The sequence below is a fragment of the Magnolia sinica genome, chromosome 15 (assembly GCF_029962835.1).
Source record: "Magnolia sinica isolate HGM2019 chromosome 15, MsV1, whole genome shotgun sequence".
NCBI classification, from domain to species: domain Eukaryota; kingdom Viridiplantae; phylum Streptophyta; class Magnoliopsida; order Magnoliales; family Magnoliaceae; genus Magnolia; species Magnolia sinica.
Genome location: NC_080587.1, coordinates 59956967 through 60029055, shown reverse-complemented (window position 1 = coordinate 60029055; position 72089 = coordinate 59956967). Strand labels below are relative to the sequence as shown.

The 72089-nt window shown below is 40.7% G+C and overlaps 1 protein-coding gene across 1 annotated transcript; it reads left to right on the top strand.

The window, feature by feature from the left end:
- The first annotated feature begins 38959 nt into the window (after positions 1 to 38959).
- LOC131227339 (1-aminocyclopropane-1-carboxylate oxidase homolog 4-like) lies at positions 38960 to 52919 on the top strand. Its single transcript, XM_058223121.1, has 2 exons — positions 38960 to 39894; positions 52583 to 52919. Exons 1-2 carry the CDS (start codon positions 39064 to 39066, stop codon positions 52829 to 52831), a joined length of 1080 nt encoding a protein of 359 aa, XP_058079104.1. The 5' UTR covers positions 38960 to 39063; the 3' UTR covers positions 52832 to 52919.
- The last annotated feature ends 19170 nt before the right edge of the window (positions 52920 to 72089 follow it).

Sequence of the window (72089 nt, the reverse complement as noted above, 5' to 3'; positions counted from 1 at the left end):
TGAAACACGGGTTGCACACTAGAACGCACGCACGCACGCACGTGTAGGCGCGCTCGCGCTCGAGCTCGGGCTCGGGCTCGGGTTCTGGCACGGGCATGGGCGTGGGCGTGGGCGTGGGCTTGGGTGAGGGCGTGGGCAGTGAGGCAGTGTCACTGTAGTGGCATTAGATGGCGCACTTTGCACTTTGCACGTGCGCATCGTGTCACAGAGTGGTCGCTCCCTCGTGACCTTACCCGAACCGGCGCGAGACGGTGCGACCTCGATGTGATTGCGGTGCGATGGATCTGGTCAGAGCCTTAGGGCGGTGTGGATCTAAAATTTTGGAAATGAGCCTGGGTTTTATAGGTGACTGAGAACGGTCGGATCTTAAATTCGAAACGTCCAGCCGTTTCTTAAACGGATGGCTACCTTAAAAGCCACAGCGGTCCGAAATTGGACGGGCCAGGCTGATCTAACGGTCAGATCTACAGATCTAATGACCAGAAACGTCTGGGATTAATGGACAACGGCCAGAAACATTTTTCAAACGTTCTGGACCATTGAATACCACACAGCAATGGGTCTAAACCTGAGGCCTATATAAACTGGACCATTCCAGTCCGATTTCATCATCTCAACACACCATCTCTCCCATCAAATCAAATACAGTCCATAGCTTCATTTTAGAATACTGTTATCATCTCCATCGTCTAAGTCTGCCAGAATAAATCTACTACGTTAAATTGTTCCATAGTGGACCTATCGTGATTGCTGCACGCTGGATCCAAATAAAGCTTATCTTATCCTGGAAGCAATTCGCCTGTAACCCATCAACAGTTGATAAGGGGGCAAATCACGCTTTAAGGACAGCGTATTTTATATGTGATTCAGCCTAGTGATAATCTTTATTTTTTCTATTTTTTTTCGGTGTATCCAAAAGAAACTTTTCTAACACCCTTCTCTTTCCCTCTAGTTTTCTATCACTGTCTCCTTCTCTCTCTTCTCCTTTTGTTTCTCTTTTTCTCTTTTCTTCTTGCTGGGACGTCCAGCAGCAGGTCTGGACGGTCCAACTCAAGCCCAACGTGTCGAGTCCGCCTGACTCGATAGCAGCAGACCCCACATGATCCCTCTCTCCCTGTCACTTTCTTTTCCTCTCTTTCTCTTCTTCCCTCTCCTTTCTCTCTTGCTGGACTGAACAATGTCCGGGCTCGACCAGACCGCACCCAACAGTCAGCAACTCCCCCTGGCCTAGCTAGGTGCGACTGCAACAGCAGCCACACCGTCCTTTCTCTGCCTTCTTCTCCCTTCTTTTCTTTCTGTTTTTCTTCTTCCCTTCTTGTTGCTTCTCTGACGGCCAGATGGGCTGTGCATTCAGCCCGAACTCAATCCGAGTGACGCTGGTGTGGCAGGAAGTTGGCAGAAGCAATGTCTCTCTCTTTTCTTCTTTTCTTTTTTTTTCCCTCTTTCGGATAGCTGCCCTAAAAGGGATCTTTATAGGTTTTATTGCCCTTGTTATAGGTGGGTTCGAATAAAAACTAATCAATTATTAGCTTACGGAATTGGGAGTTAATCTGAGCTCAGCTTGAGATTCTTGTTGCCAAAATCAACTGATTTCGACCACCTGAGCTTGCATGATCATAATCCGATCACATGACTTGGCTTCTAGGAATCTTGACCATCGTTTGAATGACCCGGATCAACAAATGGTTCCCACCCTGCACTGATGGGTTTTCTGCTACAACGGAGGAGATGACCCAGCCGTTAATGGTGGGTCATCGTCCTATGGCTGATCCGATGATCAGTAGTGTATGGACAGTGTGGATTGCTCCCACAATCCCTGTAGGACCCACTGAATGGATGGTGATTAGCTTCTCTCAAAGATTTATCTTCAACAGCAGCAATGAGTTTAAGCACAAGCAAAAGTGGAGGAAGCCCTACTTTGAAGGGCTGGGATTTGCTGAGGTGGAGGGCTGGGATCACATGAAGAGGTTTCACGTGGATCGCCAGCGTGGAAAGAGGAGAAAGGACGAAATTCTTTCCATTTTTGGAAATGTGGTTGTGCACAGCCTTCTTGCACAACCGTTTGTGTGCGGGCGTGTGAGATTCGACAAGTGGAAGTCTGGTGGTTTGGTCAGAATTTCCTCCTCTCCAAGATGGACCGTTCAGATCTTCGAAGTGTTTAATCATGGTGGGCTAGATTCGAGCCAAAAGGATGGCGTTTCTAGACGTTGTTGCTGGCGTGAGAAAAAGGAGAGAAAAACTCTCTTTTTGAGTGGAAATCGGGTCAAACCATTTGACCGAGCAGCCCAACTCAATGCACGTCGGGTGTGCACTAATTGTGCACACGCACCACAGGGTGGGGTACACTAAGTTGATTTTTGGACGTATCTTCTCCATCCATCTAATTCCTTGATACGTGTAGGGCCTTGACTCCAAGAATGGGGCTGATCCAAAGCTTAGGTGGGCCATACTTTGTGGTTTGGGGTCCTTAATTATATATTTTTATCAATCCAAAGGTTAGATTGCATCTGAATGTGTTCATCGGTGGTTTTTTAAAAAAAATTGTAGTCCACTTTAGAGAAAATTTGTCAATTACTTCTATGATCCATTGATTTTGTATCTCAATCGAACGCACTACCATGAGTTTGAATGGATGGATTACCTCAACACAGATTGTTAGTGGTCCACCAAGATGTCTACACGAAATCTAACCCATCCATCAGTCCAAATAGCTTTAGATGGGCCACTAATCTGACTATGAGGTAGATCCATAGCCCAAGTGGCCCTTATCTGATGGTTTCGCATTCCATTTAGTGATACTTGATGATCTATTTGTCGGATCATGTCTGTACTTGGTTTTTCAACGCCCTTAAACCTTCCCTTCCTAATTTAGAGGGGACGTGATGGTTTACTCGCGTGTTTAGGTTATAATTAACACAAATTATAAATCCTTGAACCTGTGGCCTAATGGACTGCGAATTCGATGATCCACAGTTCGATATTAAAAATGGGCTGTTAGATCTGTCTATCAAGGTGATTGAAACACTAAGATAGACTTCTCTTATGGTGTGATACTCCTTGGGAATTTAATGGATGGGTGTGTTGGTCCATCTTGAAAACCAACGGATGGATGCATTGATACATGGTCCTAAATCACTTCCACGGGTCACTATTTGTTTTAAACTGATGTTATTTTAACCAGATGGGTCACACAATGTTTGTCTTTGGGTTCATACTATGATTTCCATCCATCCAACAGTCAGATAGCTTCCTAGTTCACTACGTGAAAAATGGGAAAAAATGACGGATTTAGAGACGGTTCTGGACTATCTCTAAAATTACTTAGTTTAAAGATGCTTTAGAGACGGCTGTAGACCGTCTCTAAACTTTTAGACGGCCCTTAACCGTCTTTATTATTGTCTTAAAAATTTGAACGTCCACAAATCATTTAAGATGGTCAAAAACCATCGTTAATTGCAGATAAAAAACGGCCATTAACCGTCTGGAATAAGAGACGGTCTCTGACCGTCTTATATGCCGAAATTTAAGACGGTCAAAGACCGTCCGGATTAGAGATGGTCATTGACCGTCTCTTACTGGTAATTTGAGACCGTCAAGGACCGTCTCAATTAGAGACAGTCATTGGCCGTCTTTTCCTTTAATTTGGGACTGTCAAAAAGAGTCTATATTAGGGATGGTTCTTAGCTGTCTTCGTTTGAGACTGTCAAGGTCTTTGACCATCTCATATGTGGTCATTTGAGACTATCAAGGACCGTCTCATATGCGGTCATTTGAGACGGTCGAAGACCGTCCGTATTAGAGACGGTCATTGGCCGTCTTGTATTGGTAATCTGAGACTGTCATGGACCATTTCAATTATAGTCAGCCATCAGCCGTCTTTTACTAGTCTTCTAAGGCAGTCAAAAAAAGCCTGTATTAGGGACGGTCCTTAGCAGTCTCGATTTGAGACTGTCAAAGACCGTCTCTATTAGAGACGGTCCTTAGCCGTCTTATTGTGGTTATTTGAGACTGTCAAAGACCGTCTGCATTAGAGACGGTCCTAAACCGTCTCTAATGCTCAAGTCAAAAATTAAGAACAAAAAAAATTATGAATTTCGAAAAAAAAATATGTTAAAAAGCTTAGAAAAATAACTAACAATGTTTAAGAAAAAAATTTAGATTTTGAAAAAAAAAATGTAATTTTATAAAAATCTAGATTTTGAAATAAAAATGAAGAACTTTTAGTAATGTTGATAATTTTGAAAAAAAAAAAAATTCGATAAGAAAATGATATTTTAAATAGAAAATTTTAAAAATTAGATAAAATTGTAAAAAAAATTAACAAATTGTAGAAAAATATATATTTTAAAAAAGAAAACTAGATTTTGTATTTTGAAAAGAAAAATTAAAAAGTTGTATAACAAAAGTGATATTTAAAAAATGATATTTTGAAAAAGAAAATTTAAAAAATTAAACAAAATTGTGAAAAAATTGACAAATTGTAAAAAAATATATATTTTAAAAAAGAAAACTAGATTTTGTATTTTGAAAAGAAAAATTAAAAACTTATATAAAAAAAATGATATTTAAAAAATGATATTTTGAAAAAGAAAATTTAAAAAATTAAACAAAATTGTGAAAAAATTGACAAATTGTAAAAAAATATATATATTGAAAAAGAAAACTAGATTTTGTATTTTGACAAGAAAAATTAAAAAGTTATATAACAAAAGTGATATTTTGAAAAAGAAAATTAAAAAAATTAAACAAAATTGTGAAAAAATTGACAAATTGTAAATTTTATATATATATATATATATATATTAAAAAAGAAAACTAGATTTTGTATTTTGAAAAGAAAAATTAAAAAGTTATATAACAAGATTTCGATAAAAAAAATGATATTTGAAAAAGAAAATTTTAAAAATTAAACAAAATTGTGAAAAAAATTGACAAATTGTAAAAAAATATTTTTTTTTTAAAAGAAAACTAGATTTTGTATTTTGACAACAAAAATTAAAAAGTTATATAACAAAAGTGAGATTAAAAAATGATATTTTGAAAAAAAAAATTAAGAAATTAAACAAATTTGTGAAAAAATTGAAAAAATGTAAAAGAAAAATATATTTTTTAAAAAAGAAAACTAGATTTTGTATTTTGACAAGAAAAATTGGAAAAAAAAAAAGAAGGGATCTATACCAAATTGAATGGATGTGACCTACAATACACAAGGTGGGATTAAAAACATGTAAACGTGAAAAGAGAAAGAAAAAGAAGAGGAAGAAGAGTGTTAACTCGAGGTTAAGAAAAAATATACATGTTTAAGAAAGAGGAGTGCAAATCAAAGTTCCTCAATACCTTGGTAAAAAAGAAAATGGTCTAAATTCAACGGTAATATCAGATGGTTGAGATTATCCAATCATTGTGATATTAAAATAAGTGTTCTACCCCGCAGAATAGATGTGGCCTTCAACACAATAGGAGTGCAGACCAAAGGAGATTGAAGCATATAGATGTTTAAAAAGAATAGTACAAGTCAACGTTCCTCAAGATAGTCAAAAAGAAAATGGTCCAAATTAATCCAACTGCAATTTCAGACAGTTAAGATCATCCAATCAGTGTGACCTTTGGAGAGGTACAGGTATGCCAGGTGCAGGGTGGGTGAGTTGCCAACATTAAGAATTGGTACCAAATGCATACATTAGTATAGGTCATTCTCATGTTATCATTTTTTGGCTATTAACTCGTCTCCAAAGCAATGAGATGTAAACTTGCACAGCTTGAATATAGTTTAAGCTGCTTGTTAATTAAAAAGGAACTGGAATATAGTTTAAGCCAAATAGAATCTCAAAAAAAAAAAAAAAAAAAGACGACCGACATCCATCCAATCGTACAAAGTCCACCAATCAGGCGGCAGAGATTGTTCCATGAAAGGCATTCCCAGCTCTCCACCCATCCACAGTCGGCCCCCACATATTAGCTCCAAGGACTCCAAAACAGTAAAACACAACACATAAGTCTCACTAGAAACCCTAGAACTTGCAGAAACACAAGACATTGACACAGACAGAATTTTTTCCAAATGGAATCAAATTAATATCAGAGGTTAGTTTCCAAACACCACTAGTAGAATCGAACAATCTTTAACAAGAAAACAAAATCAAACCCTACAACCCCTAGAATTTAACATACAACCTCATCAAAACAGCAAAATCCAAAGGTGAAAAAATCATCATAAGAGCGATTTCATGACCCACCTGAGATTATTGAGTTCTTATGATTCGAAATCACATCCTAAATATATGATGGAAAAATATATGATGGAAAAATATATGGACAGTGTCGATATACATAAAATATATCAAGGTGGGCCATACACGGTTAGAGTAACACCCATGAAGGAGTTACCTAAATAGTGAAATGGTACTATAAGGTCACCTCATGGGAACTTCCCATGAGGTTAATCTGTGTGTGCCCCACCATGATGTATGTAGAACATCAACACCATGCATTTGATGTGTCCCATTTAAGTCCAAAAATTAGTCGTATACAAAACTCAGGTGAGCCATAGCATCTAAAACTATGTGAAGACATCCCTAAAACATATAAAAGCATTTAATTGGTGGGGCCCACATGAGTTTTGGATGTGTGTGAAACTTGGGCTGACTCCTCATCCAAGTGGGACACGTATATAATGAATGGGCTAGATCTATGAACCACATCTAGGTGGGCCCAATAAATGATTATGAATGTTTTAATGGGAGGGTAACCCTCTCAACTATAGTATGTGGTGTGGCCCACCCAAGTCATAGATTGACTTTATTTTTAAGCTCGTGGCCTACCATGGTATGGTGCATCTGACTGACGAGGCAGATCCAAAGTTCAAGTGGACCCACACCATAGAAAAGAGTGGGATAGTGACACCCACTATTGAAACCTTCTTAGGGCCCACCATGATGTTTATTTGAGATCCAACATGTTTATAAGTTAATACAGACATGGATGCAGTTGAAACTTGGACACACATAATAAGTGAGTTGGATATGTGAATCACATTTAGGCAGGCCCAATATATGATTATGAATGTTTTAAGGAAACCCTTCTCTACTACATTTAGGTGAGTTACTCGTTACCCTTACCAGAGTAATTAAACTCTGTGGGGTCCACTATTATTTATTTATTTTATCCACTCCATTCATCCATGTTAACAGATAATTTGACATCTAAAGAACAAAAAGGAAGCATATCCAAAGCTCAGGTGGACCACACCACAGGAAATAGTGTGATTGAACCTCTATTATTTAAAATTTCTTAGAGGCCATAGAAGTTTTGGATCAAGCTGATGTTTGTGTTTTCTATTCATTCATATATTTTTTATATTATGAACAACCTTTAATCATTTTTGGACAATCTGATCAGTCCAGATTGAAGAGTAAATAACTTCAGATGTTTAAATCAAAATTCACTCAAATTGTTGATCAATCTTGTTTGCCCAATATCTTTCTCATATGTAGCATGATCGGGGCGAGTAACTATAATGATCAGTAAAATAGAGTGAATGGACCAGACATGTAAAATGGGTCAAATATTCTAGTCAAAACTGTGACCCAACTTATTGACACCCTGAGACTCTAAGAATTAATGTTAGTAAGTTTTGTAGGGCTCATCATGATGTGTGTCAAACATCAACACCGTGCATTTGATAGAAGTTTTAAATCAAGTTGATGTTTGTGTTTTCCCTTCATTCATTTCTTTTTTATATTATGAACATGTTGGATGACAAACATTACTATGGGCCCAAGGAAGGTATCAATGGTGGAAATCATTATTCCACACTGTTTTGTGTGGCATGGTCCACTTGAGTTTTGGATTTGCCGAAAATTTGGGATCAACACACACCATTCATCCATTTTTCGAGATCATTTTATAGAATTATCTAAAAATGAATCATATTTAAAGATTAAATGGACGACACCACAAGTAAGGGGAACAAATTGGCTACTCCCCCTACACCATCCAATGGCTGGTGGTTGGCGCTGTGTGGGCCCCACCATGATTTATGGCCCCACGACCATTTTTTTTTAAACTTTTGAACCAGTTGGATTTCAAATAAACATTACAATGGGCCTTAGGATAGTTTCAACGGTGGGAATCACCCTCCTGTTGTTTTCTGTGGTGGGGTCCACTACAGATTTTTATCTGTCTCATTCTTTGGCTCGTGACTTAAAATGATATCTCAAAATGGATGGACGGTGTGGATATAACAAATACATCATAAGTTTTTATATTTTTAAAATATTATATATATATATATGGAAAAGGTTCTATACGTCGAGCTCATGGGAACTCCCCATGAGGTTGAGCTGTGTGGGCCTCACCATGATGTGTGTTGTAAATCAACACTGTGCATTTGATGGGTCCCCTTTAAATTATGGGATATCCCAAAAATCAGCCGTATACAGAACTCCGGTGGGCCATACCATCTAAAATCATCTGAAGACATGCCTAAAACATATAAAAGAACTTGGTGGGGCCCCACCTGAAATTTGGATGCGTTTGAAACTTGGTATGACCCCTCATCCAAAAGGCACACACATAATGGATGGGCTAGATTTGTGAACCACATCTCTGTGGGCCCAAAAAATAATTATGAATGTTTTAATGGAGGGTAAACCCTCTCAACTTCTGTGATCAGTCATATGTGGGCCCCACCATGATGTATGTGTTTCATCCATGTCGTCCATCTATTTTTATAGATCATTTTATAATATTACAAAAAAAAAATGAGTTATATCCCAAACTCGAGTGAACCACATTACTGGAAAAAGTGTTGAATGAATGTCGACCACTAAAAACTTTTTGGGAGCAATAAAAGTATTAGATCAAGCTGATATTTGTTTTTTACCTTCATCTGGGCCTTTATGACCAAATCAACAGATTGCATGTCAAATAAAGAGTACAGTGGGCCTTAGGAGGATTTTAATGGTGGATATCCAATCACTGTTGTTCTCATGTGGTGAGGACCACTTAAGATTTATATTCCTCTAATTTTTGGCATAAAGCTCTAAAATGATCTTTAAAAATGGATGAACGGAATGGATGAAACACATACATCATGGTAGGGCCCATAGAGCACCGATCACCAACCAGCCTAAAATTGGGCGCGCGCTCAAAACAGAGCTGCGCACACCCAATCCCTCACTTGGCACCCTCCCTCTTCCCTCTCTCTTTCTCACTCTCTCTCTCTCTCACCCTTGCCCTCCCTCGCCACCCTCTCTCACTCTCGCGCATCCTCTCTCTCTCTCTCTCTCTCTCTCTCTCTCTCTCTCTCTCTCTCTCTCTCTCTCTCTCTCTCTTGGTCCTCTCTCCACCGCACCCTCTCTCTCTATTTCTCCGTCTCTCTCGGTGTTCTCTCTCTCTCGCATCCACATGAGGTATCTCTCTCTCTCTCTCTCTCTCTCTCAATCTCTCTCAATCTTAATACCGATTGAGACGATTTGGGGATTTGGGGATTTGGGGATTTGGGGATTTAGGGATTTAGGGATTAAGGTGGGCCCTACTGAGTTTACTGAGTACAATAAGAGCGTACTGAGTAACTCAATATGCAATCTGATTTCCTCTGCAGCACCACCATGATCTATGGCCCCACTTATCACTATAATCCCCAAATCCATATTTTAAGTGTATGGTACGTCTCCTCTATGCACTATAATCCGTGCATGTTCTCACAGATCTAGACCATTCAACTGATGTCTGCCTCTTGTATGGACCACATTCCAGAAATGGCATCAATACGATGGTTCTGATCGCCAATCAATTGAAATGTTTATAGGCTGTTAATATCAATAAAAGAGTAGGCAACTGATTCTCTTGTGGGGATCATCCACCTGGCGAGATTTTTGGGCAATAGCCAATCCAAGAGACATCCCATCTATGGGCAAGCATGTGCATTGATGTCTCTTGTTCACCACATTAGGGTGATAGAACTAGAAGATTAGTAATGCTAATAATACTCTGTCATTAGTAAACACAGAGCTATCTTTTCCTTTGTGGAATTCTACTAACTTGGATTTTGATGTACAGATCCAAATTTTAACTGGATTGTCGGGCATAAGGAATTCACACACCCAGCTACTCAAACTTTCTCTGCTGTTGGAGCAATAGGACCAACATTTTTCCTTGCAATTGCCATGTTTGGTTTTGTGTTTCAAGTTGGTTCATTGATCACTGAGAAAGAACTTAAACTTTGCCAGGTATTTCTTTTTAGTATTATTTTTGTATGCTTCTGACTTCTTCAAATGGGTAACTGCATCTTTAAGTTTGGCACACCAATGAAGGCATGTGGTTATGCTTATCTACTCTACGACACTTGAAATCATCTGAAGATCTTGGTGGTAACTTGCAGGCAATGTCTATTATGGGTCTTTATGAATCTGCCTATTGGTTGTCATGGCTTACATGGGAGACTTTTCCGACACTTCTATCATCACTTTTCTCAATACTCTTCGGAATGATGTTTTAGTTTGACTTCTTCCTTCACAACAGTTTCGTGATTCTGTTCCTTGTGTTCTTCCTTTTTCAATTTAATATGGTAAGCTCTTCTGTGCAGTTCTCATTGTTTCACTGAACCTCTGTTCTTGTATGCCTTCTACTGTTCTTAATCAATGGATGCTCTTCAGCTCATGCAATGCTGTTGAGGACAGAAGTTTTAGAACATGCTGCAAAACTTTAACATGCCCCTTTGGAATTATCCTATTGCTTTAACCTGAGAGTCTTTTGCAGATTGGTTTTGCCCTCATGATTTCAACTTTCATTAGCAAGTCATCCTCAACCACCATTATTGGATTCTGTCTTTATCATCGGCTTTTTGACTCAGGCAAGATTCGGATTCCTGAACAAATTTCCTGCAACATCCAATACATGCACAATCACAATAACAGTTCTTTTTTTCATTGCATCTAGTTACAAGATTTGGATTTCTATACGATAACAACTTTTCTAAGACATATCGGGTGATCTGGTCTTTCTTCCCACCTAATCTGTTCCTTTGAAATTCTGCTCGAGATTGTTCAGTTTTAGTGAAAGTGGTGAACTAAACTTGATAATGTACACTGAGGAGATCTAGTCAATGTGGGATGACTAAATTTATATGATGATCTGAACCATTCTTTCAATCTGGGACAATTATGATTGGGTCATAGAACAAAATTACAGTGATTGTACAGTCCCAATCATTTGTTGGTATGTTACCCTTACCTGCAATTTCCTGTTTTTGACTTTATTATAAACAAGATCTTGTAAAACTCGGTTCCCTAATTTCTGGCTTCTACGAAATGACCGAAGTGAACTGAATGCCGACCAAATACATACTCATACTTTCGCTTTATAAATTCAAGGCAAGTTACATTACTAAAGTGAAAGTGAACCTGACATGTCTGAACCCGATTTCCTAAACCTAAACATTAACCTATTCTCAATTCCCTAAACCTATATCTTATAACCTAAACCTAAACCTAAACCTAAACCTTAACCTAAACCTAAACCTAAACCTATAACCTATAACCTTAACCTAACCTAAGCCTAAACCTGTAACCTATAACCTAAACCTAAACCTAAAACCTAAATGTATTCTCAAATCCCTAAACCTAAACCTACACCTAATCATAATCTCAACTCCCTAACCTAAACCTAAACCTAAACCTAAACTTGAAAACCAAAACCGAAACCTGATCCCGAACCCGAACCCGATTTCCTAAACCTAAACCTTAACCTATTCTCAATTCCCTAAACCTATAGCTTATAACCTAAACCTATAACATATAACTTAAACCTAAACCTAAAACCTAATGTATTCTCAAATCCTTAGACCCAAACCTACACCTAATCCTAATCTCAACTCCCTAACCTAAACCTAAACTTAAACTTGAAAATCCAAACCTAAACCTGATCCCGAACCCGAACCCGATTTCCTAAACCTAAACATTAACATATTCTCAATTCCTTAAACCTAAACCTTAACCTAAACCTAAACCTAAACCTAAAACTATAACCTATAACCTTAACCTAACCTAAACCTGTAACCTATAACCTAAACCTAAACCTAAAACCTAAATGTATTCTCAAATCCCTAAACCTATACATACACCTAATCCTAATCTCAACTCCCTAACCTAAACCTGAACTTAAACCTATTTTTCCATTTTATTTATAGGCCCATCGTCGATCTGGTGAGCCCTCAAGTATTTGAGAAGACTCTGCAACAACTCCATCGATGAAACAAATTTGCTAATTGAGAGATATCCATGGTCGGATTGTTGCTAGTGGGCGGATGGTATCAGATACTACAGGCATCCCTCCAGAATACATTAGAGTTGTAATAGATGATATCAATGTTCGCACAGCAGAGTTGTTTAATGATGCAGGACATTTAAAGATATTCAATTAGGTGAAATTGTTGTCTAGCCCAAATTCCTGATGAGAATTTGAATATTCAGTAGTTTTGTTTAACATTTTGAACTCTAGGACATATTGTATGACGAAAACTTGATTATTCACTGTAATTCTTTTTTGATTAAGTTGCCTTTTTTATTTATTTAATCTTTAGCATCCTTTTTATTAATGATGGCTTATTGTCATTTATTTTTTATTAACCAAGTCACTAAAGGATTTCAATTTCAAATGTAACTGAAGTATTGACAGAACGTTGTCTCTTGTTGCAGTACGAGATGTAACAAGAATATACATTGATTGTGTATTTAAATTTTTTTAAATGCACCAATCAGAAACGATTTGAGACAGTGTTCAATGATACTTTGTTAAATATAAAATTTATGACCTTTAGTTACTTTGTTAATTAAAAAGAACTATGTAGTGGCTTGATCCCAATCTGACTTTTTGGGTACGTAGGCATTCGTAATGTACTAGAATATCGGTGCAGCCACAAATCTTTTTTCTCCTTTGAATTATAACAGACTGTATCGGTTGCATTTTTCTCTGTCATACAGGTTGTGGCTATGAAAGATATAATATCACCTCCTTATAGGGAAACATTTAATGATGTGTACAGGTAAATTCATTTTTTCTTATTCCTTATATTGTTTCCCAGTTATATTTGTGTTGGTTTTAGAGTACAGGTAGTAATAGAAAGTGTTGGTCAATTATGGCTTATAGATAAAGGGATAAGTAACCAACAATACGAATATGGGAAGCCTTCCCCAGGTATCCAAATGCTTTTAGATATAATTATATATTTTTTAAATGTATTAAATTGAAATTGATGGAGCAGACCCGGATGTACAACGGAGCTATCCGGATGTTAAGTGGGGGTCCCTGAAAGGTGGGAACTGCTGTTATGACCATGATGAAGTTGTCCATTTCCTATGGATAGCATTGGAGTGGCTTGACCATTTGCACAGGCCATGTTTATGTATTTACTCAAAATTTATGGAGCAGACCCGGATATGCGTTGGAGCTATCCGGATGTTAAGCGAGGGTCCCTGGAAGGTGGGAACCGCTGTTATGACAATGATGAAGTAGTCAATTGCTTATGGCCAGCATTGGAAGGGCCTGGCCATTTGGACAGACCATGTTTATATATTTATTCAAAATTGATGGAGCAAACCCGGATGTGCGTCGGAGCTATCTGGATGTTGAGCGGGGTCCCTGAAAGTTGGGAACTGCTGTTATGACTATGATGAAGCTGTCCATTTCGTATGGACAGCATTAGAAGGGCCTGGCCAATTGGAGCAGGTCGTGTTTATATCTGTATCTGCAAGGACCACACCCTTAACTTATAACATAAACCTATTCTCAAATCCCCAAAACCTATAACTACAACCTAAACCTATAACCTAAACCTATAAACTATAACCTAAACCTATAACCTAAACTCAATTCCCTAAACTTTAACCTACAACCTAACCTAAACCTATACCTATCCCCTAAACCTATTCTCAAATCCCAAAACCTATAACCTAAACCATACCCTAAACTTATAACCAATAACCTGAAGCTATACCCTAAACTCAATTCCCTAAACCTTAACCTATAACCTAACCTAAACTTATACTTATAACCTAAACCGATTCTCAAATCCCAAAACCTATTACCTAAACCCATAACCTATAACCTATAACCTAAACTCAATTCCCTAAACCTTAACCTATAACCTAACCTAAACCTATACTTATAACCTAAACCTATTCTCAAATCCCAAAACCTATAACTATAACCTAAACCATAACCAAAAACCTATAACCTAACCTAAACCTAAACCTATAACATATACCTATAACCTTAACCTTAACATATAACCTTAACCTAAACATAAACCTAAACTTAAACCTATAACCTAAACCTATTCTCAAATCCCTAAACCTAAACCTAAACCTTAATGTATTCTCGAATCCCTAAACCGAAACCTACACCTAATCCTAATCTAAACTCCCTAACCTAACCCTAAACCTAAACTTGAAAACCCAAACCTAAACCCGATCCCGAACCCAAACCCGGTTTCCTAAACCTAAACCTAAACCTAAACCTATAACCAATAACCTAAACCTAAACTTAAAAACTAAATGTATTCTCAAATCCCTAAACCTAAACCTACACCTAATCCTAATCTCAACTCCCTAACCTAAACCTGAACCTAAACTTGAAAACCCAAACCTAAACCCGATCCCGAACCCAAACCCAATTTCCTAAACCTAAACATTAACCTATTCTCAATTCCCTAAACCTATATCTTATAACCTAAAACGAAACCTAAACCTATACCTTAACCTAAACTTATGACCTATGACCTAAACATAAACCTAAAACCTAATGTATTCTCAAATCCCTAAACCTAAACCTACACCTAATCCTAATCTTAACTCCCTAACCTAAACCTAAACCTAAACTTGAAAACCCAAACCTAAACCCGATCCCGAACCCAAACCGAATTTCCTAAACCTAAACATTAACCTATTCTCAATTCTCTAAACCTATAGCTTATAACCTAAACCTCAACCTAAACCTAAACTAATAACCTATAACCTAAACCTAAACCTAAACCTAAAACCGAATGTATTCTTAAATCCCTAAACTTAAACCTACACCAAATCCTAATCTTAACTCCTTAACATAAACCTAAACCTAAATTTGAAAACTCAAACCTAAACCCGAACCCGATTTCCTTAACCTGAACATTAACCTATTCTCAATTTCCTAAACCTATTGCTTATAACCTAAATTGAAAACTAAACCTATACTTTAACCTAAACATAAACCTAAACCTATAACCTATAACCAAAACATAAACCTAAAACATAAATGTATTCTCAAATCCCTAAACCTAAACCTACACCTAATCTTAATCTCAACTCCCTAACCTAAACCTAAACCTAAACTTGAAAACTGAAACCTAAACCCGATCCCGAACCCGAACCCAATTTCCTAAACCTAAACCTTAACATATTCTCAATTCCCTAAACCTATAGCTTATAACATAAACCTAAAGCTAAACCTAAACCTATAACATATAACCTTAACCTAAACCTAAACCTAAACCTGTAACCTATAACCTAAACCTAAACCTAAAACCTAAATGTATTCTCAAATCCTTAAACCTAAACCTACACCTAATCTTAATCTCAACTCCCTAACCTAAACCTAAACTTAAACTTAAAAACCCATACCTAAACCCAATCCCGAACCTGAACCCGATTTCCTAAACCTAAACCTTAACCAATTCTCAATTCCCTAAACCTATATCTTATAACCTAAACTTAAGCCTAAACCTAAACCTAAACCTGTAACCTATAACCTAAATCTAAACCTAAAACCTAACTGTATTCTCAAATCCCTAAACCTAAACCTATACCTAATCCTAATCTCAACTCCCTAACCTAAACCTAAACCTAAACTTGAAAACCAAAACCTAAACCCGATCCCAAACCCGAACCAGATTTCCTAAACCTAAACCTTAACCTATTCTCAATTCCCTAAACCTATAGCTTATAACCTAAACCTAAACCTAAACCTAAACCTATAACATATAACCTAAACCTAAACCTAAAACCTAATGTATTCTCAAATCCCTATACCTAAACCTACACCTAATCCTAATCTCAACTCCCTAACCTAAACCTAAACCTACACTTGAAAACCAAAACCTAAACTTGATCCCGAATCCGAACCTGATTTCCTAAACCTAAACCTTAACCTATTCTCAATTGCCTAAACCTATTGCTTATAACCTAAACCTAAACCTAAACCTTAACCTAAACCTATAACATATAGCCTTAACCTAAACCTAAACCAAAACCTATAACCTATAACCTAAACCTAAACCTAAAACCTAAATGTATTCTCAAACCCTTAAACCTAAACCTACACCTAATCCTAATCTCAACTCCCTAACCTAAACCTAAACTTAAACTTGAAAACCGAAACCTAAACCCGATCCCAAACCTGAACCCGATTTCCTAAACCTAAACCTTAACCTATTCTCAATTCCCTCAACCTATATCTTATAACCTAAACCTAAGCCTAAACTTAAACCTAAACCTATAACCTATAACTTAAACCTAAACCTAAAACCTAAATGTATTCTCAAATCCCTAAACCTAAACCTACACCTAATCCTAATCTCAACTCCCTAACATAAACCTAAACCTAAACTTGAAAACCCAAACCTAAACTCGATCTCGAACCCGAACCTGATTTCCTAAACCTAAACCTTAACCTATTCTCAATTCCCTAAACCTATAGCTTATAACCAAAACCTAAACCTATATAACATATAACCTAAACCTAAACCTAAACATAAAACCTAATGTATTCTCAAATCCCTAAATCTAAACCTACACCTAATCCAAATCTCAACTCCCTAATCTAAATCTAAACTTAAACTTGAAAACCTAAACCAAAACCCGATCCCGAACCCGAACCCGATTTCCTAAACCTAAACCTTAACCTATTCTCAATTCCCTAAACCTATATCTTATAACCTAAACCTAAGCCTAAACCTAAACCTAAACCTATAACATATAACCTAAACCTAAACCTAAAACCTAAATGTATTCTCAAATCCCTAAACCTAAACCTACACCTAATACTAATCTCAACTCCCTAATCTAAACCTAAACCTAAACTTCAAAACTCAAACCTAAACCCGATCCTGAACCCGAACCTGATTTCCTAAACCTAAACCATAACCTATTCTCAATTCCCTAAACCTATAGCTTATAACCTAAACCTAAACCTAAACCTAAACCTTAACTTAAACCTTAACCTAAACCTATAACCTATAACCCTAACCTAAACCTAAACCTTAACCTAAACCTATAACCTATAACCCTAACCTAAACCTAAACCTGTAACCGATAAACTAAACCTAAACTGAAAATATAAATGTATTCTCAAATCCATAAACCTAAACCTACACCTAATCCTAATCTCAACTCCCTAACCTAAACCTAAACTTAAACTTGAGAACCCAAACCTAAACCCGATCCTGAACCCGAACCCGATTTCCTAAACCTAAACCTTAACCTATTCTCAATTCCCTAAACCTATATCTTATAACCTAAACCTAAGCCTAAACCTAAACCTAAACCTATAACCTATAACCTAAACCTAAACCTAAAACCTAAATGTATTCTCAAATCCCTAAACCTAAACCTATACCCAATCCTAATCTCAACTCCCTAACCTAAACCTCAACCTAAACTTGAAAACCAAAACCTAAACCCGATCCCGAACCTGAACCCGATTTCATAAACCTAAACCTGAACCTATTCTCAATTCCCTAAACCTATAGCTTATAACCTAAACCAAAACCTAAACCTAGACCTATAACATATAACCTAAACCTAAACCTAAAACCTAATGTATTCTCAAATCCCTAAACCTAAACCTACACCTAATCCTAATCTCAACTCCCTAACCTAACCTAAACCTAAACTTGAAAACCCAAACCTAAACCCGATCACAAACCCGAAACTGATTTCCTAAACCTAAACCTTAACCTATTCTCAATTCCGCAAACCTATAGCTTATAACCTAAACCGAAACCTTAACCTAAACCAATAACCTATAACCTAAACCTAAACCTAAAACCTAAATGTATTCTCGAATCCCTAAACCTAAACCTACTCCTAATCCTAATCTCAACTCCCTAACCTAAACCTAAACCTAAACTTGAAAACCCAAACCTAAACCCAATCCCGAACCCGAACCCGATTTCCTTAACCTAAACATTAGCCTATTCTCAATTCCCTAAACCTACAGCTTATAAGCTAAACCTAAACCTAAACCTAAACCTATAACCTAAATGTATTCTCAAATCCCTAAACCTAAACATACACCTAATCCTAATCTCAACTCCCTAACCTAAACCTAAACCTAAACTTGAAAACCAAAACTTAAACCTGATCCCGAACCCAAACCCGATTTCCTAAACCTAAACCTTAACCTATTCTCAATTCCCTAAACCTATAGCTTATAACCTAAACCTAAGCCTAAACCTAAACCTAAACCTAAACCCAAACCTGTAACCTGTAACATAAACCTAAACCTAAAACCTAAATGTATTCTCAAATCCCTAAACCTAAACCTACACCTATTCCTAATCTCAACTCCCTAACCTAAACCTAAACCTAAACGTGAAAACCAAAACCTAAACCCGATCCCGAACCCGAATCCGAACTCGATTTCCTAAACCTAAACCTTAACCTATTCTCAATCCCCTAAACCTATTGCTTATAACCTAAACCGAAACCTAAACCTATACCTTAACCTAAACCTATAGCCTATAACCTAAACATAAACCTAAAACCTAAATGTATTCTCAAATCGCTAAACCTAAACCTACACCTAATCCTAATCTCAACTCCCTAACCTAAACCTAAACCTAAACTTGAAAACTCAAACCTAAACCCGATCCCGAACCTGAACCTGAACCCGATTTCCTAAACCTAAACCTTAATGTATTCTCAAATCCCTAAACCTAAACTTACACCTAATCCTAATCTCAACTCCTTAACCTAAGCCTAAACCTAAACTTGAAAACCCAAACCTAAACCCGATCTCAAACCCGAACCCGATTTCCTAAACCTAAACCTTAACCTATTTTCAATTCCCTAAACCTATATCTTATAACCTAAACCTAAGCCTAAACCTAAACCTAAAACTTAAATGTATTCTCAAATCCCTAAACCTAAACCTACACCTAATCCTAATCTCAACTCCCTAACCTAAACCTAAACCTAAACTTGAAAACCCAAACCTAAACCCATTCTCGAACCCGAACCCGATTTCCTAAACCGAAACCTTAACCTATTCTCAATTCCCTAAACCTATAGCTTATAACCTAAACCTAAACCTAAACCTAAACCTATATAACATATAACCTAAACCTAAACCTAAACTTAAAATCTAATGTATTCACAAATCCCTAAATCTAAACCTACACCTAATCCTAATCTCAACTCCCTAACCTAAACCTAAACCTAAACTTGAAAACCAAACCTAAACCCGTTCCTGAACCCGAACCCGATTTCCTAAACCTAAACCTTAACCTATTCTCAATTCCCTAAACCTATAGGTTATAACCTAAACCTAAACCTTAACCTAAACCAATAACCTATAACCTAGACCTAAACCTAAAACCTAAATGTATTCTCAAATCCCTAAACCTAAACCTACACCTAATCCTATTCTCAACTCTCTAACCTAAACCTAAACCTAAACTTGAAAACCCAAACCTAAACCCGATCCCGAACCCGAACCCGATTTCCTTAACCTAAACATTAACCTATTCTCAATTCCCTAAACCTATAGCTTATAAGCTAAACCTAAACATAAACATAAACCTTAACCTAAACCTAAACCTAAACCTATAACCTAAATGTATTCTCAAATCCCTAAACCTAAACCTACACCTAATCCTAATCTCAACTCCCTAACCTAAACCTAAACCTAAACTTATAAACCCAAACCTAAACCTGATGATGAACCCGAACCCGATTTCCTAAACCTAAACCTAAACCTAAACTTGAAAATCCAAACCTAAACCCGACACCGAACCCGAACACGATTTCCTAAACCTAAACCTTAACCTATTCTTAATTCCCTAAACCTTATCCTATAACCTAACCTAAACCTAAACCTATTACCTACACTTGTAACCTAAACCTATAACCTAAACCTAAGCCTAAAACTTAAACCTAAACCTAAAATCGAAATGTATTCTCAAATCCTTAAACCTAAACCTACACCTAATCCTACTCTCAACTCCCTAACCTAAACTTAAACCTAAACTTGAAAACCCAAACCTAAACCCGATCCTGAACCCGGTCCCGATTTCCTAAACCTAAACCTTAACCTTAACCTATTCTCGATTCCCTAAAGCTATAACCTATATACTATAACCTATAACTAAAACCTAAACCTTAACCTAAATCAAAACCTATAACCTAAACCTTAACCTATAACATATAACCTATAACCTGAACTTATAACCTATAACCTAAAACCTAATCCTAAACCTAAACCTATAAACTGAAACCTAAAACCTAAACCTAAACCTATAACCTAAATGTATTATCAAATCCTTAAACCTAGACCTACACCTAATCCAAATCTCAACTCCCTAATCTAAACCTAAACCTAAACTTGAAAATCCAAACCTAAACCCGATCCTGAACCCAAACCCAATTGCTGTAATAATGTAGCCCAATACATGGCAAGAAACAAGAATGTATCCCTTTTAACACATGCCCCTTTTTACAAAGCTTTAATTTTTGTTGTTGTTTCTATTAACTTGAATTGAAACACTTTTTTGCATTATTTACTTGCATTAGTTTTATTTTAATGATAAGTTTTATTTTAAAAAAGTGCCCACTTTTTTGGAAGAAGTTTATGCAATTCTTTATGATTCTGAATTATAATGTTTTGTTGGTTTAATTTTTTTTTTCAGATGAAAGACACAAAAAGAAAATTGTTGCTGATTTTTTTTCCTTTTTTATTTATGATGTTAAACTTATATGTATTTATGCGTGGATGAATGTAATGTGGATAAGATTGTTTGTGTTTGGATGAATGTGGTTTATGTTTGGATTAATGTTGTTTATGTTGAATTTACGTAGTTTGGGTTTAGATGGATATGAATGTGAATATGATGAAATATATTATATAACAGGTGTATATCAGGAAGAATACAATGAAATATATTGTAACAGGTGTATATTGATCCTCTCAAATTTGAAAATGTACTTTGAAGGCTCATAAGGGACGATCCATGACAGTCCTTTTTAAGGACGGTTTGTGGCCGTCCTTTGAAGGCTCATAAGAGACAGTCCATGACAGTCCTTTTTAAGGACAGTCCATGACCGTCCTTTTAAAGGACAGTCCATAGCCATCCTTTAAATGGCGATAAGAGACGGTCCATGACAGTCCTTTATAAGGACGGTCCATGACCGTCCTTTTAAAGGACGGTCCAAAGCCGTCCTTTGAAGGTTCATTAAAGACGGTCTATAAGTCCTTTTTATGGACGGTCTATGACTGTCCTTAAAAAGGACTATCGATGGCTGTCCTTTAGAAGCTCATAAGAGACGGTCCATGACCATCCTTTTTAAGGACAGTCCACGATCGTCCTTTTTTCGTTAATAAGAATGACGATTTTCGACCATCCTTTAAGTAATACGACATGTCAAAATTTGAAGGCCCTTGCGACGGTCCATAACCGTCCTTTTTTATCATTTGAGACGGTTTTGAACCGTCCTTTTTTCGCAGTTTTGGCGTAGTGGTTGATCTTAACGGCTATAAGGGTTCCTAGTCCAACTTAGATGAACCTCTATATTGTCCATATAGATCAAACAATTCAATTGTTGTGTTCAAGTGTTAGACCATTCCATGCTAGTCGTAGATTGAATGGATGGTGGATCTAGGGGTCCGATATTACTAATAAATGGACGACTTGATTCATCCTTAATAGGGTCCTACATGCCCATTATTAGCACTCCCACGGTCAGATCTGGCAATCCAACAACGCAAGTGTCCTAGGTTTACTCGTCACTAGTTCTAGGTGTCCTAAAGTTAGTATAAGTGGAGATCTAACCACAAGTCTTATGCCTAGAGAGCCAGATGGCTCGATCTACGGATGAAGATTCTCCTAATGGTTGGATTTAAGTTTGAATGAAGGTGGGTGTTTAGACGAATTGGATTTGTGATTACATTAAGCTAAATTCTCTTGATAACGCCCAAGTACTGAAACGTATGCGGTGTTACACTATGAATGTTTTAACGGTCAGAACCATTGTTCCATTGCTATTTGTGGTGTGGTCCACCTGAGCTGTGGATATGACTCATTTTTGGACACATGTTGTAAAATGATCTCTCCAAATGGATGAACGGTGTGGATATAATAAATACATCATTGCAGGGCCATGTAATTTTGATCTCTTTCAACCATTTGTGCTACTTAGAGCTCAAGGAGTGTCAGCTATCGTCTTTGCACGACACGTATCCACACCAACCAGGTCGGTGGTGTGTGGTACACCAACCAATCCGCTTCCCTGCCTGCCATAAGAAAATCCTACTTTCCTACATAGTCATTAGTTCGTGTTATCACTGACCTTGTCAGCACTACTGCATTAAATAGATGATGTGGTCCAGTTAGATTACAAGAAGCAGGATTTTCCTGGATGCATTTGGCTAGTGTCGCTGCCACATGCCCGGTGGCTAGTGGTCGGTGCTCCGTGGGCCCCACTATGAATTATATGTTTTATCCATGCCACCCATCCAGTTTTACATACAATTTTAGGGCTTGATCCGAAAATTAAGGGGAATATAAATCTCAGGTGGACCACACCACTGGAAAACAGTAAAGATTGAATAAACATCATTAAAAATTTTACCCTCTATTTATTTGACATACAATCTGTTGATTAGGTAACACAAACCTAGATAAAGGGAAAAAACAAAGATTAGCTTGATCCAAGACATTTATGGCCTCAAGAAGTTTTTAATGGTGGACGTTCAATCAACACTATTTTTTGTGATGTGATCCGCTTGAAATTGGGATATACCTCATTTTTTCGATCATACCATAAAATGATCTAAAAAAATAGATGAACAGCAGGGCGACCACTAACCAGTGGCTAGTGGCAGGGTCACTAGCCAATCCACTCTCGATTTTCCTAATTGTGGCAGGCAGAGGATCCGTATTCGAGGAGAAATCGGATTGCGCACTGAGTAGCTCTTATCAAACTGAGTAAACTCATTTGGACCCACTATAAATGTATGTGGTTTATCCATGCCGTTTATCCATTTTTCAGCTCATTTAAGGGGTTGAGCTTAAAATTGAATCAAATCCAAAGCTCAAGTAGATAATACCGGAAACAATATGAATAATGATTTCCACCGTTGAAACCTTGCTAGCCCCCATAATGAAACCTCTTCGTAAGATCATACAACATGGAGGAAGGGAAAACACAAATATAAGCTTGATCCAAAACTTCCGTGGGCCCCAAGAATTTTACAACAGTAGAAGTTCAATTTACATTATTTCCTGTGGTGTGGTCCAGTTGATCTTTGGATATGCTTCATTTTTAGCTTCAAGCCATGAAATTATGTAAAATGGATGGACCCATAAAATACATAAATCATGGTGAACCTCACAGAGTTTACTCAGTACGCAATCCACTTCCATTTTAGGATAGCTGATACTTTTCCAGATCAAAGATAATCACTGGCCCACTAGTAGAGACTAGTGGAAACGGATTGGCTACTACCCTGCCACCCGCCAATGGCTAGTGGTCGGTTTTATGTGGGTCCCAGCATGATGTATGTGTTTCATACATCCCGCCCATATATTTTTACAGATCATTTTACGGTTTGAGACCAAAAATGAGGTATATCCCAATCTCAAGTTGACCACATTATAGGAAACAGTCTTGATTAAACGTTGACCATTAAAAACTTTTTGGGGACCATAAAAGTTTTAGATCAAGCTGATCTTTCTTTTTACCCTTCATCTAGGTCTGTATGACCTAATCAACAGATTGGATGTCAAATAAACAGTACAGTGGGCCTTAGGAGGATTTTAATGGTGGATATCCAATCACTATTGTTTTCCTATGGAGTGGTCCACTCGAGATTTATATCCCTTTCATTTTTGGATCAAGCCTTAAAATGATTTGTAACAATGGATGAACGGCATAAATGAAACACATGTTGGGATTTGGTCTGTAGAATCATATAGAGATGGATCTAGGATAGCAATCCAAGAGCACCAAGTAAACACAAGAGAACACACAGATGTAACATGGAAAACTCTTGCGGGAAAAAACCACGGCACAAAGCGATAGAATTCCACTATGAAAATAGAAATTATAAAGAGAAAAGACTTACCTGATTCGAACAACCTCGAATCTCATCCTTGTTACACCCTTTAAAACCCTAAAAGCCTTTTAGAAACCCTTAGAACCCCTTTAGAAAACCTTAGCATGCTTGAGAATGGCCCTAGAGACTTATATTTATAGATGAGGAAACCCCACTTATGCACCTCCTTAGAAACCGTCTCAAATTTATGCAGTCTACACATAAATCGCGCACCGTCTGCGTAACCCTCGTCGAGTCGAGTCAGGGCTTCAACTGGTCGAACCTATCCCTCGACTAGTCGAGCATCCCGGAAATCCCAAATACATCGTTGTTGGACTTTGAGTCGAACAGGCTTCGACCAGTCGAAGGGACCTTTGACTAGTTGAGCCAGTCTCGAGACTAGTCGAGCACCGCGGTGAACTAAGATTTAAGACATTCGTTTTACAACAATCTCCATCATGTCTTCAATCTTCAACCGTGTAACTTCTTAACCTCTTCTCTTATTTCTGTCTTGCATCATAGCTCCATCAATGCTTCTCATGCACACTCTGTCTTCCCTTTTACACAATCACCAAGCCTAGAGAAGTTGCACAAAAATTGAACTTCTTTGCAGGAACGACCTTGGTGATTGTGTCTTCGAAATTCACGCTGGTGTGAATCTTCTCCGGAGTTACACCTCCTTCCTCAAACACCTGTCGAATAACATAGATATCCAACTAATTGCTCCACCCGCCAGTACAAAAGAGTAACCTAAAGTCGACTTCCTGGAATTCAGACTGCCTGCAATATCTATATCCACATACCCTTCCAATTTTTTCCCTATCTTCCCAAAAGTAAAGACGTAGTCTTCTGTACCATCTCATCGCCACCCAATATTGCTTGCCATGGTATTTGCTCACAATACCGATAACCTATGAAATAACTGGTCTAATACAGACCATGGCATGTACTATCAACCGCATTCGAATAAGGCCCATGAGACATATCCTGCTTTTCCTCATCTGTTTTGGGACATGTCCTGAGGAAAACTTGAGGAGAGACGCGTAGGGAACGCTCTCCGGCTTTGCCTGGTCCATCACATCCTTGATCAATACCTACACAAGGTATTCTACCTGTGATTACCAAAACCTGCTCCTCTTTCAGTCTCAATGCCGAGAACTATCTTTGCAGCCCCCCGATCCTTTATCCTGAATGTCCCACTTAACCGAGTCTTTAGTACATTGATTTTAGACATGTCATCAGCATACAATTCCTGACACATCATGAAGCAATCAAACCATTCCTAGGCAACAGGTCGTATTACGACCTCGTGTAAACTTTTTTCTTAGCCCCTTTAAACTTCGAACTGCTCTGGTTGGTTCATGTATATATGCTCTTCCAATTTCCCTTGCAGAAGTGCAGACTCCACATCCATCCTTCTAGCTCGAGATCGCATCGGCCAACCAACGCCAATCACGAATCTAATAGACACCTGCTATACCATTGGCGCGAATATCTCTGAAAAGCCGATCCATTCTCTCTAAGCATAACCCTTCGCTCCCAACCTCGCTCTGTATGTCACGCCCCAAACTCGAAAACCGGGCTCACAGAATTTTCGATCACCGAATCCGGCGCCGACAGCCTCTGTAGAACCCCATTCTCGGCTCCCAGTGCCCATTCACCAAGTTCCGATCCTGGGATGTTACGAGGAGGATTTTCAACATCAGTTTGATTTGTAATAAGCATAACCAAAGGCATAACCCACAAACAACAACCAAAAACTCCATCACATTTCCAATACGATCAAAAACTTTATAAATACAATGAGCATAAAGGGAAATACAATGATAATGAACAAAAAGCTCCAAGATGATCTGCAAAGCGCTCCTGCCTCAGCGCTGCTGCGCTCCAACGTCACTTGCACGCAACGGTTGTGCATAAACTTATGGAAAGCTTAGAGGGTGGTGTGTGTGCACAATGTAGTAGTTATGCAGTATCAGAGTAATGTGGAATATGCTGATGAATCTATGAATGCAATAGACCAGGGGGTCTCTGATGATCGGCCTTGACACGCTGGCATGTGTCACACTCGACCACAAAACTGGCGATCTGGCGCTTCATCCCCACCCAAAAATACTGTCGCCTCAAGTCACAGTACATCTTCGTCGAGCCAGGATGGATAGAAAACCGCGATCAATGTGCCTCGGTCATAAGATCTCTACGTAACTCAGGAATATCTGCCAATCTGCCAATCTGCCTGACACATAATCGACCTCTGAAGCGAAGTCCACTGTCAGAACTAATCTGCCAATCTGCCTGACTCTCAGATGCTTTCTTTGCTCGGTAATCCTGTAACGACTCATCTACCTGCTGAGCCTCGATCACCCTTGCGACAAGAGAGGGTTGAATCGACCGGCTCAATAACTGCACAATAGAAGACTACAAGTCAAACTCAAAGTCGTACTCTGCTATATCCTCGAGCATCCTCCACTCCTAAATCATCATATGCGCCACCGAGCCTCGTGGCTGACGGGTGAGGGCATCCGCCACCACATTCGTCTTACCCGGGTGGTACTAGAGATCGAAATCATAGTACTTCAGGAGCTCAATCCAGTGCCTCTGCCTCATGTTCAACTCAGACTGTGAGAAGAGGTACTTCAAGCTCTTGTGGTCAGAGAAGAGCTCGAACCTAACCCCATAGAGATAGTGTCTCCACACCTTCAATGCGAAAACAACTGCAGCCAACTCTAAATCATGTGTGGGGTAGTTCAGCTTATGGACCTTGAGCTGATGAGACGCGAAGGCCACTGGTCTCCCGTACTGCATCAAGACAGCACCCAAACCAATATGCGAGGCATCGATGAATACAATAAATCCATCACTCCCAGAAGGAAGAGTGAGGACAGGAGCGAACGTGAGGTGGTCCTTCAACTCCATAAATGCTCGCTCGCAGGCGTCGCTCCAAATAAAGTTCGCGCCCTTCCGAGTCAACCTGGTCAGCGGGGCTGTAATATGAGAGAAGCCCTCAATAAAACGCCGGTAGTAGCCTGCCAAACCAAGAAAACTGCGGATCTCAAACACGTTCGTGGGCTGGCCCCACTGACGCACTGCCTCAACCTTTGAGGGGTCCACTGCGACACCCTCCCTCGTCACCACGTGACCGAGGAACTTCAGCTCCTCCTGCCAAAACTCACACTTCTCTAGCTTCGCATACAGCTAGTGTGCGCGGAGGGTCTACGACGTAACCTCCAAATGTTGTTCGTGCTCCTCACGGGTCCTCGAATATATCAGAATGTCGTCGATAACAAGAACGGACAAATTGATGCCCGAGACTAACTTGGGGGTACAGACCTCGTCTCATCACCACTGACCATGAACTACTCTGCGGCGCAAATTGGTCATCACTTCGAAATGACCAGTAAGCGCGAGGGTCTACGAATCGTAACCTTCGGAATGTTTCCTCCTCTCGGACCCGAATATGATGGATCAGAACGCAAGTCAATCTTCGAAAAGGACTAAGCTGATCAAACATCGTCTTCCTTGGAGGGATAATTGTTCTTAATCGTGACTTTGTTGAGCTCACAGTAATCTACATAAAGCCTCAATGAGCCATCGTTCTTCTTCACGAAGAGTACCAGTGCTCCCCACGGTGAACTATTCGGACGGATAAAGCCCTACTCGCGCAAATCGTCCAACTGCTTCTGCAGTTCCCGCAACTCCAACGGTGCCATACGATACGGGGCCTTCGAAATAGGCGCAATACCGGACACGAGATCAATCTGAAACTCAGTGAGTCGGTGAGGCGGTAATTCCAGAATCTCCTGGAACACATTGAAATCGCAAACCACAGGCAACTGATCGATGCTCACAGCTATGGGCTCCTCTATGGCACATGACATCAAACAAGACAACGACTCTCCTCTGGGCCCAGCAATGAAGTGGAACTGTGGCAAGCCAGGTATACAGAACGTGACTGTCCTCGTGGGGCAGTCCAAGATAGCGTGGTACTCGGCAAGCCAATCCATGCCCAGGATGACGTCGAAATCTGACATCGGCAGCACGTACAAGTCGGCGGGCAGGAAAATCTCTCCTACTAATACGGGGCAAGACGAACAGAAGCGGCCTAATATTGTAGTCTTCCCCAAGGGCGTCGATACGATCAACCCCTCTCGAGCAGACTCTGTCGATAATTCAGTCGAACGACAGAATCCCTCGGACATAAACGAGTGCGAATCACCGGAATCAAACAAAACTCCAGCAATGCATGCAGAGACTGGAAGTATACCCTCAACGACTCTCCAGATGACTAAGGATCCTACTGGGCCGCATAGAATCTAGCTTGAGCCAGCTGGGGAGGTGCTTGTCCCCTTTGAGCATGCTGCTGCTACTGTCGCTGAGGTGGTCGAAATTGCTGCCTCTACTGTTGCGGCCTTGGAGGCTGGTGCTGATGTTGCTGCTGAGGTGGCCTCGGTGGTGGGGGATGCTGTCGCTGCTGTTGTGGGGGTCTCTGCTGCTGCTGTGGTAGAAGCTGCTGTGGACCTCTCGGCTGCTGTTGCTACTGGGGGCAAGGACACTCCCACATACGGTGCCCCATCGCACCGCACTTAAAACAAGAGCCGGTGAACTACCACGGAGGTGGTGCTGAAGGTGCTGCTGGCGCTCAGAAGGCTGGGCGACCTGTGCACCTCTGCTGTGGTCGACCCTGCTGGGAATCACTGGAAGGAGCCTTCCTATTTCGGTCTCTCCTCTGACCGCGATCGGACTGAAAACCCGCCCACTCAGCCTCAAAAATCTGGGCCTTCAATACCACCCCCTCGAAAGTCGAGACCTCATACCCAATAACACGGCCTCGAAGACCGTAACGTAAGCAATACTCGAAGCGGCAGGCTCTCCGCTCCTCATCATTTACCAGGTATGGTGCAAATCTGGATAGCGCTACAAAACGAGTGGTGTACTGAGCCACCGTCATATCACCCTGCACCAGGGCCTCGAACTCCAACGCCCGCTTTTGTTGGATGTGATTAAGAAAATACTGTCGGTCAAACTGATCAACAAAGTCCTCTCATGTCCATGCAAAATCGGCGCCTGCTGCTCGAGAGACTGATGTCCACTAATGCTCAGCCTCACCATGGAGGAGAAATACGGCTAATTGGACTCGTTGCTCGGTCATACATCCCATCATATCGAATATCTTCTCCACATTGGCACGCCATCTCTCAGCTACCGTCGGGTCTGGCTCACCCTAGAAACGCGGGGGATCGAGCCGTCAAAACTCTCGAAGGAGGGCACTCGCGCGCTCCTGCTTGGCCTGGGTAGGTGAAACAACGAGTGCCTGCCCTACCCCTGAAGTGCGACCGTCACAGCCTGTAACATCTGCTGTAACCGAGAGGCACTCACAGATACGGTCGGATCCGCATCGGTCTCTGGTGGAGGAGCTACATCCATAGGATGGGCAGTGGGAATCTCTGGTGGTGGAGCAGGGATCGTAGGTGGTAGTGCAAGAGCCACAGGTGGTGGAGCCGGAGTCTCAGGTGGTGGTGCGGGAGGCGATCAGGTTACTCTCCTGTGCGGCATGTCCTACAGGAAAGAGCGAAGGCACCTATCAACTTTGAAAACTCTTGAAGGTATGCTCGTTAAGGGTCTGTAATAAAATATCGCTAGGCTATCCAAACTTAGGACTTAATCATTCATAGCAGACATGTAATGTTGTTCTTGGTTATTCCCGAGTTATGCTCTAATACCAATTTCTGTCACTCCCCAAACTCTGAAACCGGGCTCACAGAATTCCCGATCGCTGAATCCGGCGCCGACAGCCTCCGTAGAACCCCATTCTCGGCTCCCAGCGCCCATTCGCCAAGTTCCGATCCCGGGATGCTACGAGGAGGATTTTCAACATTAGTTTGATTCGTAATAAGCATAACCAAAGGCATAACCCACAAACAACAACCAAAAACTCCATCACATTTCTACTATGATAAAAAAAAACTTTACAAGTACAATGAGCATAAAAGGAAATACAATGATAATGAACAAAAAGCTCCAAGATGATCTGCAAAGCACTCCAACGTCACATGCACGCAACGGTCGTGCATAAGCTTATGGAAAGCTTAAGAGGGTGGTGTAAGTGTGTGCGCAAGGTAGTAGTTATGCAGTATCAGAGTAATGTGGAATATGCTGATGAATCCATGAATGATATTAACCGTACCAAGGCCATGCGATGCAAGGCATGAATGATGTCGGCCGTATCAAGGCTATGCGGTGCGAAATGCAACTCAAGCATTCGAATCCTCATCTAAGTCCACATATCAATATAACTCAACTCTGGAATATCACCAAGGTCTAGTACACTCTAACCAGATTGCCACCCCATCACGCACAATAAGGTAAGTGGAAGAGACCTCACTATCCGCCTGCCAATATCGGGCTCAGCTCGTCGATAGCGGACCCATTCCTCGAGCTGGTCAAACTCAACCTAGCATTGCCCCCTCCACTCGGGTGGGTAAGGCCACACCCCCTTCCAACCGACCACAACACAGTGGAAAGCACAACCGTCTGGTAATCGACACTCGACGCTCATGCACCCACTCGGTCTAGACGTTGGAGCAACCTCTTGGTTCCATAAGGGTTTAGGGGCTTTCACCCAGGGATATCTATAGCACCCTATGTAGAATAAGATTTTCGGTATCTAATCCTGCCAACCACGATACGCCTGTGGAGGCTACGGCCCTGATGTCGCTAAGACGTATAGTAACCATATCACACAATGCGAATGCATGAATCACACTATCCAGTCATACAGCAATCCTGCGCATATCGTGCACTCATGTAGGGCAATACCGCCTATCCGGAAGTCCCTAAACAATCTGCCCGAAGGTATGTGTTATGATTAGTCACTTCTCATATCAAGCACACATATGATGCGTATGATCATGAATCATGGAACTATACTAAAAATGTTATATGGTGGTGGATGTTATTCATAACGAAGATGGGCCTAGACGGCCTACAAGTATGGGCCTAATAATGGGCCCTAAGGAGAATTATAATGCGAACATTTAACCAACATTATTCTTATAATATGGACGTCAAACCAACATTGCTCCCAAGGTACGACCGTCATAACATCATTACACAAACCATGGTAGAGTCACGCATTGTAATAGACTTGTGTACATCCAAGTGGGCCTCGACCCATGGGCCTTAGATGCAACAAATGGGCCACATCACATGGGCCTTATGTATATCAGGTGGGCCTCAATGGATGGGCCATAACTACATCAAGATGGACCTAATCAAATGGGCCTCTTATATTATCAGGGCGGGCCTCAACGGATGGGCGACAAATAAACCGAGATGGGCCTTATACATATATCAAGGTGGGGTCTCAATGGGTGGCCACAATTAACTCAAGATGGGCCCCATACATGTATCAAGGTGGGGTCTCAATGGGTGGCCACAATTAACTCAAGATGGGCCCCATACATATATCAAGGTGGGGTCCACTTGATCTATAGATTTGACTCATTCCTTAGCTCATGCCATAAAATGAGCTTCTAAGATGGTTGGACGGATTGGGTGCAACCCATGCATCATGGTGGGTCCCACAGACCCTGCTGATGTCAACAGCAGGGGGATGTTCACTCCCCAAGTATAGGGTTGTGATGTAGTAATAAACTCGGTGAGACCAAGGTCGAATCCCAAGGGACTGATACCTGTACGTAATCTGAAACTAAGTAGAACTAGAACTAGACTAAGATGAAATCTAAATCAATTGTAATTTGAGGAGTAATGATGAAATAATTATTTAAAACTTAAAGAATTCAGAGGTAGGGAACTAGGGATTCAGATGATCCACTTGTAGAGATCAGGGAGATCTATGCTTGATTCATGAACTCAACTGGACTTTGAGTCCCATCTTCATCCAGTTGAAAGGTATATCACTAAAGCACAATCTGAACTTCCTTTGATCTAGTTTTCAAAGAGATGAAAGGTATAAGAATTAGATATGAATCCATCACAAATCAATGCCCATGAGACAAGGTAAACAATAGAACTAAACCAATCCACAACCAATCAGAAGATATATGAATGTTAGGAAGGATTCTATCATCCCACCATGTCCAAGGAGCAATGGTGAACAACAGGGCTTCCTAACTGCATAATCACAATAAGGGAATGGACATACTCAAAGCCATCACAGATATATTGTAATTTGAGTCACAATACATCATTAAAAACTGAAAGCATTCCATAAAATCAACTAGCATCAAAATCAGTTCAACATGAATCAAAGCCGTAGGAGTACTCCCATCACACCACAAGCTTCACCTCTTAGCCCTAGCTAAGAGGTTTAGCCTGACATAATTGGGCTAAATCTCTAAAAAAATCATAAAAAATAAACAGAAAATAAAACCAAAAAGAAAAAACTCTCGTAGAACTGCTCCATGTCCAAAACTTGAATCCCTCGCCAAAATGATCCCTTCTCTCCCTTTCTTCTCTCTCTTTATAGGAAACCTTGTCGGTGAGATGCTACAGGTTACATGCTTACACAGCAACGTATTTGGAAACCCTTTACGACGCTCCCCTATTTTACACAGCAAAGAACGCAATCAGCTCTTGCTTTTGAATTGAATCCATGACGTAGTTCTTCCATTCCCTGAGATCTAACATCATAGGCACGGTTAAAATTGTCTTCTCCTCAATTTGGACGATCTAGATCATAGATTCGATTGTGATCTTGCTCGCATAATCGCCCATAGCGGGCCGGGCGGCGTCCGTGTATAAGTTCGCACTTTCTTACGCTGAGACATTCGGTGGGCCCATGATCAGCTTCAACAAAGAGATCCACTCCGTCCATTACACTCGTGGCGAGAATTCGGTGCGGGATGGTTGGTTTTAGCTATCCTTTGATGTGGCCCACTGAAGTAATTGGGCTGTAATTGCTTTGGACGTTGCAAAATGAACTTCTTCTGACCACTATAGCAAGTACGTGTGTGTGCCTGGGTGTACGAGATCCACGTGGTTTTGACCTTCTCGAGTTCCTCGAAAATATGGATGGTTCGGATCGCCCCCGTGATCCATGATGGTGGCCCACCGCAGATCAAACAGCGCCCCTGTTTCACGCCAGAAGAAACGGAAGTTTCCGTTTTTGAATGAGAGTCGGTGGGGCCCATGAACAATGTCAAAAAGTAAATCCACTCCGTTCATTCGACTCATAGCGAAAAACCAATAAGAAATGTATACTTTTTCTTGATTTTAGTGTGCCCACCGTATCAAATATTTCCACCGTCTATCCTGCGTTTGATCGCCTTCTTCCTGTATGTACATGCATGAAACCGAAAGGAAAGCTAGGAAGGGGTTGTTCCCACCCGCAGGAGAGTACGGACGGTTCAGATCTTTCAAATGGATGATGGGTGAGCCCCACTACCCAAAAATGGTCGGGCGGCTTACGAAGGAAGAAGGAAATTTCCTTCTTTCTTTTTTTTTCTCGGTCAGAGACGGTCAAATCGTCTCTACGTTTTCTGTGCACAGCTAGTGCACTTGTACACTATGCACACTCGCCTCATATGGGGTCCATATATGATGTTCGTGAGAAATCTGCACCGTCCATCTGCTGAATCATCAAATTTAAGGGGTTAAGACCAAAGTTGAAGCATATCCGAAGATTAGGTGGGCCCAGAATCAACTGTTTATGGGCTGATCTGATAGTTGTGCCACCTTTAGAGGTATTCAATGGCTGAAATGTTTCGTGTATGGTTAATTTATGGCCCTCAGGCCATATATGAAGTTTCGAGCCGAACAGATGATGGAAACCTAGTGATCTTGCATTTTGGCTGACTTTCAGGCCGCTTAAGCTTCAGTTTCTCAATTTTCGCGGATCCTTGGCGTGTAATTCTATTGATCTTAGTCCCCTGGAATCTGTCCCTTACCTTTGGTGTCATCGGAGCGTTAAATCTATGCTTTATCATCCTTTTTCAGTCTAAGCTCGTAAGTACACTCTGTATCACAAACACGATTAAATCAGCCATTAAACAGTATTATGCTTGTAGATCTAGGTAATAACTGGGGTCTAATATGAAATATTTGACCCTCAACATGGGACCCCCTGTCCCTATGGAATGGGTGGACGGCATGTCCAAAACACATACCCCATAGTGGGTTCCACCGTCCCTGGGCGATGGGAATAAAACACATGAATCATTGTGGGTCCCAAGTGGGGCCCACCACAATGTTTGTATGCCATCCAATCTGTCCATACGGTCACAGAGACCTGGACGAAGAGTAAAGATAAATTTCATATTGAATAAAAAATCCTGTGACCCAGAAAAGGGTTTCAAGGGCAGACATTTAATCACCGCTGTTTCCTATGATGTGGGCCACCTGAGTGCTGGATGCACCCAAATTTTGGAGGAGGCCCACTTCAGGAAGTGGCCCACCTAATGAACGGCGTGGATGGTAAACACGCAACATGGTGGGGCCCACGGCTGGGACCGTGGGTCCTTGGTCTGTCTGCCCACAGCGCCCGTAGCGCAGGATGCCTGTGCGTCCTTTCTTTGTCAGCAGCGGCAGCAGCGCTGCTGTGGTTTTGTATTTTTTTTAAAAAAACAACAATATTCGAGGTTTTCATATGTGGGGCCCACTCCAAGTGAATCCGTTCCAGCCATTGGATTCCATATCTCAAGACAGGCTATGTGAGTCCATTATTGAGTATTTTTCAGTGTATAAAAATATCAGGGAAGATTTCAACAGTGAAAACCACCATTTGCTATGGTATGACCTACCAGAACCTCGAATTGACTCCGTATTTTGGTTCAACACCTAAAATGAGGTTGAGAAAGGAATGGACGGTGTGGATTGAATGCATACATCAAGGTGGGGCCTATATAAGTGGGCCACCCCATAAGCTTGGAAACAGGCTAATATTTGTGTCTTCCCTTTTTTGTCCAGCATCCAGGGACTCTGGACGGTTTGGCATTGTACATGCATTGGGGTGGGCCCTGCTTAGGTAGGCCACCAAATGATGGATGGTGTGGGTACAACTCATTTAAAGTGGGCCCCTCTTATAAATGGCTTGGATAAAATACTTGCCTCATGGCGGGGTCCATCCTGATGGCCACATGACCACAATAACACAAGAAAAAAAAGGAAAAGAGAGGGAGAGAGAGAGAGAGAGAGAGAGAGAAAGAGAGAGTGGGACACGCGTGATGGAGGGACCCCGACACTATGGGCCCTCCGTTGCAATCAATCATACATCAAGTGGGTCCCATTATATGCGGGCCCATTAATTCAAAAAAATCCAACGGTGGAGATTCCTTCTCCACAAAAATAGACGGTCTACATAACCCATATACAAGCTAGGAAGGTAAACATCACGATAGGGTCCATGGAGAATGGCCCCATCATGAAATGATATGAGGATCAAGGTGGGCCATCGGCCACACCTAGGGTCCAAAGTGAGATCCATACCATCGATCGGTATGCCTCACTTGGCCCATCATAAAAATAAGAAAACTAGCCTATAGAAGCACCCACCGTTCGATCTTCTTGCTCCATTGGCTTCCTTTGCTCCTTAGCTTCGATCTTAATAGAGGAGATGAGGTTTGGATGGTTAAAATGGGAGATGAAAGGGTAGGAAAGGTAGGCCACACTTGTGGCTCTCTTGGAGTAGAAGAGCTTGGATGTATGGAGGTTTTCTTGCTTGGGAAAGAGAGTTTGAAAATGAAGGAGAGAGAGGGTTGTAAAGAGAGAGAAGGAGTGATGGGTGATGGATGTGGTGAGTGATGGGTGTAAGAACTTTTTGACTTTTATGGTAAATGGTGTAAGAGAAGTATGGGTGTGTAAGAACCTTTTTTACTTTGGGGTTGCTTGGGAATGGGTGAAAGGTGATGTGTACTTGACATGTACTTGACATGATGAGAGTGATTGATTGATTGATTGATGTGACATCTCGTAGAGATTCTCTCAGAATTTACACGTGCGGCATTTTCCTCGCACCGAACGCTAGCCCATATCTCTTGGCCAGAGTATCGGATCGGTGTGCGAGTTGCGACATCGGAACCGTGGCGACGGCGCGGTCGCAGGGGTACAAGTCTTGGGTTGAGTTGACTCGGGTTGACAGCATGTAAATTAGGGTCGTGCGCAAATACCGATTAAGGGTTTAAGGTTGTCGAAATTCGACTGGAAAGACCGCGGAAGTCTACGGAACAGTACAGTCTAAGATACGGGGCTTACACTGTATCTATGTTGTATCCCTTGAAGATCCACCTGCATCCAACTACTTTCTGGCCCATTAGAAGCTCCACCACTCCCATGTATCGATCTGATACAACGAGTCCATCACATCGCACATAGTCACCTTACACTTTTCAACACCAGGCTCACGTAGAGCCATCTGAATAGAAGACTGATCCCCTGCGATATTGGAGTTATCCATGTACCTCGCTGATATCTTGCGATTATGTTGTGCGATTCTTCTCACATGTGGCTGCACCACTTGCTCTGTATCTCTGTCCGCGCGTCTCAGCCTTTATGTCCTGCCCGCTCATGTGGCCATGCCCAACATGCCACACACGTGCAGAGGTGGAATCCGCTACAACCACTTCAGCTCCACCTTTTGAAATGCTCTCAATCAACTTGTACATGTTCGTTGTGCTTTCATGATTACTCGTGCCCCCTTAGATATTTTAAGAGCACCATCAATACTTGTGAACTTATAGCGCATTACCTCAAGTACACCAGGAGAAATTATATTCTTCTTCATGTCAGGAATGTGCCTCACATCAGTCAAGGTACGCTCTGTCTCATCAAAAATCTTAATGCGCACCGTACCAACAGCCACAATATTACAGATAATGTCATTACCCATAAACACTTGTCCACCATCGCACTCCCTGTAACTGGCGAACCAACTCCAATGAGGAGTCATGTGAAAAGATGCCCATTCGTCTAGAATCTACTCGTCCTTACAATCATCGTAAAAGTATCTGATCGTAGACACAGACAAAATATCAACATCACATCCACTCGATTCATCTGAATTAGCAACATTGGCATCCCTGTATGAAGCATCGGATTCTTCTCTCTTAAATTTAGGATTTGTACAATCCTTATTCATATGTCCTTCTATCTCACAATTCTAGCACTTTAACTTTCCTTTGCCCTTACCCTTGGATTTAGTTCTTGACCTCGAAGACTTCGTATCTTGCTTAGAATTCCTGCTCCTCGTAAACAGTGCATTGGAAGATGTCCCCATGTTGTAGTTAAGCTTTCTCATGGCCTTCCCTTAAAGAGTTGATATAACGGTGTCGATACTCAGGGCTTTATTCGTGGTGCACATTGTGTTCTTAAATGACTCATATAATGCCGAAAGAGAATTCAGCAACATATGTGTTTGTTACTCATCTTTCATCACTTCCTCCATATCTAGCAATTTGCAAACTAATTTATTAAAGTTGCTAATGTGAGCCTCTAGATTTCCACCATCTGTCATCTTGAAGTTATACCACTGACGCTTTAAGTGTAGGCGATTTTCAGAGGAGTTTTTCACATAGACATCCTCTAACTTTGCCCATAACTTAGCCGCAGTTTTCTCCCTCATGACATTGTAGAGAATCTCATCCGTGAGACATAAACGGATCGATGATAAGGCCTTCTTATCAAGAGTATTCCAATCATCATCAGTCATAGTAGACTTTTTCTCCTCAAGAGCACTATCTTCGCCTTGCTTGATTAAAAAACTGTTCATCTTGATCTTTCATAACTCAAAATATTTTTCTCTGAGTACTTCTCAATATCATACCTAGTGCTTACCATTATTGCTTATCCTTCAGAGTCAGATTTGTGCCCCAACGATTGCTCTGATTCCACTTGTTGAGATTCGGTCTGTGGAATCACATAGAGATGGATTTAGGATAGCAATCCAAGAGCACCAAACAAACACTAGAGAACACACGGATTTAATGTGGAAAACCCTTGCGAGATAAAACCAAGGCACAAAGTGATAGAATTTCACTATGAAAATAGAAATTGCAAAGATAAAGGACTTACCCGATTCAAACAACCTCGAATCTCATCATTGCTACACCCTTTAAAAACCCTAAAACCCTTTTAAAAACCCTTAGAACCCCTTTAAAAAATCTTAGTATGCCTGAGAATGGCCCTAGGGACTTCTATTTATAGATAAAGAAACCTCACTTACGCACCTCTCTAGAAATCACCTCAAATTTACGCAGTCCACGCATAAACCGCGCACCGTCTGCGTAACCCTTGACTAGTTGAGATAGGGCTTCGACTGGTCGAAGGCTCCCCTCAACTGGTCGAGCCTAACTCTCAATTGGTCGAGCATCCCGAAAATCTCAAATACATCGTCGCTGGACTTCGAGTCGAACTGGCTTTGACCAATCGAAAGGACCTTCCTAGTTGAGCCGGTCGAGCACCACCACAAACAAAGATTTAAGACGTCTGTTTTATAATAACGCATATGGGCCCACATACCACTGGCCACCGGCCTTATGGCATGCGGAGTAGACAAGACTTGTAGGGCATTTACTTACAAAGAGAGAGCTAACGAGAGACTTCGAACTATTATTTTAAAAAATACCGTCTCCCATACGTAGCCGCGAGGGCATTTAGCGTGGTTGCGTACGGCACCACAAAACTCTTATCCCAAAGAAAGTTGAAGTTTTGGATAACAAAAAAGAAAAAGCCGGCAAAAGAGAAGTAGAAAGGAAGAAGACAAAGATGACTTTGGGTGGTACTGCGGACTACGATAGAGCCAAAGAGGTGAAGGATTTCGACGACTCCAAGATCGGAGTCAAAGGGCTGGTCGAATCCGGCACCACCACCATCCCTCGTTTCTTCATCCACCCTCCCGAAAAACTAACAGAGATCAAGCATCCCCCTACCAACCTCTCAATCCCCGCTGTTGATCTCTCCGACGTGGATTCCGACCGTCGATCAGCCATCATCCAGCAAATTTATGAAGCCTCCCACACGTGGGGCTTCTTCCAGGTCACCAACCACGGCATCCCCCTCTCTGCCATCGACGAGATGATCTCAGCCATCCGATCCTTCAACGAGCAGCCGCCGCATGTGCGATCCCAGTACTACGGGCGGGGACAGGGAGGCGGTGTGGCCTACAACACGAACTTCGATCTGTTCCAATCCAAGGCCGCCAGCTGGCGTGACACGCTGCAGGTACGGATTGGCCCTGAACCGCTGGATTTGGGGAGGATTCCGGAGATCTGCCGGAGGGAGGTGATCACGTGGGACGAGCACGTGAAGGGGTTGGGTGAGGTGCTCATGGAGCTGTTGAGCGAAGGATTGGGATTAGATAAAGGAAGATTGAAAGAGCTGACGTGTTTGGAGGGGAGGGCACAGGTGGCCCACTACTACCCGTACTGCCCACAGCCGGATCTAACCCTGGGTATCGGGTCCCACACGGATCCGGACGTGCTGACGGTGCTGCTGCAGAACCAAATTGGAGGGCTGCAAGTGAAGCATGGGGATGAGTGGGTGGAAGTCAAGCCCTTATCCGGGGCTCTTGTCATCAATATAGGCGACCTTCTTCAGGTATGTGGGCCCCACTTACCTAATTTGTGGTGTGAACCGTTGTTTTTTTTGGTAGGATTGTAATGGACGTGATTGGGTGATAGGGGCTCTCACGAGCTTCATCCACACCGTACATCCATTATTTTAGGAGTTTCAACACCCTGTCAAGGTTCGAGTATCCATGGGTGGTGAAATCCCACTACGGCGTGAGTGTGTCGGAGTGTGTCAAAAAAAAAAAAAGTTCAATAGGACCACGCCAGGGAGCAGCGGTGATAATGACATCCACTGTTGAAGCCTTCCCAGGGCCACCGTGATGGCCAATTGACATCCAATATCAGCTAAACTTCTGCGGTTCCTAAAATTTTTCAAGGGTAGGTGTTTGATCTTGACTGTGCGGTGCACTTGAGCCTTAGAACTGCCACATTTTTTGGCTTGTACGGAGAGCAGATTGCCAATGGCTAGTGGTCGGTGCTCTGTGGGCCCCACCATGCTGAATTTGTTTCATCCATGCTGTTCATCTATTTTCTAGATAATTTCATGGTATGATCCCAAAAATGAAGTATATCCCAATTTACACCCTGATACAAATCTCTCGTAGGTAACACTGAAGCGTGAACACAACATTGTTGTGTACTAACAAGCTTAAAAAAAAAAAAAAAAAAACAAAAGGAGGTATATCCTAATTTCAAGCGATAGGAAACAATGTTAATTGAACGTCCACCGTTAAAAACTTCTTGGGGCCTATAAAAGTCTTGGATCAAGCTGATCTTTGTTTTATCCCAATTTCAAGTGGAGCACATGATAGGAAACAATGTTGATTGAACGTCCACCGTTAAAAACTTCTTGGGGGCCATAAAAGTCTTGGATCAAGCTGATCTTTGTTTTTTTCCCTTCATCTACGTCTGCATGACCTAATCAACAGATTGGATGTCAAATAAACAGGACAGTGGGCCTTAGGAGGATTTTAATGGTGTGTATTCAATCACTACTGTTTTCCTGTGGTGTGGTCCACCTGGGATTTATATTCCCCTCATTTTTGGGATTAAGTCCTAAAATGATATGTAAAAATGGATGGACGGCATGGATAAAACATATACTTCATAGTGGAGCCCACTGAGCGGAGACCATTATCCACAGGGCTAGTGGCAGCGACACTAGCCAAACCGCATTCCCTAAAATGACATGGCAAAGTCGATGGACGGTGCGGATAAACCAATACATCACGGTGATCCCTCATATGCCCCGTGCGTCCTCGCGAGGGGTTGGTTCCCCAAAGTGAGAACCCGGATCTGCCGAGCTGGGTGGGACCCTGAAGCTGACTGTGATGTATGCGACTAAATCCACACCCTCCATCCATATTGAAAGCTCATTTTAAGGCATTATCCAATAAATGAAGCCGTTGGTACAGAAAACAACAGTGGTGATTGACCATTAAAACCTTTTTATGGGCCACAAAAGTTTTGGATGACGATGATATTTGTGTGGTTTCTTCATCTAGGTGTGTCTGACCTTATCAACAGGTTGGATGGCAAATAAACATTCGTGTGGAATTCATGAAGTTTTTAATGGTGAGGATTCAATCATGAATGTTTCCTGTGGTGTGGTCCACCTAAGATTTGAGTTAGCTTCATTTTTGGGATCATGTCCTGAAATGAGCTTTCAAAATGGTTGGAAGGGCGCATACATCCTGAAAGCCCACGGTGAGGGTCCCACCTACTTCAGTGGATCCCGGCTCTCACTTAATCCGCTCCCAATCTGCAAAAAAAATCCACTCACCATGCGGACCACGAATGCACATTGATTCAGACTTTTTGTTGTCCATTGATTTCAAGTGCCTGATTAGCAGAACACTTGTATCTTCACCCATATGATTTTTATGCTGTGGACCTAAATCAAACCCACGTAAGATATTCTACATAAAATTGCCACAAACTGCTTTAGGGATCGTTTGGCACCATGGATTCATGGGGATTTGAGGGAATTTCAAATCCCCTAGGTTGTTTGGCACCATAAAGGAAATGGGGGTTTCAAATAAGGGGATTTCAAATCCCATCAATCAGGGGTTTGAAATCCAAGGTGAGACCTTGGATTACATCTAAAATCATTACCATATTTGCATGTGTAACATGCGTATCACTAGACTATTAATCCATTGGACACATGACCCACTACTGATATCCTAAAATAATGATATTATCAATTGCATCACTATAATTACTTTAATACGATGATCAGCACCGTCCAAACATTGTCCATGTAAATCAACAGTTAAAAATCGTTGGTTAGTCACTCGGACGTGATCTTGTGCTTGTAGCCCATAAAGTTGGAATTTCATCATTTTTTTTTTTGGCAAAGTATATATTTCAGCAGGCTTATTACAACCATTGTGTCAAAAATTACATAAGTTTACTAATTAGAGATATTAAAGTTGATTTAGTAATTAAATTCAAACCCCTGCAAATATACTATGAATAGCTAGCTACTTTTGGATTAAAGTTGATTCTCACTCTAGGGTGCCAAACACAACAAGAGGATTTCAAATCCAGGGGGTTTCAAATCCACGCTCCCAAACAGACCCGTAGGGATGGTTGGGCTATGCGTGCCATGAGGGGTCATTGTCATTCAACTGGCCCATTCTGGCCAGGCATCAGGGCCCTAATTTTAAGCTCGTGGGTTTAACTGTTTTAGCCAGTCTGGTGCAAAGGTAGCACCTGCACCCATGAGCTTTAAACCAGCAGTTATGCTTTTGCATGTGAATGTCGCCCACCTATTTATTAGGCCAGATTATTTGTGGAGGCCTTTTCTCATGATGGTACGATCTGCAGATGATTTTGACTTTACACATTACATGTTCACACATGTTGGAGGCCGTAAATCAATGAGCCCCAAATGACTATTTTGAAAACAGGACAAGCTGTCTTTTTCTAGCCGCGTGGAAGAAATGGGTCCGTTCCATTCTTGTGCGACACCCAAACAGACCATTAATTTTTAGAAGTTTACTTGTTTTAATTTTGTCATTTTCAAATGATTTAATTGATTTTGACAATGATAAGATTCATCTATGGTATAATTCGTTGTGGGTGTTTTGCCATGGTTATGACCTGACGCAGGGGAGGACGTGAGGTCGAGCACCGTCTTCCTCAAGAGGATAACTATTCCGAATCCACGGAACTTCTCTGGAACGCAGGGGAGGACGTGAGGTCGAGCACCGTCTTCCTCAAGAGGATAACTATTCCGAATCCACGGAACTTCTCTGGACTCCTCACAGAGACTTCTCGAATCCACGAGGAAAGAAAGCAGAAAATAGAAATAAATTCTAATAAATTCGAAATTGATTGATGAATAATTAAAAACGAGTTCACAACCCTTTAAATAAGGGTATTAAGCAATGTGAAAGAAATCATAATCAAACTACAACTCAAACTCCTAGAATCCGCGACGTACTATAAATAGTAAACTTACTATTTATAGACGGTCGTGATGTCTACTAGTGCGCAAGGTTTTCGGCCAAAAATAGTAAGTGTCCTATTTGGCTTCACCAAACCGTTCCCCTAATTATTCTAAGCTCTTTTCACGTTGGGCGCAACTCCTAAAGCCCGACGGATGAAGAGTTATAATCAAACTAAAACTTACTATTTATAGTAAAAATGAAATTAAAACAGGGAAACGACCATCGATCAAGGGGTTTTTCGCAATTCCGGGCGGCGCAACCCAGCATAGCTGGGTTGGTTGGCTAAAGTAGCTCATTCTACCCCAAAATCATATATTTTACGTCAGATAACTCATTCCGGTTGCGAGATACGCCCGATCTAAGGTCCGATGGTCCGGATCACTTCTGTCGTCGACCGGGCCTTTTCTGATCCATCTTGGCCATGAAACTGTCTGCGACCCGCTCTACATCTTTTCTAATCAAATAGAGGTTTCGGATAGCGTTTTGTGTTACAAACCAGTTATCAGAAGTGGTCAGTTATACGTGTCATTCTGTTTACATGTATTTAGGCATGTTTGCACGTGAAGCCAGTAGTTGGTTGTATTAGTTCCTTATTTCTTGCATGAGTCTTAGGTAGTTTCTTTATTTAAGTCGTAGTTTTAAAAAACACATCCTCACATCCGTGTAGTGGGCAAAGTTGGGTGTAATTGAATCCGTTGTAATTTGAGTGTATAAAAATGGGAAAGGAATGAATACAAGGATATGAAGTTTATCTCCAAACAGCTGTTTGCAGCAGGAATTGTATCCCTTTAACAATCTTATAGTATCTCTTTCTCCATTGGTTGACCAAAGAAGACACCTAAATCCATTCCGCCTTCACCTCGCTCCTTCACTCGATCCCATGTCTACCGCCAAAACCCAGGTCGTAAAATTATGGTATCAGAGACGGGGTCAATGGAGCATCAAATAGAGAGTCTAGAGGAGGAGGTCAGCACACTTGTTGCCGGCCAAGAGAAGATCATCAAAAAGATGACCGAGCTCTTCGCAACTTGGTCGTCGAGGTGGGAACCCTGAGCCAATCCACGAGAATGGGGAGAAGCTTCTCAACCTCGCAACAATAGGAGAGCCTATAACAGCTCAACCAGTACGGGAACCTCTATTAATTTCGGTGCTCCGAAGCTAGTCAAGCTCAACTTCCCGCGATTCAACGGCTATGAAGATCCTACAAGTTGGCTCTGTCGGGTGAAGTAGTTTTTTGAATTCCAGCACACCTTAGAGGAAGAGAAGGTGGCACTTGCTTCCTTCCACATATAAGGGGATGCATAAATATGGCTGCAACTTCACAAGCAGACTCATGAGGCCAAGAATTGTGAGGAGTTCAAACAAGGAGTACATGCAAGGTACGGTCCTACAAAATTACAAGATTTCTTTGCTGACTTGATTAAATTGAAGTAGTTTGGGAGTGTCAAAGAGTACCAGACACAATTTGAACGCCTCCTCTCACAGGCGGGTCAAGTCACCCCAATACAACAGGTTAGTTGCTTTATCAGTGGGCTCCGTGACAACTTGCAAGCCGATGTGAGGGCTGAAAATCCCGCCACATTGGAAGCAGCGATTGGCCTTACTTGCTTGTTTGAAGCCCGAAACTAGGCCATCCGCCGACCACCGGTGTTGGAAAACTTCAAATTCAAACAGGCCCTAGCTCTAACATGCACCCCACAGGCTTCTCCAGTCAGGCGCATGACACCGGAAGACGTCAAAGAAAGGAGAGATAAGGGCCTTTGCTTCCGCTGCAATGAAAAATACTCCCCTGGCTATCCATGCAAGCGCCTATTTGTCATTAAAGCTTACTGGCCCGAGGAGGATAAAGACGATGGTGGAGAAGGGTCACAAGAGGTCGAAGGAGCTAGTGAGAGCACGCCCGAGATCTCTTTCAATGTAATTTCTAGAGCTCATACCCCTCAAACTATGAGATTGAAAGGTACGTTGTTTTCAACAGCAGTGAAGATTTTAGTGGATTCAGAGAGCACACACAATTTTATTAGTAGCTCTCTGGCTGCTAAAGTTGGGCTCCAAGCATTGGAAGGGAGGTCATTTGAGGTGGCCGTAGCGAGTGGGGAACGGTTAATCAGCCTAGGCCAGAGCAACCAGGTCTCACTCCATATTCAAGGTACCCCACTTTTATTAGACTTCTACTTGTTACCCTTGGATGGATATGAGATTGTCTTGGGTACCCAATGGCTCAGGACTTTGGGTCCCATAATCTGGGATTTTGCCAACCTTCAAATGTGTTTCACAGTTTTGAGAAAAGAAATATCATTGCAAGGCTTAGCGTCTCCACAAGACAAGCTCGTAGAAAACTTTTGCCTAAAACGGGTATTAAAGCAGGGGCGCTCAGGAGTGGTCTTACTGCTTAATGCAATAGCTACTCCACGAGCCAAGGCAATCGAAAGCACCCTCCTTGCAATATTAGATGATTATGCAGATGTCTTCTCTTAACCAGTCGGTCTCCCACCACCATGTCAGCATGATCATCACATCCCACTCCTTGCTGGGGCCGGACTTGTCAACGTACGCCTGTATCGGTACCTTCATTTTCAGAAGACATAGATTGAAAAATTAGTGAGCTATCTGCTAAAATCAGGAGTCATGCGGCCTAGCACGAGTCCTTATTCTTCGCCTGTATTACTGGTCAAGAAACATGACTGGTCATAGAGGATGTGCATCGAATATAGGGCTCTTAACAAGGTCACCATAAAAGATAAGTTTTCAATTCCTGTGATCGACGAGCTACTGGATGAATAACATGGTGCTCTCTTCTTCTCCAAGCTAGACTTATGCTCTAGCTATTATCAAATTCGAGTCCACCCCCAAGACATCCACAAAACAGCCTTTCGAACATATAGTGGACATTATGAATTTCTAGTCATGTCATTTGACTTGACAAATGCGCCCTCCTTTTTTCAAGCCCTAATGAATGACATCTTCCGCCATCATCTCCATAAGTTCGTCCTTGTTTTCTTTGACGATATACTAATCTATAGCAAGACATGAGATGACAATTTACAACATTTGAAGGTGATCTTTGATATCTTACGAACTAACAAGCTATTTGTGAAAAAGTAAAAGTATCATTTTGGTGACACACAGGTAGCCTATTTGGGCCACATCATTACTCGTCAAGGAGTGACGGTAGATCCTAACAAGGTTGCGGTTATGACTAATTGGCCCAAGCCGATTACACCCAAAGCACTTCGAGGTTTCCTTGGCCTCACCGGTTATTACCGTAAGTTCATTTAGGACTATGGAAAAATAGTTGGGCCTCTTACAAAAATGCTAAAAAAAGATGGGTTCACCTGGTTCCAAGCTGCTGAGGAAGCTTTCAAAAACCTGAAACAAGCAAAGACAAGGGCAACGGTTCTAGCCTTGCCTGATTTTTTTAAAAACTTTGTGGTAGAATGCGACGCATCTGGGTTAGGAATTGGCATTATCTTACTGCAGGACAAGAGACCGATTGCATTCTTCAGCCGATCTCTTAATGGGAAGAATCTCCTCATGTCAACCTATGACAAGGAGATGCTTGCATTAGTCTCAGCGATCCAAAAATGGAGGTCATACTTGCTTGGAAGAACTTTTATTGTCCGCTCGGATCAGCGAAGCCTTAAGTACTTGTAAGAGCAAAAGATCACCACCCTTGCATAACAAAAATGGCTCTACAAACTGATGGGGTTCGACTTCACCATAGAGTACAAACAAGGGGGAGAAAATGTAGTGGCAGATGTGCTATCCCAAAGCAACGACGAATGAGAGGTTGCAGTTGTTTCTTCTCCCATTCCACGGTGGATCTCAGCCATCAGAGAAGAAGTTGCATCTAACCCCAAGCTCCAACGACTAGTCCAGCTATGCTTGACAGATAATGCCATTGGCCCATGGAGGTTTCATGAAGGTGTGCTTTTTTTTAAAGATCGCATTTACATTGCAGATGACTCCCCACTCTTGCAGGATATACTATCTTAGTTCCATAATAGCACACATGAAGGATTAGTCAAAATACTCCAGCGCTTGAAGGCGGTGTTTTACTAGACCGGGCTTAAGCAACAATTTAAGGAATTTATCAAGAAGTGTGATGTCTGTCAGCAGAATAAGGTTAAGCACAGACGACCAGCTGGACTTCTCCAACCCCTTCCAATCCCTACACAAATTTGGTCACACATTAGCATGGACTTCGTGGAGGGACTTCCACCCTCTCAAGGCAAGTCAACAATTTTTGTGGTAATAGATCGCCTATCTAAATACAGTCATTTTGTTCCACTGAAGCATCCATATACGGCTGTAGGGGTTGCTCGTATTTTCTTTGATCAAATATTCAAGCTTCATGGTATGCCCGAATACATAGTTTGCGACTGATACCCAACTTTTACAAGTGCATTTTGGAAGGAGCTTTTCCAACTGCATGGGACCCAATTCGATTTTAGCTCCTCTTACCACCCGCAAACCGACGGGCAGACAGAGATAACCAATCGCACCTTGGAAATGTATCTCCGTTGTTTCAGTGGAACCAAACCAAAAGAATGGATGCAATGGCTGACATGGGAGGAGTATTTCTATAATACAAGTTGGCATTCAGTGATCAAGAAGACTCCATTGGAGGCAGTGTATAACCGCACCCCTCCAACTTTATTATCTTATATTTCCGGCACTGCAAAGGTACAAGCTGTGGAAGATGAGCTGCTTCATAGGGACAAGGTGCTGAAGGAGTTGCATGAGGCCTTGAAGAAATCTCAGTCTCATATGAAACAGGTTTATGATGGGTCCCACAAAGAAAAAGATTACTCTGTACGAGATTGGGTCTATCTTAGACTCTAACCCTACAGGCAAGCTTCCCTTGCTCTCAGGCGAAATATGAAACTCGCTCCCAAGTATTACGGGCCATTCAAGATAATAGAGAAGATTGGTTGCGTTGCTTACAAGATTGACTTGCCAAAAGATTCAAGGATACATCCGGTGTTTCATGTTTCATTGCTCAAACCCAAGATTGGGGATGCTAAGCAGGTGATCGAACAACTTCCTGACGTAGATGAAGAGTCTCGAATGGTTCCAAATCCTCAAGCAATACTAGACAAATGCACAAGAAGAGAGAAAGTTGAAGCATTGGTGCATTGGGTGGGTCTATCTCCTGCAGATGTCACGTGGGAAAATCTTGAAGAATTAAAGATGAGGTTTCTAAAGATAGCCCTTAAGGGCAATGACTCTTTTTAAGGAGGATGAGATGTTACAAACCAGTCATCAGAAGTAGTCAGTTGTACGTGTCATTCTGTTTGCATGTATTTAGGCATGTTTGCACGTGAGGTCAGTAGTTGGTTGTATTAGTTCCTTATTTCATGCATGAGTCTTAGGTAGTTTCCTTGTTTAAGTCCTAGTTTTAGGGAAGACATCCCCACATCCGTGTAGTGGGCAAAGTTGGGTGTAATTGAATCCGTTGTAACTAGAGTCTATAAAAACGGGAAAAGAATGAATGCAAGGATATGAAGTTTATCTCCAAACAACTGTCTGCAACAGGGATTGGATCCCTTTAACAATCCTATAGTTTCTCTCTCACCATTGGTTGACCAAAGAAGACACCTAAATCCATTCTACCTTCACCTCGCCCCTTTACTTGATCCCACATCCACCGCCAAAACCTAGGTCGTAATATTTTGATGCATCATTTTGTAGAAATGGGAGCCCATGGTTTGATGATCTAGGTGGTTCTTCTAATGGTGGAGGCAGATAGAGGATGATTGTAATTTTAGCAAAAATATTTCAAATTGGATGATCTTAACCCTTTGATTACTAAATTATATAAATAGACATCCATGATTACTGAGGCATCACAAGGTCGATATGGATAAGAATGTGAATATTGTCCTGATGCCTCAGTTTGTGCATATAGCCCATGTTGGAGGATCCTGCCCACTAATATGAAAGAACTCACTATGCATGGATGATGGATGAAATTCCCAAGTTAGAATTTTCTAACCTTTGGATAGGTGGCACTAAGATGATCAGTAGATGCAACCCATGCCAGGGAACCAATTTGATTAAATAAAAAGACGTCAAAACTGGTTTTCAAATCTCATGCATGTATTGGCCACGTCTAGAGAACCTTTGCATTAAAGGCTGGTTGGATTTTCCAAATCCTCTGCAAGTACCTTGTAAATGGGTAATAATTATTTCCCGCATCATTCTCAACATTTGATTTGCCGACTTACTTTTTGAATGCTAAAATGGAGGACGTTGTGAAATACATGTGGCGCCCACTGTGATGTATGTGGCTTATCCACACCATCCATCTGTTATGCCAGCTCAATTTGGGGCATGAGCCAACAAATGAGGCATATCAAAAGCTAAAGTGGACCACACCACAGGAAAAAGAGAATTGGACACCTACCATTAAAAACGTCTTAGGGCCACTGTTTCCTTAAGTATGAAGCACTTGAGTGTTGGATCTGCCTGTTTTATTCCGCTCATGCCTTAAAATGTTTTAGTAAAATGGATGGATGATATAGATACACATCACGGTGAGGCCCACAAATTTAAATCAGTCCTTTTGGACCAGTTTTGAACCAGAAATACTAGCCTATTTTCAAACAGGTAAAAGAGTAATAATTGCTTATTTACTGGTATTTACATAAGATTTGGAAAACCAAACAGGCCCAAGTAAAATAACTACTTGTAATTGATCGACTCAGATTGGGTTCGGGTAATAACAATGATAGGTTCAATCGAAACCTGACCTATTTATTTAATGGGTTGGGAATTTCAACCCCAACCAAACTCATCTATAAATGGGTTAACTCAAACCTAGGCTACATTATTTATTTAATTAAAATGCAAATTAAAAATAATAATATTGTCATTTTTGCATTAAAAATAAATAAATTATATGTTGAGAACTTTCAATTAATATAAAATTAAATGCTCCTTATAATTAAAATGACAGCCATCATCACTAAGTTTAAAAACTTTTAAACTAATACATTATGTGTGCGTGTAGAGATATGCTCACATACGTCAACTGGCCAAGACACTTCAACTTAGTTAAGAATACCAACACATTCGATAGCAATCTCCAAATATAAGAGCTCTTCATTTACTAAAATTGGTGGTAAAGAGTTTTCAACATACAAGGACTCTTCATGTATGTTAGATGGCCAGGATTCTAGTAGTATCTCTATCTCACGTATTCTAGCATAATTGTAATCATTCTCTTTATATAGATTAAGAAAATCTCTCTCATAAAATACTTTTGAGAAAGAGAGTTACGAAAGCAGTTTAGTTGGATCCTATTTTCTCTTTAGTGTAAACAATTAGCAAGAAGCAAGGAATGGACTATATTCATGACCCATTGAGTCTATCCTAACAAACTCTTAACACAATTTGTTGAACTTTGAGTTCGTAAAAAACAACCTAAACCAAACCCATATGGAAAAGGATGAACTCAAACATTAACTTTCAATATCTTGTCCAGGTCAGGTCGACAAGTTGGGTCAGGTTTTCTCACCCTAACCACAATGGTTCAAGCTGGTTGTCATAGATTGGATGGATAGAATGGTCTGATTTAGGAAATTTGTGCCGGCATCTTTTACCGATTGTTGAGGATAACCATATTAACCATTTGGATGACCAAACCAAGGGCCTCCCTCACTGTTCCAAAATGGATACATAAGAAGTCTATAGTTCTAAAACTAAGTAACCAGACTTGAAATTGGGCCAAGTTAGGATATTTGGTTCTGAGAGTGACTTGACTATTAACTTAGAAAGACTCATCATGCCAACTCAACGCAACTTGCAGTGGCTCGGGCAATGTACTGAAGTTGGCAAAGTGCTTTTAATTAAGATAAAAAAGAGAGAAGTGGGAATCAAACTCGACGATTAAGAGATGAGCCAAACGCTTTTGACCAACCAGTTATGAAGCACTTTACTACCTATTCTCTAATTTTGTAATAATTATATTAAATATTTCAAATACTTTTTACTATTTCTAATATTTTTATTTTATAATTATTACTTATTGAGTTGAGTCCGATTGAGTCTGACGCAGGAAAGGACATGAGGTCGAGCACCATCTTCCTCAAGGGGATAACTGTTCCGAATCCACAGAACTTCTCTGGACTCCATATAGAGACTTCTTGAATCCATGAGAAAGAAAACAAACAAAATAGAAATAAATTCTATAAAATTCGTAATTTGATTGATGAATAATTGTCTAATGTGTTCCTTTACACCATTAAGAAAGAAAAAATAAACTAAAAATTGTAATTACTAAAAATTGCAAAATTCTAACTCTAATAAAAATCCTCATTCTAATAAAACTCTTCTAAAGCCTAATTTCTAAAAATAAAAATTTCAAATAAACTTTTGATAGAAGAGTCTTAGCATAATTACAAGTTATTTCTAAAAATGAAGAAAATCTAAAACTCTAAAAATAGGAAAATATTAAAAAATTCGGAATTACTAAAAATAGTAATTTTTTCCTAAAATTTCATTTTTGAGTTGAAAGCGCTCGTTTTCTGACGAAACGAGCAGATGCGACCCACTTTGTGGGTCGGTTCACCTCAGATTGATAGGTTGTTCACCCCGTAACGATACCCAAATCAAAAGTTACGGTGAATTTACCGTCCACCTTCTTTTGGTCCAACCATGCTAGGAACGTATCCGTGACACATTCTACATCAGAGTCTTTGATTCAACCCGCCTTAGATGAGTTGAGTTTATTTTTAATTTATAATTATTACTTATTAAGTGGAGTCAAGTCTCAGAGTCAACCGGGGAGAGAGAGAGAGAGAGAGAGAGAGAGAGAGATGTGGGGCTACATAGAGCACAGGCAGGGTAAAATCTAAGCTGTTGTGGGTATTTCATGAGAAAAATCTCGAATGTATGCTGCCCAACCATTCAAAATTCAAAATATTCTAATTACCCTAGGAATCTTTGAAGACTAATTTCAGGGTAAATTTGCCCACGGCTGCTTACATTATGTGTGTGTATTGTTGAATCCCTATGTTCAATGGATCCTATAGTATCAAAAATCTAGATCACAAAACCATGGGCCACTTCTCTAGGTTCAGTGCATCAAGGCACCATTCATGTTTTACATGCATCACAACCTCATAATTTCTCACATTAGTAACAATCACGATCATTGATGATGATCTCATGTAAGACAACAACAAGAACAATGAAGCTCCATTTACTGTTTCAAAAAGCTGATTATATTTCTTCTAATTTTATTAAATTCAGATAATGTCCAATGATGAGTACAAGAGCGTCGAGCACCGGGTATTAGCTAATCCTTTCCCTGAGCCACGAATTTCAATTGCCACCTTCTTCAATCCAGGCAAGAGGATGGAAACCGATTACTATGGTCCTGTACCAGAGCTGGTATCACATGATAAACCCACTCTTTATCGAAATTTTACCATGTTGGAATTTTTCAAAAGGTTTTTCACTAGGGATCTGGGAGGATTGATAGACTACTTCAAATTGTGAGAGTTGAAGAATGTACTATGTCGATCATACCATGTGAATTGGATTATACATTGGAACTTATTTATCATTACTTGCATGCATCCCATATTGCTGAAATTTTACATGGTGTTAAACACATTATTTATACCATAACCAGAAACTTGCTTCAATCAAAATTAGGGCTATACATGAGCACAGTTAGTTCCGTAGCTCGCTCGACTCGACTCGAAAAAGCTCAATTCGACTCGGTTTGAAACTGAGTTCGAGCCGAGTCGAGCTGATTTTTTTAGCTCGAAAAAAATTTCAAACCAAGTTCAAGCTTGCCCGAGCTTGACTCGACTCGGATCGATTCAGTTCAGTGACTCGGTTACTTTGATATTGTTGTTGCTCACCAAGTGTTCCAAGAAATGACTTAATGAGGTGTGGCTAGTGGCAAGGAAGGTATGTATATAAAACAAACATCATTTTTTTTTCTTGATTTTTATGTTGCTTAGAAGGTGTTTGATAAAATACCTGTAAAACCATTGTTGCTTTTTATATACAGTGAGATTTTGAAGGAGCAGATCATGTGTTTGTGAAAATGCCGCACAGGCGAACTCGGCTTGATTTTGGCTCGAACTAGCCCGAGCTACTGACCGAACCGAGCTAAGCTGGCCAGTCAAGCTCGAGGACCCAGCCGAGCCGAATTCGAGCTGTGGTCAGCAAGTGGCCAAGCCGAGTCAAGCTGTGCCAATCTCGACTCGGTTCGACTCATGTATGCCTCTAATCAAAATGGGGTTTTGGCCTGTTTGGTGGTACTTATAATTGTATTGAAATAAATGTAGTTCTACCTCCATAGTTATAAGAATCCTGTTATGCTCTTCTACTCTCTCATGGACTATATCCTTAGTTAAATTATAGGTTCTGAAGTCTTTTGACTACATCAACCACATTCTTTTGGACTTTTCCTTGCCTTTTTTGACCCTTGGACTTGAATAAAATCACTCCTAACTAGTATAGTTTTTGGTCTCCATTGCATATGGCCAAACCATCCAAATCTACTTTCCCCATCTCATTAACTATCAATGCTATTTCTAAGTTCTTTCAAAGCATTCATTTTTATACTCTTTTCTTCCTTATCTTGCCACTCATCCATTGCAACATCATAATCTTATATGAACATGACGTTCCTTCTACCCAACATTCTATCCCATGAAGCATTTCTGCTCACATAGCTATCCTATAAAATTTTCTCTTCAGTGGCAAGTCTCCACTTCGTCCACCCAGCTTTTTTCATGAATCTTTGGGAACAAATCTCAATTCTAAATGTTTTTGTTGTGCATCTCCTCAATTCATGAATGTTAATCACCTTCTCAATAATGATTTTTGGGCTAAGAAAATGTGGGCTTATTTCCCAACATCCCCTTAATCAAATATGTTTTTTCAACAACTTTGTGCTGGTATGAGGGCAGTTTCTCTGGCCATTGGAATGGAGAAATCCAAACGTTGTTGGATATATCGAGGCCTATGGAAGGATGATATACAGTTATAGAAAACTAAGAAAGGCACATCCATACATCTACATTTGTTGAGAAATCCGTTGTTGACCGGTGATCCATAGCTTAACGGTATCTTCCTCCCTCTCCCTCATCTCCGTGAAGATTCAATGAGCACGTGCCAATTGCCATCTACAACCATCCAAAGCCTGATTCTTTAATGGTATCAGAGCTATAAGGCGATCTGTTCCATACACTTCATCCATACAATCCAGGTCAGATTTTCTATTTTATCGCAGAATTAGAATTCCAACGGAAATTGACTCGGTTGGTCGCAACGATTGAGAAACTCTGCTAAACCACGGCTGAGCAACTCATTGGGTCGACTCGCTGGATCCAGTCAAATTGACTTGCTAACTCAGACAAGAGTGGACTCCTTTCTCTTTAAAAAAAAGGTGGGAGAATTTTCGATTCAATAAGAGCTACTAAAATTAGAAACATTATTTTCCGATTCGATCGAAATTTCAGAAAAAAGAAACCCGAATAAATTCGATTAGATTAAAAAAAAAAATTTTAAAAATAAAAGAAAAATACTCTGAAGAAATTGAAATTCCGATTCAATAACCTTTGTTTTTGTTACCAGAGAAGGACGGTGTGGATAAAAAGATACGCCATGGTGCCCCACAAAAATCTTCCCCTTTCTGGCTAGAGACGGGTGGGGGTAGGACGCAATCCGCTTCCCATGAAAAGAAGGTTTAAGACCCTTGATTTTTTTTTATCCAGCGGGTGCACAAGAATTGGTGTGCCTCTCTATTAAAAAAAATAATAATAAAATAAAATAAAATAAAAATAAAAATAAAAACAAAAACAAAACTAAAAACAAAAAGAGGAGGAAGCACAGGAAACGGATTGGCTATTGAACCCACCACCGGCGAATGGCTAGTAGTCAGTGCTCTGTGGGCCCCACCATGATGTCAGTGTTTCATCCATGCCGTCCACCCATTCTTCTAGATCAATTTATGGTATAAGCCCAAAAATGAGGTTGATCCAAATCTCAAGTGGACCACACAGTGTTGATTGAACGCCTACCATTAAAAACTTCTCGAGGGCCACAAAAGTTTTGGATCAAGCTGATTAATTTTTTCCTTTAATCGAATTATGTATGACCTAATCAACAGGTTAGATGCCAAATAACCATTATAGTGAGACCTAGGAGGTTTTTAATGGTGAACATTCAATCACTACTGTTTTCCCATGGTGTGGTCCACCTGAGATTTAGATCTACCTCATTTTTTGGATCAAGCCCTAAAATTATTTTTCAAAATGGATGGACAGCGTGGATAAAACACATACATCATGTTGGGGTCCACATAGCACCGACCACTAGCCACTTGGCTGGTGGCAGCATCACTAGCCAAACCACTTCCAGAAGCAAGCGAGTGGTGAATCAAGATAGTACATATGGTTGGCCTTCTACATGTACCCAATGTTGTATCATATTTCTGGCCATTATGGGAAAGTCAATAGGAGGGTGACATGTGGTATCCCATGAAGAATAGAAATGGATGAAAATATTTTCAAGATATTTAGAGCGTTTTTTGCTAGATTATAGTTGGCGTAGATCTAGTTTTACACATTAGGGGATGGTCGATGGAATGTTGTGGTCAAGTTACGAGTAAAGAGAGAAATGTGATCAAGCTGTTTGAGATACAAAAGCAATCAAGAGAAATAAAGTCTTGGCCAACAGAAGAGGAACCATCGTGAAAATAAACGTAATCAAATAAGGATCTAGAAAGACTTTTCGACTGTCATAACTGTGATAGTAATGGAATAAGAGTCTAGAATAATAATTTGCAACAGAACTTTATAAATAACATAGGAAATCAACATAGCAAAATATCAAAAATCCAACACAACAACCAATCAAATCAAACCTATCAATTTATCTCAGCTTATCCTACGAGTATCGATAATCCATTGTAGTAATTATTAGCTATAATCTTTAGTTGTAATCCAAATATATGCTCATACGTTGGATTTGATCTTTATCTTATATCATGCATTTCTTTCAAGAGACGCATTCTTGCAGTTGCTCCTAGTGATCGTTTGTGATTTTTTCTTTTTATTTGTTTGCATTGGTATTCTGAAAGTTATTTCTTATGGGATGCACAAAGTAACCCATTTTCAGATGAAGAACCCCACCCATCGATTATCGCCTGATCATTATCAAATTCCACAAGTGGCTGAGTAAGTAACCGATCTTCTCTAAATCTGGTCATATATGTCCAATATCTACTTATTTCGGTGCTTGGGGTCGAAGTTGATCGGTTTGGATCAAGCCCGTATATCGATTCTGGCACGCACACTACATGTGATAGAACGTAAACTGAAGTGTCAATATTTTTTGCACGCCCAATGGGAATACAAACTACTTGGTTGTCAGAAATATACATTGCGCACCGGACGTGCAATAATTTTGGCTAGCGCCAACATTTTTAACACGCTTGGTGGGACAAAATAAAATACTTGGTCATCATAATATTCCTTTTGCACCGACTGTGAAAAAAGAACACTTTTGACACCAGTATACTTGTCGGTGCAATGATTTCTCGGAATTATATTTCAAAAAGGTGGTCGTAATACTTCAATAGTTATTGTTGCAACTAACAAACCCTCTGCACACGAGGAGTTATAAGTACAACAGGTGTAACACTTCGGATTTCGTAACCCGAGTTTAGTACTCGTTTTCTAAAATTTCGAGTGTTAACCTTTAAAGATATCCCACATTTCACCATATAATATTTTTTTCTTCTTAAGTGAGCATCGTAACGGAAGAAAGACAAATCGAGCATAAAGGAAAAATCCATATATATATATATTCCAGAAACACAATATATATAAGTGGTTGCCCATATGGCTTATACAAACCAATGTCTCAAGACTTAAAAATACTGAAAAATACAAAATCAATATAAATGAAGCATAGAATGTAGAGTCGCAAGATCATCCAGCTCATCATGCTCCACATAAGTACCAACCTGCACATTACCTACATCTCCCACACTATTGAATATAGTTTGATAGCGTCAATGGCTATCCCAGTGAGGTATACCCCTAAGATTTACCAAAACATTACAATAGTTAAGCATAGTTTGTCAGGAAAGGTATATAGTAAACAATTCACAATGACCATCATAATAATGAGACAGAGTTCACAAGACAAGCATACATTACATTAAATAATTCCACAATGGTACTCTTAATTAAATGCATGAATGTATGTACATGCTCACAAACTTGAGGATGCTCATCCAGCTGACAAAAAGGTTGCCCAAGAAAAACTAATCGCCCAAAAAAAATACTCTAAGGTACGCTCAAGGAGAACTAGCCACCTAGAAAAGACCATATAACGAGGACGCCTAAGGCAGACTAGTCTCTTGAAAAAATACTCTAAGGTACACCCAAGGAGACAACTCATTGTGGTTCGAATGCATACGATAATAACTTAGAATCACCTAGTAAAATACTCTACGGTACAACCCATAGTGACTCAAGAAATCCCGTGTCTTGTATTGATCTCTCAGTAAAGTCCACATGTCATGAATACATGATTAGCCCAACCGTTATTAGTCTGATTTGCAAACAACCATATAAAAGAAGCTCAAGGTCACTATGGGGGCTCTTCACCCAATATAGGCCGACAACTTGAGCATGGTGTCCCAAACCACCATGCTCGGCGCATGAGACTTCAACAAGTAGGATGATAATGGTAACCTCTACAACTAGTGACTTATCATGATACAACAGATGAAACTTACCATCACAAGCTTATACAAAAGTAGTCCATCAAAAGCCACATTGGGCAAAAAGTTCATTCTATGATATATCAAAATGGGATCAACTCAAAAGCCATATAGGTATAAATGCTCCACGAGATGGTTGTTGTAAACAGATGTCTTAATTTTGATACTTACCGCGCTGCTCGACTGGTCGAGGGACTGGCTCGACCAGTCAAGGGTCCACTCAATCGGTTAAGGCCCGCTCGACTCGAAGTCCAACGTACTTTATTTTTAGAGGTCTGGGCTGCTCGACTAGTCGAGGTTCAGGCTTAACTGGTCAAGGGTGCCCTTCGACCTGTCAAGGCCCTAGCTCGACTAGTCGAGGGTTACGCAGATTCTGCGCGGACTGTGTAAATTTGAGGCGGTTTCAAAGAGGTGCATAAGGGGAGTTTCCTAAACTATAAATAGGGGTCCCTAGGTCTATTCTAGGGCATGCTAAGGCTTTCTAAAATTTTTCCAAGGGTTCCTAAAAGGGTTTTTAGGGCTTCTAGAGGGTGTAGCAAGGGTGAGATTCGAGGTTGTTCGAATCGGGTAAGTCCTCTCTCTTTGTAATTTCTATTTCATAGTGGATTTCTATTGCTTTGTGCCATGGTTTTTTCCCGAAAGGGTTTTTCATGTGTAAATCTGTGTGTTCTCTTATGATTACTTGGTGTCATTGGATTGCTATCCTAGATCTAGATCTGTGTGATTCCACGGCACAAATCCCCAACAAGTGGTATCAAAGCAATCGTTGGGGCATAAATTTGAATATGAGGGATTAGTAATAATGGGAAGCACTAGGAATGGGATTGAGAAGTACTCAGGGAAAACTAATTTTGAGTTAGTTTTGAGTTATGGAAGATCAAGATGATTGGTTCCTTAATCAAGTAAGGCGAAGATGTTGCTCTTGATGAGCGAAAGTCTACTATGACTAATGATGAATGGAATACTATTCACAACCCTAAGTGTAGGGTCGTGATGTAGTAATAATCTTGGTAAGACCGAGGTCGAATCCACAGGGACTGAACCTTGTACGTATTCTGAAAGTAACTAGAACTAGAACTAGATGAAGATGTAATCTAAACCATAAGAATTTAGGGGAATAATGACAAAGTATTAAACTAAAACTTGTAAAATTCAAAGGTGAGAAACAAGGGTTTCCAAGGATTCACTTGTAAAGATCAGGGAGATCTAGGCTTGATTCATAAACACAACTAGAGTCAGAGTCCCATCTTCATCCAATTGGAAGATAATTCATTAAAATCCAAATCTGAACTTCTTTTGATCCAGTTATTAAGAGGTGAGAGGTATGAGAATTAGAATTGATTCCATCACAAGTCCATGCCTATGAGACAAAGCAAACAACAGAATGCAACCAATCCATATCTAATCTGAGAGAGTTATGAACATAGGGGAAGGTTCCATCATCCAACCATGTCCATGAGACGATGGTGAACAACAGGGTTCCAATGCTCACAGCCTCGCTATATGCATAGAAAATACTCAAAGCTATCACAGATCTAGTGTAATTTAAGTCACAATAAACCATTAAAAACTATAAATATTCCGTATAATCAAACTAGAATCAAGGAGAGTTCATTAAACATGAATCAAAGCATAAAAAAATACCCCATCTCGCTACAAGCTTCACCTCTTAGCCCTAGCTAAGAGGTTTAACTCATCATAGACATGATAAACTAGAATATCTTAAAGGAAAGCTATAAACAAAGCAATGAAGGAAGAAAAACTTCCCAGCCAAGGCCAACCAACGCCCGTTCTCTCTCTCTTTTCTTCACACGTCCCTCCTTGGATGATTCCTTATGCTTTCTCTCTTCTCTCCTTTTATAGAAGCAAGGACGGTGGCTGGAGTCGGTGGAGGGAGCCTTTATGCAACTCTTTATGCAGCGACCATGCATGCGCAGCGAGAAACGCAGACTCCTTGCGTTTGAATGGAATTTTTGGTAAGAGGAGCATCGAAGAACCTGTTCTGACGTCATGTTTAAGGTCATGGCCACCCTCTCTCTCCTCTAGACGGTCCGAATCAGAGATTCGACCATGAGCACACTCGCAAAATGGCCCACGGAAGAAACGGCGTCCAGACGTGCGTTCATGCGTATCAACCTATGCTGAGATGCTGGTGGGCCCCACAGTGGTGTTTTCGGAGAATTCCACCCCGTTCATTGGATTCCTGGCAAAATTTTGATTCGAAAGGAATGGTTTTGGTCGAGTTTTGGTGCGGTCCACTGTATCAAATCACCCTGCCATTCATCCTGCGTTTGACGACGATTTGCGTGTGTACACGTGCATGGGACCAAAAGGCCACCATGGCTACGGTCATGGCCACCCCCTGAGCATGTTGGACGGTTCAAATTGTCCAATGGGACGATCACGGTGGCCCAATGAGCGTCGCATCGTCCCCAGGCGAAAACAAAAAATGGATTTTCCATTTTTAAGGAAGAAGCTCGAGCCAGCGTGCACTAACCCATTTCTTGATTTCTGGTGCATTGTTGGTGCACTTGTGCACTGTGCACACACCACTTAAGGTGGGGCCCACTATGATGTTTATAAGAAATCCGTTACGCCCATCCTCCTCATCTAGCTTAAGGGGTTGTGACCGAAATTGAGGCACATCCAGAGATCAGGTGGGGCCCAAATCGATTATTCATGGGTTGATCTGACCATTGGGCCACTTTCACAGGGATCCAAGGGTTGAATTTCGACATGTACGGTTAATTTAGGATCCCCAGGCCAGATATAGAGTTTCGAGCCAAACGGATGGTAGGAATCCTGTAATCTTGCAATCATGACGACTTTCAGGTCCCTTTAACTCCAATCACTTGATTTTTTCGGATCTTTGGCATATAAATTCTTGGATCTCGGTCCCCTAAGATCTGTCCCTTGCCTTAGTGATTTCTGAGCGTTAAATCCATGCTTTTAGTACCCTTTTTTAGTCTAGGCTCTTAAATTCACCTTGCAACAGAAACATGATCAAAATAAGACGTTAAACAGAATCATGTTCATAAAATGGGTAATAACCGGGGTCTAATATGCAATATTTAATACTCAAGACAATCCCTAACCAGCATTTTGCTAGTCTCGAGTAAAGTATGTAAAAAATAATTTAAGAATTACGGGACAAAAACTCGAGTGATTTTTTAAAAACAATCCAGATACTAGAATTCCAAAATACATCAATATTGGGCATTTCCTTCTCTAAACTCAAGCGCACGGTAAACTTCATAGTCAAGTTCAAAGAATTAATCTATCAATTAGAACAATTCTAAATATTGAGTTTCATGGGTGTATAGTGAAACCTCGACTTATCAATACCTCGGTTTATCATCATTAAGATTCCAATCATCAATTTCCATGATAACATTGATAATCAAACAGAGCATTCCTATTTAACCCGACCCAAACCGAAACTTGCCTTACAGTTCAGCCTTTTTATTCTTCCAGCATTTGATTTTTCCATCAATGGCTTCACGATGTATCAACCTTTTTAAAAATCTTTAATAGGTAGCCGTTTTCGATGACAACTGTTTTTTAGCTTGATATTCTTTTCCTTTTTTTTTCAAAGAACATGATGGACAAATTCTCCAAGTTGGTTCCTTCCATGCTTAGTGATTACTAGGTTAATAATTCAATATCAAACTAAAACCTTAATGTGTAAGCTAGATATGACATGTGAAATCATGACTCAATCAATGTTTAAAATTTCTAATCATGGATTAATAATCTGAACTTAATTGTGAAATCTAATAGGTAGTTGAATCCAAGAGTCATAAATTACCAACATTACGTATCTTATACTTCTAAATCAAAGACGACCGTCAAAATCACTTCGAATTCACAAGAATTTTCAGAAAATTTTGAAAAAAAAAATCACAATTTTTGCTCAAGACCAAGAAAATACTGATTAGGTAACCTAATCTCTCATCCCCAACCTAAAATCTACATTGTCCTCAATGTAAAAGATATAAGCATGCAATGCACGTGAGACAACGAAATTGAAGGAGAAGTGATGGAAAGATAGTACCTGAAGAAGGAATCAAAAGGCTTTTTCCAAAGAGATCTCAGCATGAAGGTGACCCGGCACAAGAGTTAAACCAACAAAAACAAACTATCCTAGAACAAATAGAAAGTAAACTACCCTAACGGCATAAAGCTGACTATCCTAGAATGACAAAAAGCAAACTAGCCTAGTCCTATGAAAGCAGTAAACCTACCTATACCTCCATCAGACTAGGAGATCAATCTTGGTAAACAGGATCATTAAGAGGCATGGACATATCCTCTGAATCAAAAATTTCAACAAATTACTTTAATCGATATCCATTTACTTTAAACTCATTGTCATTGTCTGGATTTCGAATCTCGATAACCCCATGAGGATAAACATTGATAACAATGAAAGGGCCGGTCCAACGAGATCGGAGCTTACCCAGAAAGAGATGTAACCAAGAATTATACAAAAGGACTTTCTCACCTGGCGTAAATGATTTTTGTAGAATATGTTGGTCCTGAAATGCTTTCATCCTATCCTTGTAAATTCTCGAGTTTTCGTACGCATCGTTTCAGATTTCTTCAAGTTCATTTAACTGAAGTTTGCATAGAGAGCCAGGGTTGTCCAGATTGAAGTTCAGATTTTTTATCGCCCAGTAGGCTCTATGTTCCAACTCCACAGGCAAGTGGAAAGCCTTCCCATAGACAAGTCTAAAGGGAGACATTTCAATAGAAGTTTTAAATGCAGTACGGTAAGCCCATAAAGCATTGGTCAATCGGATTGACCAATCCTTACGGTCAGGGTTAACCATCTTTTTCAAGATATGTTTGATTTTTCTATTGAAAATCTCAGCTTGCCCACTTGTTTGTGGGTGGTATGGAGTGCTCACCTTATGAGAGATACCATATTTCTTCATTAAACTCTCGAATGGTCTATTACAAAAATGTGAGCCCCCATCACTAATGATGGCTTGAGACGTTCTGAACCGGGAAAGGATGTTCTCTTTTGAGAATTTAGTGACCGTTTGATAGTCATTATCTCGGCACGAAATTGCTTCGACCCACTTAATGACATAGTCTACGACGAGCAAAATATATAAATTTCCAAAGGATTGGGAGAATGGTCCCATGAAATCGATGCCCCAGCAGTCAAATGCCTCTATGATAAGAATGGGGTTCAAGGGCATCATATCTCAACGGGACAATGCCCCCAACTTCTGACAATGCTCACAAGCCTTGCGAAACTTATGAGTGTCCCTGAACATAGTGGGCCAATAAAAGCCACACTGCAGAATCTTGGTTGTAGTCTTTTAGTAGAAAAGTGACCACCACAGGCCTGAGAGTGACAGAAGAAGATGACACTCTGATGCTCATCGTCTGATACACATCTCCTTAAGATTTAGTTTGAGTAATATTTAAACAAATATGGAACATCCCCAAAAAAGTTATGCACCTCAATGAAAAATTTCTTCTTATCTTGCGCAGTCCAATGTGTCGGTGTGAAACCTGTGGCAAGATAATTAGTAATATCAGCGAACCAAGGTGAATGAGAGACTGAATAATTGTTCGTCAGGGAACATGTCATTGATATGTGTCGTCTCAAGGGAATTAGAGATATTAAAGCAAGAAAGATGATCAGCCAATACGTTCTCTACTCCCTTTTTATCCTTTATTTCTACATCAAATTCTTAGAGTAGGAGGATCCATCTTATCAGGCAGGGCTTAGTATCGTTCTTAAAAAGAAGATACTTGAGCGCCACGTGATCTATGTAAATGATGATCTTAGATCCAATCAAGTAGGACCTAAATTTGTCTAAAGCGAACACTACGGCCAAGAGTTCCTTTTCCGTAGTCGAGTAGTTTACTTGGCCAGCATTTAGAGTTTTACTTGCATAATAGATAACGTAAGGCTTCTTTTCTTTTCTCTAGCCTAAAACCGCCCCAAGACCATAATCAGACACGTCACACATAAGTTCAAAAGGAAGGCTCCAGTCGGGTGGCTATATGATAGGTGCAGTGGTCAACATGCCCTTAAGCTTCGTGGAAGCTTCATGGCATTGGTCAGTCCACTCATATGGTGCATCCTTTTGAAGTAGATTACATAAAGGACAAGAGAGAAGATTAAAGTCCTTCATGAATCTTCTATAAAACACAGTGTGTCCTAAAAAGGATGGCACGTCTCATATGTTCTTTGGTGGAGGTAGGTTAGAGATAAGATCAATTTTTTTTATCTACCTCGATTCATTTGGATGAGATGATATGTCCAATGACAATTCCCCTACGAACCATGAAATGACACTTCTCCCAATTGAGTACCAAACTCTTTTCTTCACATCTTTTTAGCACACATTTAAGACTTTCTAAGCACTTGCTGAAAGATGAACCGAAGACAGAAATCGTCCATAAAAACCTCAAGATATTACCCCACCATATTAGAAAAAAATACTCATCATGCATCACTGAAAAGTGGCGGGGGCATTACATAATCCAAATGGCATCCTTCGGTAAGCAAAGGTGCTATAAGGAATGTAAATGTAGTATTTTCCTTATCTTCAGGGGCTATCTCTATCTGATTGTAGCCCAAATACCCATTAAGGAAACAGTAATAGGAATGATCAGCTAACCTTTCTAAAATTTGATTAATGAAGGGCAAAGGAAAATGGTCCTTCCTCATGACAGTATTCAAATTTCTGTAGTCAATGCACATTCTCTAACCAGTAATAACTCTAGTTAGCACGAGTTCATTATTGACATTGGTTACGATAGTAATTTCGAACTTCTTAGAAACCACCTGAGTTAAACTCACCCATTGACTATCGGATATAGGGTATATGATACCCACATCCAATAGTTTAAGAACCTCGGCTTTAACCACTTCTTTCATGTTTACATTTAGTCTACACTGTGATTACCGAGAAGTCTTCGCATTATCCTCAAGATAAATGCGGTGAGTACAAATCGAAGGGTCAATTCTCTTGAGGTCCGCAATTGTCCATCCAAGGGCTCCCTTATACTCAATGAGAGTATATATGATTATAGTCTCCTGTTCTTACTCAAGGTGGGATAAAATCACCACCGGGTATGTCTCAACTTGACCTAAATAAACATATTTCAAATTAGAGAGTAGAGGTTTTAGGTCAAGCTTCGGTTCCTTGAGGTTAAACGGTAGAGGCACTTCTTCGATTTAGGGCAATTCTTCAAATTGTGGCCTCCACTGGTTAACTTCAAGTACTGGCGCAGTATTAAGCATGGCAACCATCTCCCTAATCATGTCATCATCAAAATTATGAGAGTGAGCTAAGCACATCTCTAGAGGGTCAGAGGATAAGGTCAGATGCGTTTTATCTTCCACGAAAGAGTCAGTCATGTTAATATCATGGAAATCATCATCATCCTCTAACCGTTTGCCCGTGTTGAAAAATATGTTTAACTCCATTGTCATATTCCCAAAGGACATGCTCATGACACCATTCTTACAGTTGATGATTGCATTTGAAGTGGCAAGGAATGGGCGACCAAGAATGACGAGAATCTGAGTGCTCATATTACTGATGGGTTCGGTATCTAGGATGATAAAATCTACAGGGTAGTAGAATCTGTCAACCTGGACCAATGCATCCTCAATTATCCCTCTCGGTACACGAACAGAGCGATCAGCAAATTGTAATGTGTTTAAGGTGGGTTTTAATTCACCCAAACCTAACTATTTGTACACCAAGTAGGGAATCAGATTTACGCCTGCTCCTAAGTCAAGAAGTGCGTACTCAATTCGGTAGTTCCCGATTACACAAGGTATGGTTGGGCTACTGGGATCTTTGAATTTCTGTAGCACATCTTGCTTTAGGATGGCACTTACTTTCTTAGTCAAGAAGATTTTCTTTTAAATATTTTGTCGTCTTTTGGTTGTACATAAGTCTTTTAGAAATTTAGCATATGAAGGTATTTGTTTAACCGCATCCAGTAGAGGAATATTGACCTTCACTTGTTTCAACACCTCTAGAATATCCTGAGAGTTAGAGAGAGGTTTTGGTGCAACCAACTGTTGGGGGAATGGAGCAATCAGCTTGCATTGAAGTTCGGGTTCCAATTCTTATGGAGCAGTACTAGGTCTATCATCGTTATCCTCTTCCAGGTCCTTAGACCTTTTAGCCCTTACAAGAATAAATTTGTCAATTATTTTCTCACTCCTAAGAGTGGTGATAGACTTAGCTTGCTCCATCTGATTTGAAGAGCTTAGATCACTTATTTCGTATTGTGGTTTAAGATTGGGGAAAGGTTGGGCTGGAAGAATCCCTTTTTCCCCAATTGAATTTTTTGTCTCACGCCCTTGTATGGCCTTTAAAATGTCTTGAAGGGTTTGCAACATACCCTAAGTGATAAGCTCTTGGTTTTGAATATGTTTTAGAACCAGATAATCTTGAGATTTCACTTGATTTGGAATTTGATTAAAGAAACCTTAAGGAGTAGCAGTTTGTCCATTCCTCCAACTGAGATTTGGATAATTTCTCCAACTAGGATTGTATGTATTGGAGGTAGGTCCATTGAAAGGTCTTTAATAATTGTTCACAGCATTAGATTCCTCATTCAGCTCCCCTCGAAAGGCAAGTATTATTGGACAATTTTCAGTTGTGTGAAGGTTACAATCACAAATACTGCAAACAATTTCATTAACCTTATCCTTCTTTAATTTCATGGCCTCGAATTTCCTTATAAGATTAGTCACTTTAGAATTGATATCATCATCCTCTTTCAGAAGGTATAATCCTCCCCTTTCCTTTGATTGAGTGGGCTTAGAAGTGGTACTTGATTTTGGGTATGTTGCCCATGATTGTGCGTTTTCAACAAGTCTGTCCAAGTAATCCCACACATCATCGACATTTTTATTCATGAATTCCCCATTGCACATTGTATCGACCAATTGGCGCATGGAAGATGTCAATCCATCATAGAAAAAATGTGTAATGCGCCACGTTTCAAAACCGTGTTGTGGGCATGAACTGACAAGATCCTTAAACCTTTCCCAATATTGGAAGAATGTTTCATCCTCCTTTTAGGCGAAGTTCATGATTGACTTTTTAAGGGTGTTCGTATTATGATGTGGAAAGAATTTCTTTATGAACTCTCTTATCATGTCATTCCATGTGCCAATAGGTTTAGGACGTAGTGAATGTAACCACATCTTAGCTCTCTTTCAAGGAAAAGGGAAAGAGTTTCAGCCTGACTGTATCATCAAACACGTTAGGAAAGTATAAAGTGATTATGATCTCATCAAACTCTTTCAGGTGTAAGTATGGATTTTCTAGCTCAAGCCTATGAAATTTAAGGAGTTAGATCACCCCTGGCTTGATATCCATGTGTCCCGTATTCTCTGGAAAAACCATGCATGAGGGCGTGCTCACCTCTACCAGTTGTAAATAATCTCGTAAAGTACGAGGCAGGGTTACTTGATGCACCTCATTCTCATCCTGGACTTCCCCAACCCTAGGTTGAGGTAGTCCTTCTAGTTGATTGGCCAGTTAATTTACGGCCATAACCTCAATTAACTCTGAGGATCTTGAGCGGTGTCTAGTCCTGCGATGGATAGTCAACCCCTCAACCAATTCTCCTTCAGTCAAGAGACGTCGAGTGTTGTCATGGACCCACTTGGGCATGAAACACTCACAGCCCTCAATTCAAATTCTAAACCTAAATATAAAAGAAAGAAAGAAAAGAGTTGGAAAGAAGTTACCAAATTAGAAGTTCCTAAGTTAAAAACTTGCAAAACAAAACAAAACAAATCAGCTTCTAAAAATAGAAAGTTCCTAAAAAATAGAAAGTAAACTAGTTTTTAAAAAGGGAAAACTTCTAAAATTAGAAAGTTTCTAAAACAAATTAGGAAAGTTCTAAACCTAAATTAGAAAGTAAGTTAGTTTTTAAAAATAAAAGAGATCCTAAAAATAAAAAGATAGAAAAATTAGAAAGAGATTACCAATTTAGAAAGCCTATATCAGGGTCCTACGAAACAGGAAAGTTAGGTTAGTTTCTAGAAATCAAATGGAAAAACCTAAACTTAGAATTAAAAACTAGAAAAACCCTAATCTTAACTTAATTCTAAAACTAGTTAATCTCAGTAAAATGTAACCATCAGTCCCCGGCAATGGTGCCAAAAACTTATTCAAAATCCCAAGTGTAGGGTTGCGATGTTGTAATAATCTCGGTAAGACCGAGGTCAAATCCACAGGGACTGAACCTTATATGTATTCTGAAAGTAACTAGAATTAGACGAAGATGTAATCTAAACCAGAAGAATTTAAGGGAATAATGGTGAAGTATTAAACCAAAACTTGTAAAATTCAAAGGTAGGAAACTAAGGTTTCCAAGGATCCACTTGTAGAGATCAGGGAGATCTAGGCTTGATTCATAAACACAACTGGAGTTAGAGTCCCATCTTCATCTAATTGGAAGATAATTCATTAAAATTCAAATCTGAACTTCCTTTAATCCAGTTATCAAGAGGTGAGAGGTATGAGAATTAGAATTGATTCCATCACAAGGCCATGTGTAAGACCCGTATCCTAGTCCGTACTGTTCCGTCGACTCCCACGATCTTTCCCGGCGAATTCTGGCAACCTGCGACGTATAATCAACGTTTACGTGCGACCATAAGTCATATCCTATAGAATTGAGTCGGCTTAATTCGAGACTTGTACCATTGCGACCGCACCGTCGTCACGGTTCCATCGCCATGACTCACGCACTGATCCGATACCTTAGCTGAGAGATGTGGGTCGGCGTTTATTTCGAAGAAACGCTGCGCAGTTGCAATCCCAAGAGAATCTCTACATCATGTCCCATCAATCAATCACTCAAATCAATCAATCAATCAACCCATGCTTTCTTTCTCCACAAATCAAGCAACCACCAAGTCAACTCTCTCTCTTACACACCCATGCTAGTCAAGTACACCATCACCTCACATCCATCAACCATTACCTCTCTTACAACAACCCTCTCTCTCTCTCTCTCTCTCTCTCTCTCTCTCTCTCTTTCTCTTCACACATTTCCAGCAACAAAGGAGAGAAAAATATGGACGTCTACGCATCCCAAGTGTGAGAGAAAAGTGATTTTGTGTGGCCCATTTTCCCATCCCAAAATCCTTCATCCTAGCCATCCATTTCTCATCCTCTCCATCAAAGTGAAGCACAAGGAGACCGGCGTTCCAACGGACCGAGAAGATCGAACGGTGGGTGCTTCTATAGGCTAGTTTTCATATTTTTTTGTGATGGGCCAAGTGAGGCTTACCGATCGATGGTATGGATCTCACTTTAGACCTAGGATGTGGCCAATGGCCCACCTTGATCTTCATGATCATTCCATGATGGGGTCATTCTCCATGGACCCCATCTGATGTTTATTTTCTAGCTTGAAAAGGGGTCATCTAGACCTTCTATTTCGGTGGAGAAAGGATCTCCGCCGTTAATTTTGATCGGTGGGCCCATATGAAATGGGACCCACTTGTTGTATGTTTTAAATCATGTAAGGGAGGGCCCATAATGTCGGGGTCCCTCCATCACACGTGTGTCCCACCTTTTATTTCTCTCTCTCCCTCTCTTTCATTTTCTTTTATTGTTGCGTGATATGGCCGTGTGGCCCACCCGGATGGACCCCATCATCAAGCATGTATTTTTCCCAAGCCATCTGTAGGTGAGACCCACTTTACATGTGTGGTGTACCCATACCATCCAGCACTTGGTGGCCCACTTGAGCAAGGCCCACCTTTGTACATGTGTTATGCTCATGAAAGGAAAAAGAAATATTAGCTTGATTCTCAAGCTTTGGAGAGGGTTGTCCATGTAGGCCCCACCTCGATGTAAAAACTCAATCCGCGTCGTCCATCCTTTTCCCCATACCATTTTAGGCGTTGAGTCAAAAAATGAGGTTAATCTGACTCTCAGGCGGGCCATAGCATAGCAAACAGTGTGTCTACCATTGAAATCCACCCTGTTGTTTTGATGTGCTAAAAATATAGTGAATATTAAGCTCATTTGGCTTGTCTTGAGCCGTAGAATCCAATGGGCGGGGTGGATTCCCCTGATGCGGGCCCTACGACAAAAAACCTTGAAAAAATGAGATTTCCCAAAAAAAATATATATATATATATTCAACAGCTGCAGCAGCGCTGCTGCTGTCAAAGGCGCAAGCAGTGCCTGCTGCAGACGGGTGGATGAGCAGGGACCCATGGTCCCAGCCATGGGCCCCACCATGATGTGTGTATGCCATCCAAACCGTTCATTAGGTGGGCCCCTGCTTAAAGTGGGCCCCCTCCAAAAATCAGCCACATCCAAAGCTAAGGTGGCCCACATCAGAGGAAACAATGGGATTGAACGTCTGTTCTTGAAACCCTTTCCTGGGCCACAAAAGTTTTGGATCAAGATGAAATTTGTTTTTCCTATTCAGCCAGGTCCGTGCGACCTTATTAATGGGTTGGATTGCGTATAAACATAATGGTGGGCCCCACATGGGACCCACAGTGATGTATGTATTCGTTTCCCACTGTCTAGGCGGACAGTGGAGCCCACAATGATATATGTGTTTTTATTCCACCGTCTAGCGGACGGTGGAGCCCACAATGATATATGTGTTTATTCACACTGTCCACTGTTTGGACCGTGGGACCCACCATGATGTATGTGTTTTGTTCACCGTCTACGGCTGTGGACGGTGGAAACCATGATGCATGTGTTTTATCAATGCCGTCCAGGCATTTGCTGGACAGCCAGTAGGCCCCACCATATCTGTGTTATATCCAACCGTCCTTCCATCTGGTGGGCCACACATGTGGACCCTACCATGAGGTATGTGACCTACCATGATGCAAGTATTGCATCCAAAACTGTCCATCCATTTGAGAGTTCATTTTATGGCATGAGCTAAAAATGAGTCAGATCCATAGCTCACGTGGACCCTTACCGTGATGCATGTGTTGTATCCAAACCGTCCAACCATTTGGCAAGGCCCATTGTGATGTATTCAAGGCCCGTTATTGAGGCCAACCTTGATATGCATGAGGGCCCGTTATTGAGGCCCACCTTGATGTGTATGAGGGCTCGTTATTGAGTCCCACCTTGATGTGTATGAGGGCCCGTTATTGAGGCCCACCGTCATGTGTATGAGGCCCGTTGTTGAGGCCACCTTGACATATATGAGGACCATGTGATTAAGCCCATTTTGATGTATTCTAGGGCCCATAGGTTAAGGCCCATTATGATGTATTAGGGCCCATGGGTTTAGACCCATTGTGATGTATAAAGGCCCGTGGGTTGAGACCCACTGTGATGTGTATAGGGCCCATGGGTTGAGGCCCATTGTGATGTATTTGGAGCCCATGGGTTGGGGCCCATTGTAATGTGATTCCACCGTGGGTTATGTAATGACATCTATGGCGGGTCATGCCTTGGGAGCAATGTTTGTTTGACGTCTATATTGTAAGAATAATGTTGGTTAAATGTCTACACTATAACTCTCCCTAGGGCCCATTGATAGGCCCATACTTATTGTGTGTAGGCCATCAAGGCCCCATCTTCGTTATGAGGATAGTTCATCACCACATAAAATGCTTAGTATAACTCCATGATTCATGCCCATACGCATCATATGTATGCCTGATATGAGGAATGTTTGATCATAACATATGCCATTGGGTAGACTATTTACAGGACTCCTTATGAGACGGAGTGCCGACATTATCGCGCCGTACGCACAAAATTGTTGCATGACTGGATAGTGTGACTCATACATCTCGCATATATGTGACTTGATCATTGTACGCCCTAGCGACATTAGGGCCGTGACATCCATAGACACATCGTGGATGGCCAGATGGGACACCGAAAATGCTTGGTTTTTGCATTGTGGGCACGTAGAATGTCCTTAGGTGAAAATTTCAGAACCTCCTTGGTACCAGGAGATGCTCCAACGTCTAGTCCGAGTGGAATATGAGCG

Bases quoted from the DNA above. Each gene is read 5' to 3' on its own strand.
- LOC131227339 (XM_058223121.1), top strand. From the start codon at position 39,064: ATGACTTTGGGTGGTACTGCGGACTACGATAGAGCCAAAGAGGTGAAG. The intron at 39,895-52,582 runs GTATGTGGGCCC...TATTAAATTCAG, and splicing joins ATATAGGCGACCTTCTTCAG to ATAATGTCCAATGATGAGTA.